The sequence below is a fragment of the Lolium perenne genome, chromosome 7, assembly GCF_019359855.2.
Source record: "Lolium perenne isolate Kyuss_39 chromosome 7, Kyuss_2.0, whole genome shotgun sequence".
Lineage (NCBI taxonomy): Eukaryota > Viridiplantae > Streptophyta > Magnoliopsida > Poales > Poaceae > Lolium > Lolium perenne.
Window position 1 is genome coordinate 85,663,350 of NC_067250.2, and position 72,089 is coordinate 85,735,438.

Below are 72,089 nucleotides of genomic sequence, written 5' to 3' on the forward strand. Positions count from 1 at the left end.
GGTTTCATAGGAGGCGTGGCAGCTTTCTTGCCACCCTTCTTGAATTTTCCCTTAGACTTGCCCGTTTCTTGAAACTGGTGGTCTTGTTGACCATCAACACTTGGTGCTCTTTCTTGATCTCAATCTCAGCAGCTTTTAGCATGCCAAAGAGTTCAGGTAACTCCTTGTTCATGTTCTGCATATTGTAGTTCATCACAAAGTTCTTGTAACTTTGTGGCAGTGATTGAAGGACACGATTAATCCCCAGTCTGTTAGGAATCACTATTCCCAAGTCACTGAGTTTCTTCGCATGCCCGGTCATGGCGAGCATGTGCTCACTAACGGAGCTGCCTTCTTCCATCATACAGCTAAAGAAATGTTTCGATGCTTCATAGCATTCCACGGCCGCATGAGTCTCGAATATAGCTTTCAGCTCATTCATCAACTCATGAGGATCGTGGTGCTCAAAACGTTTTTGAAGATCGGATTCCAGACTGCACGGGATGGCACACTGAACTTGAGAGTACCGAGTTTTCCGAGTCTCGTAAACAGCTTTTACTTCATCGGTTTCAGTTTCTGCAGGAGGGTCACCTAGCGGTGCATCAAGCACATATTGCAGATTTCCGCCAGAGAGGAAGATCCTCACATGACGGAACCAGTCGGTGAAGTTGCTACCGTTGCTCTTAAGTTTTTCTTTCTCTAGGAACTGGTTAAAATTGATTGGGGACGCCATCTCTACAACATATATTTGCAAAAGTTTAGACTAAGTTTATGACAAATTGAGTTCAAATTTTAATTCAACATAATTAAAAATCTAGGTGAACTCCCACTCAAAACAATATCCCTCGCATTGTCTTAGTGATCACACGAACCAAATCCACCGCACCTATGTCCGATCATCACGAGACAAGGTGTGATTTCAATGGCGAACACTCAAAGTGTTCATCATATCAACCATATGATTCATGCTCTACCTTTCGGTATCACGTGTTCCGAGACCATGTCTGTACATGCTAGGCTCGTCAAGGCCACCTTAGTATCTGCATGTGCAAAACTGTCTTGCACCCGTTGTATGCACTTGTTGATTCTATCACACCCGATCATCACGAGATGCTTCGAAACGACAAGTCTTGGCAACGGTGCTACTAAGGATGAATACTTCATTATCTTGAGATTTTAGTGAGGGATCATCTTATAATGCTACCGTCGCGATCTAAGCAAAATAAGATGCATAAAAGGATTAACATCACATGCAGTTCATATGTGATATGATATGGCCCTTTTGTCTTTGCGCCTTTGATCTTCATCTCCAAAGCACGGACATGATTTCCATCATCTTCAGGCATGATCTCCATCATCGTCGGCGTAGCGTCAAGGTCAATGGCGCCGTCTTCATGATTGTCCTCCATGTAGCAACTATTACAACTACTTTGAAATACTACTCAACATGAAATTTAAAGACAACCATAAGGCTCCTGCCGGTTGCCACAATACAATAATGATCATCTCATACATATTCATCATCACATTATGGCCATATCACATCACCAAACCCTGCAAAAACAAGTTAGACGTCTCTAATTTGGTTTGCATATTTTACGTGGTTTAGGGTTTTCGAGAGAGATCTAATCTACCTACGAACATGAACCACAACGTTGATACTAATGTTTTCAATAGAAGAGTAAATTGAATCTTCACTATAGTAGGAGAGACAGACACCCGCAAAGCCTCTTATGCAATACAAGTTGCATGTCAAACGAGGAACAAGTCTCATGAACGCGGTCATGTAAAGTTAGTCCGAGCCGCTTCATCCCACTATGCCACGAAGATGCAAAGTACTCAAACTAAAGATAACAAGAGCATCAACGCCCACAAACCATTGTGTTATACTCGTGCAACAATCTATGCAAAGACACGGCTCTGATACCACTGTAGGATAACGATGCATAGAAAACAAAAAAATTCCTACCGCGAACACGCAATCCAAGCCAAGATGCAATCTAGAAGACGGTAGCAACGAGGGGGTATCGAGTCTCACCCATGAAGAGATTCCAAAGCCTACAAGATGAGGCTCTTGTTGCTGCGGTAGACGTTCACTTGCCGCTTGCAAAAGCGCGTAGAAGATCTTGATCACGATCACTTCCGGCGCCACGAACGGGCAGCACCTCCGTACTCGGTCACACGTTCGGTTGTTGATGAAGACGACGTCCACCTCCCGTTCCAGCGGGCAGAGGAAGTAGTAGCTCCTCTTGAATCCTACAGCACGACGGCGTGGTGTCGGTGGTGGTGGAGAACTCCGGCGAAGCTTCGCTAAAGCTACACGGGAGATATGGAGGAGAGGGGGGCGGCTAGGGTTTGGGAGGGGGTGGCCGGCCACTTCAATGGGGCGGCCAGTTTGTGGTCTTGGGGTGGCCGGCCCCCTCCCTTGGCCCCTCATTATATAGGTGGAACCCCAAGTGTTGGTCTCCAAGTCTTCGAATAAGACCCGAAACCAAAACCTTCCATATGAAAAGGAAACCTACCTAGGGTGGGAATCCCACTTGGGGTGGGATTCCCCCCTTCCATATGGGAGGGTGGCCGGCCCCCTAAGGGGGAGTCCACTTGGGACTCCTCCCCCACTAGGGTTGGCCAGCCATGGAGGTGGAGTCCCACCGGGACTCCACCTTCCTTGGTGGTTTCTTCCGGACTTTTCTAGAACCTTCTAGAACCTTCCATAGAACCTTCCGCATCATTTTAATTCACATAAAATGACATCCTATATATGAATCTTATTCTCCGGACCATTCCGGAACTCCTCGTGATGTCCGGGATCTCATCCGGGACTCCGAACAAATATTCGAACTCCATTCCATATTCAAGTTCTACCATTTCAACATCCAACTTTAAGTGTGTCACCCTACGGTTCGTGAACTATGCGGACATGGTTGAGTACTCACTCCGACCAATAACCAATAGCGGGATCTGGAGATCCATAATGGCTCCCACATATTCAACGATGACTTTAGTGATCGAATGAACCATTCACATACAATACCAATTCCCTTTGTCACGCGATATTTTACTTGTCCGAGGTTTGATCTTCGGTATCACTCTATACCTTGTTCAACCTCGTCTCCTGACAAGTACTCTTTACTCGTACCGTGGTATGTGGTCTCTTATGAACTCATTCATATGCTTGCAAGACATTAGACGCCATTCCACCGAGAGGGCCCAGAGTATATCTATCCGTCATCGGGATGGACAAATCCCACTGTTGATCCATATGCCTCAACTCATACTTTCCGGATACTTAATCCCACCTTTATAACCACCCATTTACGCAGTGGCGTTTGGTGTAATCAAAGTACCTTTCCGGTATAAGTGATTTACATGATCTCATGGTCATAAGGACTAGGTAACTATGTATCGAAAGCTTATAGCAAATAACTTAATGACGAGATCTTATGCTACGCTTAATTGGGTGTGTCCATTACATCATTCATACAATGATATAACCTTGTTATTAATAACATCCAATGTTCATGATTATGAAACTAATCATCCATTAATCAACAAGCTAGTTAAGAGGCATACTAGGGACTTCTTTGTTTGTCTACATATCACACATGTACTAATGTTTCGGTTAATACAATTATAGCATGACATATAAACATTTATCATAAACATAAAGATGTAAATAATAACCACTTTATTATTGCCTCTAGGGCATATCTCCTTCACTGGGGAAGGACCAAGTTCCACCCAAGTGGAGCCATCTACACCACAAGGCCAAGCTTCTTCCGTGGATCTTACAAATGCAAGTCAACCTCTACAACAACCTCAAGTTCAACCTCAACCTCAAGATCAACCTCGATATCTACAACAACAATCAAGTCCAAGTTCACCTCAACAAGCTCAAGGACAACACTCACCGCAAGCTCGTCTACCTCAACACCCAACATCAAGTGACCAAGGTCAAGCTTCAAGTTCTTCTCCGAGTGGTTCGGGGATAATCTTCATGGACAATAATATTCCCAATACCCCCGAGCCATCCGGATCTCATGACAATGATGCCCCTTTCAACGACAATGGAGGTCAAGGCGAGGACCTAAACCGTGATGAAGACCAAGAGGACTTACAAGAACCATCTCCTTTAGCCGACACTCGCCGTGAAGACCCCACTACAAGACACTTGCGTCTCAAGTCTCATTCCTTGCAAAACATCATTGGTGATCTAAAGAGAAATGTTACCACTCGAAGGCAACTTGCAAACTTTTGTGCGCACCACGCCTTTGTCTCTAAGGAGGAACCACTCAAAGTTGATGATGCTCTCAAAGATCCCGATTGGTTGAATGCAATGCAAGAGGAACTCAACAACTTCAAGAGGAATGATGTATGGACTCTCATGAAGTGACCCGATCATTGCCGCAATGTTATCGGCACCAAGTGGATCTTCAAGAACAAGCAAGATGAAAGTGGCACGGTCATCCGCAACAAAGCAAGATTGGTGGCACAAGGCTATTCTCAAGTCGAAGGCGTGGACTTTGGTGAAACCTTTGCACCCGTTGCAAGCCTTGAGTCCATCCGTATCCTTTTGGCCTTTGCCTCACATCATGGCTTTAATCTGCAACAAATGGATGTTAAGAGTGCTTTTCTTAATGGTCCTCTACATGATGAAGTATATGTGAAGCAACCCTCGGGATTCGAGGACCCCCATTTCCCGGACCATGTCTTCAAGCTCAAAAAGGCCCTATATGGTCTCAAACAAGCTCTACCGTTCGATGATAGGTTCGCTTCTTTACCTTTGTGCCTCTCGCCCGGATATAATGTTAAGCGTTGTTATGTGTGCATGGTTTCAAGCAAGTCCGAAGGAAAGCCACCTTGTGGCGGTCAAAAGGATCTTTCGATATTTAGTTGATACCCCACACTTCGGACTATGGTACCCAAGGGACACGGACTTTGCTTTGGTTGGTTTCACCAACTCCGATTGGGCGGGCGACAAGATTGATAGGAAGTCTACCTCCGGAGCATGTCACTTTCTTGGAAGATCGTTGGTGTGTTGGTCCTCGAAGAAGCAAAATTGTGTCTCCGTCTCCACCGCGGAAGCCGAGTATATTGTCGCGGCGAGTAGTTGTGCTCAAATCTTATGGATGAGGCAAACCTTGCGGGATTATGGACTCGAGTATAGCAAGGTGCCTCTTTTGTGTGACAATGAGAGCGCAATCAAGATCGCCTACAATCCGGTTCTTCATGGCAAGACGAAACACATTGAGATACGGAACCACTTCATCCGGGATCACATTGCTCGTGGAGATATTGTACTATCCTATATTGGCACCAAGGAGCAATTGGCGGACATCTTCACGAAGCCCTTGGATGAGAAGCGTTTCATTGAGTTGAGGCATGAGCTAAATATCATTGATCCATCGAACTTTGCTTGACCGTCGTGCGCACATACCACTCCTAACCTTTATATCTAGATGAAAGGCACGCATGGACATAGGGGGAGTGCGGTTTAAATCCATTGAGCTATCACTCCCCCCATAATGCATAAAGAAATCCAAAACATTTGCTATTTGTCAATTAAGTGACTTATGAGCTTCATGTTGAGTTGTAGTCCGTGAGTCCTAGATACATCTACGTGACCTCACAACTACTATACTCTTACACGGTGGCTTCGGCCACCAACACCCCCTCTTTGAGGGTTTTTCGGTTCTTCGTGACCTTGTTTTGTCTTTCTTCTTTGCTTTCTTCTTCTTGTTTTTGAGAACCTCCTTCAAGCTTGTTTTCTCGTGATTTTTGCAAGCTTGGTTGTATGTTCTTTTTCTCCATCCTTCTAGTTTCGTTACCCTCCTTTTTGGTGTTTAGATGCCAAAGGGGGAGAAGTTCCTAGGTGGATGGGGACCTTTGTTGTTTGTAGCCGTTTGGTTCTAGTTGCTTATCTTTTCTTATGGCTACATCAACAACCCTATGGAGGCATCTTATTGTGAGTTTGGGTATTCGCAAGGCTATGGTATGATAACTTCACCCAAATCTCCGTGCATGATCTTTTGTTGCCTCCATATTGTGCATATGCTACTTGAACATGTTGTTTATCTATGTTGCATATGTGCTTGGTTTGTAAAAACTAGGGGGAGTGATGTCTCTAGAACATGTGTATTTGTATTCAAATACATATTCATGATATGCACATGTGTAGGGGGAGCTCCGTCGAGTTTTTGCAAATCTAAAGTATCTCATCATAATATCATATGTTATTATCAACTCTTGTGTTATCATCAAACACCAAAAAGGGGGAGATTGTAAGAGCAAAATTCACACCCCAAGTTTTGTGTGTTTCATGACAACACTTGAGTAATCTCACCGTGTGCCTTGAGTACCATTGTTAGATTTGCAAGAGCACGGTGACCTCGCCGGACGCGTCAAGATCGGAAGACTGAAGCGTAGTTGATAGGTTTTTTGGTTTTGTGTGTGTTTAGGGAGGTGACATGGTTGGAGAGAAAAAGGGAAGAAAACCAGATTTAGCCAGGCCGGTACTACTGGTACCTGTAGCGGTAGTACCGCTACCCCTATAGGTACCGCCCTCGGTACCGCTCTGAGTTTGCGCTGATTTCGTCCCCTAGAACACGTTGCGGTACCCCTGCAGTACCTGGGGCGGTAGTACCGCTCACGAGCGGTAGTACCGCTCACGGTACCGCTTAGGTACCGTAACCGAGTTACGGTCGTACCGCCCTGGTACCGCTCTGGTACCGCTTTGGATCCAGTAAGGTCTGGACCCTATCGCGGTACCTCAAGCGGTACCTCGTGCGGTAGTACCGCTCTGCGTCCTTTGACCAGATCTGGGGTTATTTTGAACTCAGAGCGGTAGTACCGCTTCCCATAAGCGGTAGTACCGCTTAGGCCAAATCTGGACATAACGGTTGGATTTGGAGGAGCCTATTTAAGGGCCCCTTCTTCCCCAACACGATTCTATCTCTTCCCCCTCTCTCTCCTCCATTGTTGCTGAGCTTAATCCTTGGGGATCTCCTTCCCCATCCAACCAAACTTGCCCAAACTTTGAGGATAGGTGGAGGAGACCCCAATCTATAGTTCTACCAAGAGAGATTTCACCAATACTAGCTATTCCTTAGTGGATCTTGGTGGTAGGGTTCCTTTAGTGGATCTTGGAGAAGAGTTCCTTTTGTGGAGCATTGGAAGAGTTCCTTTGGTGGAGCATTGGAGAGTTCCTTTGGTGGAGCATTGGAAGAGTTCCTATGGTGGAGCATTGGAGATGGGTTCCTATGGTGGAGCATTGGAGATGTGCAGCTATGGAGTCTGGCTTGGTGATGTACTAGATCCATAGGGTGTTGGGAGCATCCTTGTGTGTGGAGCTCGCCCCAACCTTGTGAAGGAATCACCGCCTCGACCGGTGCCTTAGTGGAAGAGGAGAGCACCTCCGTGGAGCTCTCTCGAGGAAGAAGGTGAGGCCTTCCTTCGTGGTGTGCCCGTCTAGTCTCTTGTGTGAGACTAGCACCTCCTCAACGCAGACGTACTTCCTGTTGTGGAAGGAACTGCGGGAAACAAACCTCGACTCGCCTCGCGCCCCCCCGGTTGTCTCGCTCCTCACTCTTGTTATCTTGTTGATTCCTTTACTTGTTGCTCTTGTCCGTTGTTCATTGTAGGATCACCCCTATTGCTAAAGTTCTCACCTTTACCTTCCGTTGCATAAAAATTGTAAAAGACTAAAACTTGCCGTAGCGGCATTCACCCCCCCTCTTATTCGCTACGATCCATTCAACTATGCATTACAGACATAATATCTTAAAGCATCTCCAGTCGCGTTCCCCAAAGCGTCCCCCAAACCGTGCCGGATTGAGCGTTTGGGGGATGTGTTTCGTTCGTGCCGCGTTTGGGGGACGTCGCTCCCCAGTCGCGTCCCCCAAACCAAATTTCGCAAATTTTAAACTTAAGCAAGATTCATCCAAACTTGCCATATATTACATAGATTCGAACGAAATTTGACTAAATTTAAACTAAACCTAATCTAGAACCACTTGCGACGGCCGGAGGCGTCGTAGTACTGCTGGAAGTTGTACATGTCGTCGGTGACGACCTCCTGCTTGACGCGCTCGTCGACGGGTTTGTCGACGGGATCGTCCTTCACCAAGCCGCTTGGTCCTGCCTCGCCATCGTCGGATAGGTCCACCAGCGGCTTGCCGGAGTCGCGGATGGACATGGCGATCGCCGCGTCGAGGTCACCCCTCCAGGCGTCCTTGTCATTCATGGACGCCAAGAACGCCGCCCGCAGACCTGGGCAGTCCTCGGGGTCATCGCTGCTGGCGATGAGCCGATGCTGCCGCTCGTACTCCGCCAGCAGCGCCGCCTGCGACGCTTCCTCCGGCTCCTCCTTCACCTCCGGCTTCGGGATGAGGAGGGCGCCGCCGCGCCTCCCTTGCTGCCGCCGGCTGCCGCTGCCGCCACGCCTCGTGTTGACGGGCGTCGCCGGCTCCTCCTTCACCCCCCGTTTGGGGACGGTGTAGGGCGCCGACCGGTAAGACGAGGACGGCGTCGATCGCGCCGGTCCTGACGAAGAAGAGTGCGAGGAGGACGAGTAAGTCGTCCTCCTCGGCTGCCATTGAGGAGATGGCGGCGGTGACGACGGCATCTCCAACCTTGGAGCGCCGTTGCGGATGCCGCGGATGACGTTCTAGAGGGTGCGCCCCGGAACGCCCCAGAACAGGGCGCGGCCGTCCTTGTTCCAGCTATTGGGGCCGCCGACGAGCCCGTTGGTGCTGTGCATCTCGACGTCGTACTTCGCCTTGAAGTACGTCGTCCACTAGGCGTCGTTGTTGTTGGCCGCCCACGTCGGATCCAACCGCTCCTCGGCGGTGAGTTGAGCCCGACGGGTCTTGATGGCGTCCCTCCATTGGTCCGTGCGCGGCTTCGGTGGCGGCGGAACGCCAATGCCGTTCACGGCCATCTTCCAGCCGCCGCTGCTTGGCAGCCGCATGTCCGGCGAGACTGGATACCGGGCGTTGTACAGCGCCCACGCCTCCGCCACGGTGAGGCTGCCGCGGCCGAAGCCGTTCGCCGCGGCCGAAGCCGTTCGCCGCGGAGATCTTGCGGGAGGACGAGCTCAACATTTTTGGAGCGGCGAGGAGAAGATCTGGGAGGGGGGAGGCGGCGGCGACGAGATGGTTTGTGAGCGGTGAGAACTGCAGGGCATATTTAAACAGCGGCGGCAGCGGGTGGTTGCACGCAATAACGCCGGCGGAGACGGCCACGCGGCCATGCACGACGAGACGCGTCCCTGCGTCGCCTGGGAAAATAGGGACGCCATTAACGTCGCTTGACCAAAGGTAGGCGACGGGGTTTTAGCCTTCCAAGCCGCTGACGGGTCGGGCCCGCGTCGGTTCGCCTCGCTTTTCGTTGGGTCCGGCGTGCCTGGTGCGTCCCCTGTGGGACGGGGATGGGCTCGGGGCACCGGACACCGTATCGGGGCGCGCCGAACAAAAATGGGCTTTGGAGGACGCGGCTGGAACGCATTTTTTGTCCAGCGCGCCTCAAATCTCTTTGGGACGCTTTGGGGGACGCGGCTGGAGATGCTCTTATACTATTATCAAATGCATGATACTAGTATATGATAATATGTACTATGGCCAGTCCTAGCCACGAAGGTGTGGTTGGGTGAAACAAAAAGTAGTGGTTTTCTCTTATAAGTGCTCAAAAGTTTTGGTTGCACGTCATTATCTCATTTGTAAACTAAAAATAATAAAGAGTACCTTAGTAGTAATCCACTTTGATCTTTAGGTAGAGGACGCACAATGAACAACGACCAAAATGCACGTTTATAGGTTTAGAACTAACTTGACAAACTGCTATAGATACAGGACATTGAGTGTACTTTACAAAAAAAAAATTATAATCAATCCATATATATTTATATTAACAAATAATATATGATAGATATACATGAGCTTTCTCTAGCTATTATAAAGTAAATTCTAAAAACAAGCAAAATATTAAGGATCTTCAACTTTTTTTCTTCTTGCATGACATAGTCTTGCACTTTTCTGAAAGAAGCCAAACATATATACCAAACTACACCTATAAATAACAATAAAGGTTCTCTCATAATTTTAATTTGAGTCACAATGCCAAAGATATGTGCACATGCCTAGCTATTAAAGTAGTCAATCAACATAGGCAAGAGTATTAGCACATATATGCTAGGGAAAGGCAACCAGAGAGTCTAGTTGTCGTCGCTGGGGAGCAGAGAGTATGAATCACCCTTGTCGATGATGTACCAGCCTCGAAAAATATTGCAAGGACAATCCTCCTCGCAGCCACGAGGAAAGATCAAAAAATGATATGACGAATCAAGATCTAAATGGAGTTCATACCTAATGATATTTAATCTTCCAATACCACCATTGATGTCAGGAAGGAGACCTCGAGGATGAACGAAGGGCGAAAAATCACTTATTGTAGACGATGTCATCTTCATTAACATGGTAATGAGAAAGAAGAGGGTTACAAAAACCCTAACCTAATCCATTAAAAACAATGTTGTTATTAAAAACTCCAGGTTACACACTCCTTGCGACGCCGGCGAGGCTAGTCGGAGGAGGGCGAACTGATCCGTGGAGTGGGCTTGGGTTGGGGATAGGTTTCTTTTAAGGAGCGACGACTGTCTTTAGATGACTATCAATGTATTTTTTCAAAATAGTAACCTTTATTACTCAATGAGTGTAAGTATTTTACTATTACTCTAACAAACCTTTCGAAAGGCCAGTCATATATTCTATAATTTGAAGAAATGACCAGTTTTTATTGAGAAAATAGTAAAAGGCCGAGTAATGGCCGAGCTGGTCCACAGGCCCATAATTCCTAGCTGGTCGAGAGGCCCATAATTCCGAGTCTCGGCTCCATTTATTGCCCTCTGAGGCCCATTACTTTGTAGAATTGAACACCATTAAATCGATCTGAACCATCTAGGCTTACCACACACCTCTCCCTGCACCTCATACGGAGGAGAAGCCGCCGCCCCCACTGAGCACGGCTGCGTCACATGGCTGCGGCACGGCCGGCCTTTACCGGCAACTTGAAGGTGAGTTTCTAAGGTACTTATCCTGTTGATGGTATCCAGATTCCTTAAATCCTCGCGATCGCGATCCTCCTTCTAAAAGTTTCAGAAACCCGTTGCTAAAACCTAATGAAACCATTCTGGACGCGGAGGCTGCGGTACCGCCCACATCACCTGCTGCTTCTACGCGTGTAGATCCTCCCGTCTGGCAGATGGGTAGTCCATGGTGGATTTTTTTGAACACGTCCATGGTTGGTTGATAGATTCAGCTATCTTCACATGAGAGACAAAAAGAAATATCTGGATACTAAGCGATAATTTAAATTGGAATGTTAATGAGCGATGTGGATTGGATAAGTCTACTAGGCATATACTCTGTTGTTGATTAGAACATGTTCAGTATTGTGCCGATGAAATGGTACAAAATTAACTTGTCTGTTATGGTTTTTTTTTTTGAAACGGAGTTATGTTTTTTTCTTTTACCTGTGAGCATCTTTTATGTGAATGAATCACATACCGCTGATTAGGACCAATATGTGGATTATAGAAGAACTGGGACTAACGTGATACTTTCGCAACAGAATTCAGATCTCTTACATTTACACTTTAATTTAAGAGTTGCATACTTTGTGCAGAAAGCACTTGCTGGTTTGAGAAGAATTGATTTAGAGGGCTTGCGATGGCGTGTTTTCGATGCAAAAGGGCAGGTCAGAATTCCTTTGCTGTTTTCAGTTGTGAGGATTTTGTTTGTGTGACATGGTCACACAGTAAGCTACTTTGTCTACATGATAGGTGCTCGGACGTCTGGCATCCCAAATAGCTGTTGTGCTCCAAGGCAAGGACAAGCCCACTTATACACCACATGTGGAAAACGGGGACATGTGCATCGTGCTTAATGCTAAAGATATCAGCGCCACAGGAAGAAAAATGACTGATAAGGTCTACTACTGGCACACAGGGTTAGTGAACTTCAACTAGAATATTATCATACTATATTTTACTTCATGTTACATTAAATTTTCTCTTCTTGCGTGTGTTTTCTTAATAGCTATATCGGACATCTGAAAGAAAGAACGCTCAAGAACCAGATGGAAAAAGATCCAACGGAAGTGATTCGCAAAGCAGTCATGCGCATGCTTCCCCGCAATAGACTGCGCGATGTAAGTGGAACTGTGTATCTCTGTTTCTGTTATCTAGGTGTATACATAAATTCTATTGTGTGTCTTGTTGATGATGTGACGCTATCCTAGTAACTTTACTAGCTGTTGAGTTATTTACATACTCAGTTTCTGCCTAAGTGTTGGCAATGCTGTGCAATATGGAAAACGGCAACGATTGCACATGTTTTCTTCCTTCCTTTTTCAAAATTTTGTTGGGACAACATGTAGCAATTCTGTAACATCTACAAATTTGATCATCCAGGAGAGGGATCGCAAACTGAGGATTTTCTCTGGAACCGAGCATCCATTCCATGATCGCCCGCTTGAACCTTTCGTCATGCCACCACGCAAAGTACGTGAGATGCGTCCACAGGCAAGGCGCGCACTGATAAGAGCCCAGAAGAAGTTAGAGCAGGCAGACAGAGGAGTAGCGAAAGATGAATGTGATGCTAAGCGTGCGAGCGAAAGGCAAGGTCCCGGAGTAGCTACCTCCGAATCTATCTGAAAATCGGCATTGATCGCATGTTGGTGATCTACCTAGCTAGGTACATACGAGTACTGCTGCTATCTCTGAAGGGTAATAAGTCTACTTTTGTTTTTGACGTGTAACTAGATAAGATAAATCGAAGCTCGAGCCAGCAAATGAGCAACTGACTTTGAATTCTAGGCTACATACTTGTGGCATGCAATACAAGCATGTGACTATGTCCCTCATCAGGAATAAAACCTATCCTTTTTCATCAATGAGAAAAATGAAAGAAGTCCTCACGTCCTTAAGTTTGTATTTAGTTTTTGAGAATGGTTTTTGTATTATATGCACTAATTAGGATTTGACAGCCGGTCCACATTGTCTCGTGTGCTGCATTGTAGTGCAGAGTGCTACGATTGACATTTAAAATGACGTTGCGAGGAGCCATCGCCGTCCATTCTAACAGCAGTGTAGTTGCCTGGTGATAGTATTGATGGTAAGGATTAGCGATCTGTTTGTTCTGGTATAATTTTGGCTTTTACGAAAATCAATGGGCGCCCGATTTCCCCGCGATCATCCAAACAATGCTGGCTTTAAGTTTTTTGAGATGAGGATGTACACTGTATGCAACAGGGTTGACAACCTGACATGATTTCACATTGCCCTGCGATGCGAAACTTGCATTCCACGTTGTCTGGCGTGCTGAAGTGTAGACCTCCCACCATGTTATGATTAATATTTAAATGATCCTGCGATATATTCACTCCGTTTCATAATTATTTCTGCGGATTTAGATATATCTGCTCACAAAATATGTCTAAATACTACAAGTTTTACTATGGTTGGAAAATTTAGGAGCCGTCGAACCCACCCAATCCAATGGTTGGAAATTAGGTAGTACTGGAAAGTACTGCAGAGAAAATACCGAAAAGTATCGGAAAGTACTGGAATTTTTTATTTATTTTATTTACTAAATGAGCAGGCATTTAAATTGACCTCAGATGGCCCTACGTGTCAGCGTGGCACTCTTACGCAACCCTCCTCTCCTCATTTCCACTCCCAAAAAAATCCCCTCTCGGTTAAGGTTTCCGGCTGCCGCCGACGAGCGCCGGCGTAGTCAATTCCCTTCGTCCGGTTTGAGCCGGTGTCTTCGCAGCCGCCGGGGCACCCGGCTACCTTTGGCGGCTGCCGTCGGCAGCGCTGTCTCTGCGGGTGGTGAGGTGAAGGAGCAGCGGGTGCGGATGGTGGTGAAGCAGATCCAACGGGAGCTCGACGACATGCTCACCCGCGACCCTGTCATGCAGCGCGCCGTCCTCCCCGAGGACTCCCTCTTCGCCGACCGCTACCTCTCCTCCCTCAGCGCCATCGCCGAGGTGGAGCTCTCCAACAACTTCCAGGTTACCCCCGCTTGCTCGTTTTTCTGCTGCTAGCTAGAATCGATGGATTGCTTGAGCGATGCTGAGTTCCTTGTTTATTTTGGTGCGTGTACGCAACGTGTATGTATCCGTGTTTGGAGACGAGAGAGAGAAGAAGGTCGTCATGGCCGGACTAAGGACAAGAGTCAGACATGCAAGCAGATGAAACTGTGACTCACCCCTGAGATATGGTTCATCAAAGACGAGTCCTTGGAGGGTGGAAGCAGGGTATACTTCAACTACTGTATTTCTTTGTTTATGTCAGACATTGACGGGCGTTACGAGATGGAAGTCTGTTCTTATGTTCCAAAAACAAGCACATTGATGCGTGATGTAGTTTAGGTAACTGACTGTACACACTACTACATGCTCCACTAATATTTCCATCTCTCGATCATTAATTTAGTTTAAAGAGGTTCGTTAAGGATTTAAGTAGTTCGTATCCATTTTAATCATTCGCATACAGTCCTTTATTTGACTGACTACTCAACTGTTCCTTTCAAAATCATATATTTCTCTGATTATCTTCTTTTTATGGTTATGTCTCCGATGTACTTATTATTGAATCTTGATAACCTTGGTTTATGCATCAATTTTGTTCACTCTCAGGTTTGTACACTGAAGTAGTATTCAGATTTCGTCAGAATGTGTTTTACAATGTTGTAGATTTTCCAGATCAATCAATAAAGATAGGAGTATTCATGTTCATAGTCTATTTCAGTTATGTAGTGCCATAGTGACATTAACTTGCAATTATATGTAAATAAAAAAATTGGTGCTACTTCATTGGAATTTTATTGTATTGTCTTTACGTACAACACATATTAACTCTTTAGAAAAATAAAAACATCTTAGACCTGACAGCATTGCCTCCTTCTTTGGAGATAACTTCTTTTCCCTCTCCATGGTTCAATTACATTGGTGAAAGGCAAAGGCTATTTATTTCACAACTTCTAAGCTTAGCTATGTAGTTTCTGTTCCATGTGCACATTATTTATTCTCACCTCCAGCTAGACATGAATGGCTGACTTTTAAAGAAATCATTCAGGTTACCTTGGCGTCAGCAAATATGTTTATTTTTGTAGACTTCTGGCAGGAATCAATCTAAATAGTATATAAGGTTGATGTTCCCAACTGTGCTATTGCTTGGCTAAAGTATTTTTGTTCCTATTTGATTCAATGCAACTAAGTAACTAAGGAGCTAAATGAGAATGTCAGATGCAAGTAAAATACTTAAAATAGCTGAGGATATATCGGAGAACTTGAGAATGTCATATGCATGTACAATGCTTGGAAGAACTCTTGATGCTTCCTGAAAACATATGCTTTGGTTTTCCTCAATCTAAATAGAAGAAAATGTCTGGAAGATTTTTTTGCATAGATATTTGGTTTAACAATGTCATAACACATTGTTTAAAGCAGGTTACAACTGGAGATCATGCTGGTGGAGTTGCAATCTTTATGGAGTTGCACTATCCTAAAATAGTACTGGAAACTTGTAGCCTGGAGTTGCAATTGAAGAGCTTAAAGGGAGAAGGTGGATTTTGCACCACACCACGGTGGCAAGTTGATGACGGGCCACGAGATGGTGCTGGTCCTGGCTCAATGGCGATAGAGGTGGCAAGAGGTGCCTGGCAGGAACACGCCAAGTTGTTTTCTTGTTCATCTGGCAGATCTTGCCTCTGTCTTTCCAAGAGCACTAGTTGAATCTTTCAGAAAAATTGTACTTACCTATTCAGACTGCGTCCAGCGAGCTTGTAGTGATGTGGTTTAATCAATAAAGTGACTGTTCTCTCTAAACAAAAGATCTTGTGTAGGATGTGTCCTTGGTGTGAGTCCCAGGACTCACCTATTTTTGTGTAAAAAGTACTACTCCATATAAACAAAATTTCTTCTGCATAGACTAATGAATAACGGGCTGATATCAGACGAATCTTCGGTTGAACTAACCAGCACAACAGGAGAACAGGACCAATGTATAACAATGTGACATAAATAAACCTAGAGAAAGTTCTCAACAAACAGTAGATATGAAACCCATCCTTCTTCCTTCAGATTAAAGCAGAAGGAGTTATTGCAGGATTACTGAAACAACAAAAATACACATGGGAGAATTAAAGTTTCCTGGGAACATGCTAACAACACAAGCTGACAGTATTACACGCCACCACACAAGGGCTACTATCACAAGAGCAAACGAGCCTGCATTTCCCAACTTCTTTCCCCTTGCAGACGCCTAGATTGCAGGATACACTCCCAAGACACAACAGTAGAACATAACTTCAGCCCTACAGTTCAATAGCCTAGCTTCTCCTCTTGTGCACTATCAACGGTGAGCTGACTCCATAAACAGTGTGACTCCTCATCGGGGATGGTTTCTGTCAAAGCAATTGCTTCTTCCGCCTTTTCAGATCAATCTGCAGTTTACAAGTCCAAAATAAATAGGGATACAAAATTAAATAGTTTACGACAGATGTAAAGAAATTCTGTATTGACCTCAAAGCAAACCCACAAAAGGTAAAAGAGAATATCACATGAAACTGACTCAGACAAGTTTTATAAATGTTTGTAGGTACGTGATGACATATGTGAGTTCCATCAGTTGGTACCTAGCCTCAGTTGGATAGATACTTCTTTGGATGTTTATCATCGTCGTCCATCTGTGTATTACCCCTAATATTTTAAATATTTGTAGGTGCAGTGATGTCCACCGGCTCACAATCTTATCTAAACATACGTCTACAAATTCAGAAGTACTACTATTTGTATTTAATACATTAATATTTCAGATACATAGGTTTGGGTATTCTTACAACATCTTAATGTGATGACACACACTCTCTACTTTATCTGCCTGCTGATTGAGTACACCCCAAATGTAATCTTTTAGCTGATTACCTGAACTTAGTAGTATGGAAGCAGATGAAAAAAAAGCAACATGCATCCTTTGTCTACAGAATTATTCAGCCAAGGCTAAAATGCAAAGAGCTTGAACCCTTTGTCCATACAGACATAATAGGCAAATGTAAGTGCAAATAGGTATTTTCGCACTTTCATGGTTCATTGGTATCTAAAATTTCCATGGATCGATCCTCCTCAACTACTACAGTCAGGAAGCATATGAAAAACAGAAAAAACATGGTCTACCGAATTAATCATACAAGACTAAAAGAAATCTACTTCAGAGTTGATCTGATGTACTTTGAGCTACGAATTCTGTGAATAGGTTGAGCTACTTTAGCTTTCCACTTTTCCCCTAAAATCAAATTCTGCTAAAAAAGGCCACATATGCACAGCAAACCACCCGAAACAGAGGCTGCACTATTACGACATCGGAGAATTGATCGGCTAATTGGGAAATTAGTTCTACCTTAGCTTCCATATTACCTTAGCTCAAATTATGGTACAGAGAAGTCAAACAAATATGCTTCTTAAGATCTTATGAGGATTTATTGTCACATGATGCTCGACCTGGAACTCGCGCTGGACGGCGTAGGTAGGTGTATTGGAAAATGTGGCCCGGCGGCTTCTTCTCGACCAGGAAGGCAGGAACTCGCGCTCGACGGCACGGCGGTTCGGAATGGGAGATCCTGGGTGGTGCCGGTGCAGTGCACGTGGCGAGAGGTGCGAGCGACCACCTGGAGGACGCGGGCGAGCCGGGCGCGGTGCGGAAATGGATGCGGAAGCGGAGAGCTGATTCGGCGGCGCGTCGGCGAGCGGCGGCAACAGCTGATTGCGCTAGGATTCAGGCGCCGGCGGCGTTGCAGGGAGCTGCGACTTTGGCGAGAGATTCTCAGATCGTGGTCACCAATACATCCAAATTATGACAACAATTATGGAATAGAGTTAGTAGTACGTACTCCTGGTAAACTAGCTATCGCCGTCGATTCTGAAAACATTAGTGTCCTGGTGGTGGTGATAATGGCACGGATTAGAGATCTCTTTCGTCTGCTATAATTAATTGGGCGTGCGTGCAGGTTTCCCTGACAGAGTGCCAATCCGAGCTGATTGATCGTACCTTCTCAATATCTTGCTGAATAGCGTGGAGCAGGAGCACCACCTGTCGACGAACTACGGGTAAAGCACTCGGAGCGAGGCTAATCTGCTAGCTGTTGCCGAGCTTCGACTTTGACGTACGAACGTGTTTAAGCTCATTTTGCAAGCTGAGGAGCGAACGCAACCTCGCGAAACCTATTGTTTAGAAAACATGATATCGTATCTTGTTAAAAAAACATGCCGAATCTATTGTTTAAATGACGTATCGAATCTTTTGTTTAAAAAACATATCGAATCGAAACGACTGATCTTACAGCGCTCCATCATAAATAAAATTTATTAAAAGTAAAACGCCACACACGAGGGTGGACACAGATATTTTTTGTATTCTTGAAGCGAAGACTTGACTTTCAAACTACCAGTGCTGTATTTTGCAGCTCATACACGGCAAATGATCGAGGCCTATAGAGTAATCCGTGCCAGCCAAATTAATCGAGGCCTTGGGCGCATGCATCGATCGAGTCGATCGTCGTCTTTGCAGCGCCGCGCGCCCACCAACTGCCCCGCTCCCCGCCGGGTGGCCAGCCATCGTTCGTGGCCACGACCTGTGAGCGACAGCACCGCAGCCATAATGTGTAGTCCACCGAAATGAGTGATGTCACGTTTACTTTCAGTACTGATTTACGGAGGAAAAAATCAATATAGAATTCTGAAAATAAATATGAAGAAAGCAGATATTGTGAAAAATAGATATACAGACTAAAAAAATAACGGCAACATATCTTATGCATCCGGTGTTTTTGTGTATCCATGATGTACCCGTCCCTCCTGAACCCTTAGATGAAAATCGCACGGACCACGTCACAACCATGACTAATTTACAATCAGACGTCCACCTGGACACTTAAGCCAATAAAAATATTTCCATAACTCCCTCATGGCGTTGCATAGAATAGTAGATCGCTGGAGGAAAAGAAGAACTTGGCGCAGGGTTGTGGGCTTGTGGCGGCCGGCGGTTGCCACACAACACATGTCCTCCGGTGGTTGCAGCCAAGAAGCAAAGAACCCTCGGCGACAGGACGAAAGATTGGACCGTATGCACAAAGGCATGTACATTGGTTTAGACAGCTGTAGTACTACTCTATTTATCTGTAGACAATGATATAGTCAGTGTATACAATAATCTATCTGTAAGTTGTCTATTTTTAGCCATAGCTATATATGAGTATAAATTATAGACACCCTCCATACAACAATAAAAATGGTGTCTGCCTACAGACTGTCTGGAACTTTACAGACAATCTCCTTCTCTCTCCTCATTCTCTTTCCTCCACACCACCAAAATCACCTATAACTACCTCTTACAGACAGCTGACTCATCACCATTGTACATGCCCTAAGTACTAGTTTTGATCAGTTGTAGATAACACGTGAGGTTTCATGCATGTTACGGGCCCTTCAGGAGCCATGTTTGTTCGACACCGGCGTTGCGTGGATCGTGTGGTTGTCGTGGTTGCCGATTGTCGTCGGCCGCTGCCGTTATGTGTTCTACGGTTCTCCGGTGGCACCGTCGGCCGCTGTCGTTATGCTGTCTACGGTTTTCCAGCGTCGGCGTCGGTGCCACCTGATGATGCGGTTATGCTGTCTACTGTTCTCCGGCACCGCCGCCTCCGATACAAGCCGTGTTGTGTAGGTGGCCAGCAGCCTCCGCATTTGTGCGATTTGATCGTCGATCAGTGAGCCTGCGTTATCGTGAATTAGCGATCTGGTTGTCACGACCAAGCCCACTACTACACAAGCAACGGCCCAGGAGAAGGCGCAAGACAAGGCCCAGCCCAAGAAGAACGAGACGCGCGCGTGACGGTGTGGACCAGGGAAGAGATCAGGATCTCCCTAGGAAGCAAATCGAACTGATTAGAACTCTGTTCCTCGTGTCGCTCGTGTAATCCCCTCTGGGGAGGAGAAATCCTTGTATCCATGGCGAAATCTGAGAGAAACCCTAGCTAGAACCTTACATCTGGTATCAGAGCCACACATCCACCACCCAAAAAAATTCTTCTGCACGTAATTCCGAAGCAGCGGCGGGGCGGATTCCGATCTGCCTCCCTTGCGACGGTTGATCGGAGAATTGGGAGCCATCCCGGCACCGAAGCGACCTACGGCGGCGGAGAGGAAGATGGCGGAAGGCGTCCTCGCCGCTACGGAGGCCACCAACTCCAAGTTGGATGCGCTCACGGAGCAGCTCGTCGGGCTCGCGTCCTGGACGAAGAACATGGACGCGGCGGTGGCGGATCTCGCTTTGACAACGACAACACTCAAGCTACACGCGGAGGACACCGCCGCACGGCTGAGCCTCATCGAGTCACGACCGTCCCCGACGCCACCAGCAGCGGGCACGACACCGCGACGGCCAGATGGGCACGACATCAACACCACTACACGGGGGAAAATCTTTGAGGTCCAAGGACCTCATCAATTACCCCCGGAAAACGGTATGATCGTCACTCAACCTTATCTGCGAGGGCACGGGGAGGAAGAGTACTATGAGCGACCCACCCACCAATCTCGATTCACACCAAAGATGGATTTCTCCCGGTTCGACGGATCTGATTCGACGATCTGGAAGGATAATTGCGAGATGTACTTCGAGATTTACGACATTTTCTGTGGCTCAAAACCCTCCAATCCAAGCAGTATCTGAAATACTGGGAGGATCTCCACAAAGCAGTCGAATCCTATTGGGGCAAAAACAAGTTCAACTTGTTCATGCGCCAAATCCTTACAATTCGCTAAACAGACACTGTCGAAAAATACACTGAGAAATTCAACCACCTTCGCCACCAAATCCTTATGCATGATCCTAACACAAGTGAGGTTTTCTTTGTCGAGAGATACATAGAAGACTTATCTGACGAGCTTCACTCTGCTGTTTTGCTTCGTATGCGTGAAGACATCGATACTGCAAGTATGCTTGCCCTGTTGCAGGAATCGGAGCAGGAGAACATTCGCCAACAACAATCCTACAAGGCTGCTTCCAAGTACAGCTACAGAGCGCGTGAGAAGGCCAAGTTTCCAACATGGGCAGAGGAGGTGAAAAAGCCTGACAAGCCTCGCTGGGACGACAAACTGGAGGCATTGCAGGCTTACCGCAAGTCCAAGGGAGAGTGCTTCACTTGCGGCGAAAAGTGGAGCCGCACACACAAGTGCCCGGCGCAAGTACCACTGCATGTGCTGGAAGAATTGCTGGAGGTGCTGCCAATGCAAGGGGAGGCGAGTATGGACAGCACGGAGGACATGAGTTCCGACGATGAGCTGATGTGTGTTGATTTGGCAGCAGCTACTGACGCCACTCCCACGCGACGGCGGACAATCCGTTTGCATGGGAAGGTTGGGCAACATGAGGTCCTGATCTTAGTGGATTCCGGAAGCGGGGCGTCTTTTGTGGACGAGGCTTTGGTCAGCAAAATGAAAGCAACTCCTGAACAGTGCGCTCCATCGCAATTTGTGGTAGCAAATGGAGACAATGACCAGCCAACACATGATTCGTCAGTTATCGTGGAGCTGCCAGGGACACACTTTTGAACAAGACATGAAAATTCTACCTCTGAGCTGCTATGATATTATTCTGGGCGGAGACTGGCTGGAGGAGTTCAGCCCCATGTGGGTTCATTGGCATCACAAGCGCATGCGCTTCAAGCACAGAGGCCAGCGGATCACGTTGCTGGGCATTCAGGAGGACAGGCGGGCGGGCAAACCTATCAGTGCTTGTCAACTACAAGGGCTACTCCGCAGAGGTGTCGTGTCCCAATGCATCCATGTTCAACCAGTGCACCAGTCAGCAGATGGCATTCATCGAATTGAGGCAGTGGTGGGTACTGAAAGTCCGACAGAATTGGCGGCTGTTCTACAGGAATTCAAGGACTTGTTCAGTTCACTGGAGACTTTACCACCTCACCGGCAGCAGGATCACAAGATTCCATTGATTCTGGGAGCACAACCAGTGAATGCGCGGCTGTATCGCTACGCGCCGCACCAAAAGATGAGATTGAACGCCAAATTCGCTTGATGCTCCAGCAAGGGATCATCCACCACAGTTCCAGTCCATTTGCTTCGCCGGTGCTGTTGGTGCGCAAAAAGGATGGCACCTGGCGCTTCTGCGTGGACTATCGTCAGCTGAATGCAATCACAGTTAAGCACAAGCACCCAATGCCTGTGGTGGACGAACTACTCGATGAGTTGGCAGGGGCCAAATGGTTCACAATGCTGGATCTCTCGTCTGGTTATCATCAGCTGCATGTTGCCAATGGAGATGAGTACAAGACAACATTTCGTACACATCAGGGTTTGTACGAGTTCATGGTAATGTCGTTCGGCCTCATGAACGTGCCAGCAACTTTCCAAAGTGTGATGAAGTCAATTTTCGAGAAGATGCTTTGCAAAGGTGTTCTTGTCTTCATGGATGATATCTTGATCTATTCTCCGACACTGGACCAACACATACAACAAGTCCGTGACGTCTTCCAGATCCTCCAAGCTCATAAATTACAACTGAAGCCAACCAAATGTACATTTGCCAAGCAGCAACTAGACCATCTCGGCCATGTCATCGGTGCAAATGGGGTGGCTACACATAGCTCCAAGATCGAGGCACTGATGGCCTGGCCTAGACCAACGAACCTCAAGCAATTACGAGGATTTCTTGGTCTCACCGGTTACTATCGCAAGTTCATCTGAAACTATGGCCTTATCAGTCGTCCCTTGACCCAGCTCTTGCGCAAAGGAGTGTTTTTCCAGTGGACCCCAGTCACAGAGAATGCCTTCTCTACTCTGAAGACATCTTTGGTCCAAGCTCCAGTTCTAGCCCTCCCGGATTTCGCACAGCCATTCGTCGTCGAAACAAATGCTTGTCACTATGGCGTGGGTGCAGTTCTTATGCAAAATGGCCATCCTGTTGCCTATCTAAGCAAAGCCCTCAGCCCAAAGAATCAGGCCTTATCCACCTACGAGAAGGAATGTGTTGCAATTCTCATGGCAGTGGAAAAATGGCGGTCTTACTTACAACACCAAGACTTCGTCATCAGAACAGATCAGAAAAGCTTGTTGCACCTCACTGATCAGCGATTGGGCACCGGCATTCAGCACAAAGCGTATGTGAAATTGATGGGCCTGAGGTACACGATTCAATACAAAAAAGGGATCACGAATGCGGCTGCTGATGCATTGTCACGACGCCCTCACGCATCGGAACTCATGGCCATTTCTTCATCAATACCAACCTATATTGACCAGTTGATTGCCGGATACAACGACGATCCAGAAACCAAGCAACCGTGGACATAGCTGAGCGTCAAGAACAACAATGCAGAAGGGTTTACCCTGGATAGAGGCATTATCTGCAAGCATGGCAAGGTATGGTTCGGAGGAAACAGACTCGCACAACAGCACGTCATCACTGCATTGCATGACAGTGGGATTGGAGGCCATTCAAGCACGTTGGCTACCTACCAGCGCATGCACAAGCTATTTGCGTGGCCGTCCTTAAAGCAATCAGTACAAGAGTTTGTGCAACAATGTGATACTTGTCAGCGAGCAAAAGTGGAACATACCAAATTGCCAGGACTACTCCAGCCACTCCCGGTTCCTGCCCACTGGAATACAATCAGCTTGGATTTTGTTGAAGGGCTACCCATATCTAATGGACATGATGTTATCTTAGTAGTCATCGACAAACTCACCAAGTACGCCCATTTCTTACCACTCAAACACCCCTTCACTGCCCTTCAGGTAGCTATGGAGTTCACAGACAACATTTACAAGCTCCATGGTCTGCCTGAATGCATCATTTCAGACCGTGACAAAATATTTACAAGTAAGTTATGGCAAGAAATGTTTCGCTTGACTGATACTCAACTGATGATGAGTTCCTCTTATCACCCGCAAACTGACGGGCAAACGGAACGCCTCAATCAGTGCCTGGAGACCTTCTTGAGGTGCACTGTGCATGCTTGTCCCACCAAATGGTTTCGTTGGTTGCCCCTCGCGGAGTTCTGGTACAATACATCGTTCCACTCAGCTCTGGGTAGGTCCTAGTTTGAGGCGCTGTATGGTCACCCACCACGGCACTTTGGCATTTCAGCGGCAGCAGCTTGCTCAGTCCCAGACCTGGAGTATTGGCTGCAAGAACGGGAAGTGATGACTAGCCTGTTGCGACAACAACTGATTTGCGCACAAGAGCATATGAAGAAGCAAGCAGATAAATGATGACGCGTAAAGCACACGCCCGTTGCGAACCCCAAGAGGAAGGTGTGATGCGTACAGCAATAAGTTTTCCCTCAGTAAGAAACCAAGGTTATCGAACCAGTAGGAGTCAAGGAGCACGTGAAGGTTGTTGGTGACGGAGTGTAGTGCGGCGCAACACCAGGGATTCCGGCGCCAACGTGGAACCTGCACAACACAATCCAAATACTTTGCCCCAACTTAATAGTGAGGTTGTCAATCTCACCGGCTTGCTGTAAACAAAGGATTAAATGTATGGTGTGGAAAATGATGTTTGTATGCGAAGAACAGTAAAGAACAATGTTTGCAGTAGATTGTATTCAGATGTAAAAGAATGGACCGGGATCCACAGTTCACTAGTGGTGTCTCTCCAATAAGAAATAGCATGTTGGGTGAACAAATTACAGTTGGGCAATTGACAAATAAAGAGGGCATAACAATGCACATACATATCATGATGATTAGAGTGAGATTTAATTGGGCATTACGACAAAGTACATAGACCGCTATCCAGCATGCATCTATGCCTAAAAAGTCCACATTCGGGTTAGCATCCGCACCCCTTCAAGTATTAAGTTGCAAACAACAGACAATTGCATTAAGTATGGTGCGTAATGTAATCAACACAAATATCCTTAGACAAAGCATTGATGTTTTATCCCTAGTGGCAACAGCACATCCACAACCTTAGAACTTTCTGTCACTGTCCCAGATTCAATGGAGGCATGATGCGCGTGGTTGACATATTGTCTTTCCGTTCGACACACGTCCGTTGGGAACCCCAAGAGGAAGGTGTGATGCGCACAGCGGCAAGTTTCCCTCAGTAAGAAACCAAGGTTTATCGAACCAATAGGAGTCAAGAAGCACGTGAAGGTTGATGGCGGCGAGATGTAGTGCGGCGCAACACCAGGGATTCCGGCGCCAACGTGGAACCTGCACAACACAAACCAAGTACTTTGCCCCAACGAAACAGCGAGGTTGTCAATCTCACCGGCTTGCTGTAACAAAGGATTAGATGTATAGTGTGGAAGATGATTGTTTGCAGAAAACAGTAGAACAAGTATTGCAGTAGATTGTATTTCAGTATAGAGAATTGGACCGGGGTCCACAGTTCACTAGAGGTGTCTCTCCCATAAGATAAATAGCATGTTGGGTGAACAAATTACAGTTGGGCAATTGACAAATAGAGAGGGCATGACCATGCACATACATATTATGATGAGTATTGTGAGATTTAATTGGGCATTACGACAAAGTACATAGACCGCTATCCAGCATGCATCTATGCCTAAAAAGTCCATCTTCAGGTTATCATCCGAACCCCCTCCAGTATTAAGTTGCTAACAACAGACAATTGCATTAAGTATTGCGCGTAATATAATCAATAACTACATCCTCGGACATAGCATCAATGTTTTATCCCTAGTGGCAACAGCACATCCATAACATTAGAGGTTTCTGTCACTCCCCCAGATTCACGGAGACATGAACCCACTATCGAGCATAAATACCCCCTCTTGGAGTTACTAGCAAAAACTTGGCCAGAGCCTCTACTAATAACGGAGAGCATGCAAGATCATAAACAACACATAGACATAAATTGATAATCAACATAACATAGTATTCTCTATTCATCGTATCCCAACAAACACAACATATAGCATTACAGATAGATGATCTTGATCATGTTCGGCAGCTCACAAGATCCGACAATGAAGCATAATGAGGAGAAGACAACCATCTAGCTACTGCTATGGACCCATAGTCCAGGGGTGAACTACTCACTCATCACTCCGGAGGCGACCATGGCGGCGTAGAGTCCTCCGGGAGATGATTCCCCTCTCCGGCAGGGTGCCGGAGGCGATCTCCTGAATCCCCCGAGATGGGATTGGCGGCGGCGGCGTCTCTGGAAGGTTTTCCATATCGTGGCTCTCGGTACTGGGGGTTTCGCGATGAAGGCTATTTGTAGGCGGAAGGGCAGGTCAAGGGGCGTCACGAGGGGCCCAGGAGACAGGGTGGCGCGGCCAGGGCTTGGGCCGCGCCGCCCTACCTCCTGGCCACCTCGTGGCCCCACTTCGTTGACTCTTCGGTCTTCTGGAAGCTTCGTGTAAAAATAGGCCCCTGGGCGTTGATTTCGTCCAATTCCGAGAATATTTCCTTACTAGGATTTCTGAAACCAAAAACAGCAACTTGACAAGCTGGCTCTTCGGCATCTTGTTAATAGGTTAGTTCCAGAAAATGCATAAATATGATGTAAAGTATGCATAAAACATGTAGATATCATCAATAATGTGGCATGGAACATAAGAAATTATCGATACGTCGGAGACATATCAGCATCCCCAAGCTTAGTTTCTGCTCGTCCCGAGCAGGTAAACGATAACAAAGATAATTTCTGGAGTGACATGCCATCATAACCTTGATCATACTATTGTAAGCATATGTAGTGAATGCAGCGATCAAAACAATGTAAATGACATGAGTAAACAAGTGAATCATATAGCAAAGACTTTTCATGAATAGTACTTCAAGACAAGCATCAATAAGTCTTGCATAAGAGTTAACTCATAAAGCAATAATTCATAGTAGAGGTATTGAAGCAACACAAAGGAAGATGAAGTTTCAGCAGTTGCTTTCAACTTATAACATGTATATCTCATGGATAATGTCAATGTAAAGTAATATAACAAGTGCAATATGCAAGTATGTAGGAATCAATGCACAGTTCACACAAGTGTTTGCTTCTTGAGGTGGAGAGAAATAGGTGAACTGACTCAACATAAAAGTAGAAGAAAGGTCCTTCAAAGAGGAAAGCATCGATTGCTATATTTGTGCTTGAGCTTTGGTTTTGAAAACAAGAAACAATTTTGTCAACGGTAGTAATAAAAGCATATGTGTTATGTAAATTATATCTTACAAGTTGCAAGCCTCATGCATAGTATACTAATAGTGCCCGCACCTTGTCCTAATTAGCTCGGATTACCTGGATTATCATCGCAATGCACATGTTTTAACCAAGTGTCACAAAGGGGTACCTCTATGCCGCCTGTACAAAGGTCTAAGGAGAAAGCTCGCATCGGATTTCTCGCTATTGATTATTCTCAACTTAGACATCCATACCGGGACAACATAGACAACAGATAATGGACTCCTCTTATATGCATAAGCATGTAGCAATAATTAATTTTCTCATATGAGATTGAGGATATTTGTCCAAAACTGAAACTTCCACCATGGATCATGGCTTTAGTAAGCGGCCCAATGTTCTTCTCTAGCATTATGCAATGCTCTAACCATTCTAGCGGTAAATCTCCCTTACTTCAGACAAGATGAACATGCATAGCAACTCACATGATATTCAACAAAGAGTAGTTGATGGCGTCCCCAGGAACATGGTTATCGCACAACAAGCAACTTAATAAGAGATAAAGTGCATAAGTACATATTCAATACCACAATAGTTTTTAGGCTATTTGTCCCATGAGCTATATATTGTAAAGGTAGAGAATGGAAATTTAAAGGTAGCACTCAAGCAATTTACTTTGGAATGGCGGAGAAATACCATGTAGTAGGTAGGTATGGTGGACACAAATGGCATAATGGTTGGCTCAAGGATTTTGGATGCATGAGAAGTATTCCCTCTCGATACAAGGTTTGGGCTAGCAAGGCTATTTGAAACAAACACAAGGATGAACCGGTGCAGCAAAACTCACATAAAAGACATATTGTAAACATTATAAGACTCTACACCGTCTTCCTTGTTGTTCAAACTCAATACTAGAAATTATCTAGACCTTAGAGAGACCAATTAAGCAAACCAAATTTTAGCATGCTCTATGTATTTCTTCATTAATAGGTGCAAAGTATATGATGCAAGAGCTTAAACATGAGCACAACAATTGCCAAGTATCACATTATCCAAGACATTTTAGCAATTACTACATGTATCATTTTCCAATTCTAACCATATAACAATTTAACGAAGAAGAAACTTCGCCATGAATATTATGAGTAAAGCCTAAGGACATATTTGCCCATATGCAACAGCGGAGTATGTCTCTCTCCCACACAATGAATGCTAGGATCCATTTTATTCAAACAAAACAAAAACAAAAACAAACCGACGCTCCAAGCAAAGCACATAAGATGTGATGGAATAAAAATATAGTTTCAGGGGAGGAACCTGATAATGTTGTCGATGAAGAAGGGGATGCCTTGGGCATCCCCAAGCTTAGACGCTTGAGTCTTCTTGATATATGCAGGGGTGAACCACCGGGGCATCCCCAAGCTTAGAGCTTTCACTCTCCTTTATCATGTTGTATCATCTCCCTCTCTTGATCCTTGAAAACTTCCTCCACACCAAACTCAAAACAACTCATTAGAGGGTTAGTGCACAATCAAAATATACATGTTCAGAGGTGACATAATCATTCTTAACACTTCTGGACATTGCACAAAGCTACTGAAAGTCAATGGAATCGAAATATCCATCGAACATATCAAAACAGGCAATGCGAAATAAAAGGCAGAATCTGTTAAAACAGAACAGTTCGTAAAGACGAATTTTATTGAGGCACCAGACTTGCTCAAATGAAAATGCTCAAATTGAATGAAAGTTGCATACATATCTGAGGATCACTCACGTAAATTTGCATAATTTTCTGAGTTACCTACAGAGAATTTTGCCCAGATTCGTGAGAGCAAAGAAATCTGTTTCTGCGCAGTAATCCAAATCTAGTATTAACCTTACTATCAACGACTTTACTTGGCACAACAAAACACAAAACTAAGATAAGGAGAGGTTGCTACAGTAGTAAACAACTTCTAAGACTCAAAATAAAAACAAAGGTACTGTAGTAAAAAAAACATGGGTTGTCTCCCATAAGCTCTTTTCTTTAACGCCTTTCAGCTAGGCGCAGAAAGTGTGCATCAAGTGTTATCAAGAGACGAAGTATCGATACCATAAGCTCCCCCATCTGTAGTGGTACTAAGGGTTTTGTCAATTTTAGGCCTATAATAATATTTTTTTGGTTTAGGCACTTTAGAGATATACATAAATTTTTGCTCCTTACCCACATAAGCTTTTTCCTTATATTTAAGAGAAGAAAAAGTTGAACCCAAGGTTCCCATAGCTTTTTCAAGTTCGCCAATCCTATCGATTTGATTATCATGGACAACACAAGTTCCTAGGACACTGATTCTTTCATCAATTCCTCCTAAGGATTTGTCAAGTTCATCAGTTTTATCAAGTAACATTTCCAATTTAGTTTCAACACTTGGAAAATTTTTCTCTATGGTTTCCAACTTTTTCATGACATCTTCAAGAGAGGTTTCAATTTTAACTTCATTAACAGGTGGTATTCCAAATAGACTCTCAATAATGCAACTAGCTTCTAAAGCAGTAGTACTTAGGAAGTTACCTCCCGCGAGACAATCAAGAACATACCTATTCCAGCTAGAGATGCCAACATAAAAATTCCAAGCATCACTTAAACATTCTCCCCCTTGTTGCTTAAACGAACGAACTTCAACTTCAGGATTACTCATTTTAGCAACAGTAAATAAAGCAAACTAGATAAAGTAAATGCAAATAACTAATTTTTTTGTGTTTTTGATATAGAGTGCAAGACAGTAAATAAAGTAAAACTAGCAACTAATTTTTTTGTATTTTGATTTAATGCAGCAAACAAAGTAGTAAATAAAATAAAGCAAGACAAAAACAAAGTAAAGAGATTACGATGTGGAGACTCCCCTTGCAGCGTGTCTTGATCTCCCCAGCAACGGCGCCAGAAATTTTGCTTGATGCGCGTGGTTGACGTATTGTCTCTCCGTTCGACACGCATCCGTTGGGAACCCCAAGAGGAAGGTGTGATGCGCACAGCGGCAAGTTTCCCTCAGTAAGAAACCAAGGTTTATCGAACCAGTAGGAATCAAGAAGCACGTGAAGGTTGATGGCGGCGAGATGTAGTGCGGCGCAACACCAGGGATTTCGGCGCCAACGTGGAACCTGCACAACACAAACCAAGTACTTTGCCCCAACGAAACAGCGAGGTTGTCAATCTCACCGGCTTGCTGTAACAAAGGATTAGATGTATAGTGTGGAAGATGATTGTTTGCAGAAAACAGTAGAACAAGTATTGCAGTAGATTGTATTTCAGTATAGAGAATTGGACCGGCGTCCACAGTTCACTAGAGGTGTCTCTCCCATAAGATAAATAGCATGTTGGGTGAACAAATTACAGTTGGGCAATTGACAAATAGAGAGGGCATGACCATGCACATACATATTATGATGAGTATTGTGAGATTTAATTGGGCATTACGACAAAGTACATAGACCGCTATCCAGCATGCATCTATGCCTAAAAAGTCCACCTTCAGGTTATCATCCGAACCCCCTCCATTATTAAGTTGCTAACAACAGACAATTGCATTAAGTATTGCGCGTAATGTAATCAATAACTACATCCTCGGACATAGCATCAATGTTTTATCCCTAGTGGCAACAGCACATCCATAACCTTAGAGGTTTCTGTCACTCCCCTAGATTCACGGAGACATGAACCCACTATCGAGCATAAATACCCCCTCTTGGAGTTACTAGCAAAAACTTGGCCAGAGCCTCTACTAATAACGAAGAGCATGCAAGATCATAAACAACACATAGACATAAATTGATAATCAACATAACATAGTATTCTCTATTCATCGGATCCCAACAAACACAACATATAGCATTACAGATAGATGATCTTGATCATGTTCGGCTGCTCACAAGATCCGACAATGAAGCATAATGAGGAGAAGACAACCATCTAGCTACTGCTATGGACCCATAGTCCAGGGGTGAACTACTCACTCATCACTCCGGAGGCGACCATGGCGGCGTAGAGTCCTCCGGGAGATGATTCCCCTCTCCGGCAGGGTGCCGGAGGCGATCTCCTGAATCCCCCGAGATGGGATTGGCGGCGGCGGCGTCTCTGGAAGGTTTTCCGTATAGTGGCTCTCGGTACTGGGGGTTTCGTGACGAAGGCTATTTGTAGGCGGAAGGGCAGGTCAAGGGGCGTCACGAGGGGCCCAGGAGACAGGGTGGCGCGGCCAGGGCTTGGGCCGCGCCGCCCTACCTCCTGGCCACCTCGTGGCCCCACTTCGTTGACTCTTCGGTCTTCTGGAAGCTTCGTGTAAAAATAGACCCTGGGCGTTGATTTCGTCCAATTCCGAGAATATTTCCTTACTAGGATTTCTGAAACCAAAAACAGCAGAAAATAGCAACTGGCTCTTCGACATCTTGTTAATAGGTTAGTTCCAGAAAATGCATAAATATGATGTAAAGTATGCATAAAACATGTAGATATCATCAATAATGTGGCATGGAACATAAGAAATTATCGATACGTCGGAGACGTATCAAGGCATGAACCCACTATCGAGCATAAATACTCCCTCTTGGAGTTACAAGTATCAACTTGGCCAGAGCCTCTACTAGCAACGGAGAGCATGCAAGATCATAACCAACACATATGATAGATTGATAATCAACTTGACATAGTATTCCATATTCATCGGATCCCAACAAACACAACATGTAGCATTACAAATAGATGACCTTGATCATGATAGACAGCTCACAAGATCTAACATGATAGCACAATGAGGAGAAGACAACCATCTAGATACTGCTATGGACCCATAGTCCAGAGGGTGAACTACTCACACATCAATCCGGAGGCGATCATGGCGATGAAGAGTCCTCCGGGAGATGATTCCCCTCTCCGGCAGGGTGCCGGAGGTGATCTCCTGAATCCCCCGAGATGGGATTGGCGGCGGCGTCTCTGGAAGGTTTTCCGTATCGTGGCTCTCGGTACAGGGGTTTTCGCGATGAAGGCTATAAGTAGGCAGAAGGGCAGGGTTGGAGGCGGCGCAGGGGCCCCACACCATAGGCCGGCGCGGGCCCATGCTGGCCGCGCCTCCCTATGGGTACGGACCCTCGTGGCCCCACTTCGTATCCCCTTCGGTCTTCTGGAAGCTTCGTGGAAAAATAAGACCCTGGGCGTTGATTTCGTCCAATTCCGAGAATATTTCCTTTGTAGGATTTCTGAAACCAAAAACAGCAGAAAATAACAACTGGCTCTTCGGAACTCGTCAATAGGTTAGTGCCGGAAAATGCATAATAATGACATAAAGTGTGTATAAAACATGTGAGTATCATCATAAAAGTAGCATGGAACATAAGAAATTATAGATACGTTTGAGACGTATCAAGCATCCCCAAGCTTAGTTCCTACTCGCCCTCGAGTAGGTAAACGATAACAAGGATAATTTCTGAAGTGACATGCTATCATAATCTTGATCAATACTATTGTAAAGCATATGAGATGAATGAAGTGATTCAAAGCAATGGTAAAGACAATGAATAAACAACTGAATCATGTAGCAAAGACTTTTCATGAATAGTACTTTCAAGACAAGCATCAATAAGACTTGCATAGGAGTTAACTCATAAAGCAATAGATTCTTAGTAGAAAGTTTTGAAGCAACACAAAGGAAGATATAAGTTTCAGCAGTTGCTTTCAACTTCAACATGTTTATCTCATGGATAATTGTCAACACAAAGTAATATGATGAATGCAAATAAGCAAGTATGTAGGAATCAATGCACACGGTTGACACAAGTGTTTGCTTCTAAGATAGAAAGAAATAGGTAAACTGACTCAACATAAAGTAAAAGAAAGGCCCTTCGTAGAGGGAAGCATGGATTGCTATATTTGTGCTAGAGCTTTTATTTTGAAAACATAGAAACAATTTTGTCAACGGTAGTAATAATTCATATGTGTTATTGATACGTCTCCAACGTATCTATAATTTCTTATGTTCCATGCTTGTTTTATGACAATACCTACATGTTTTATTCACACTTTATGATGATTTTATGCGTTTTCCGGAACTAACCTATTGACGAGATGCCGAAGTGCCAGTTCCTGTTTTCTGCTGTTTTTGGTTTCAGAAATCCTAGTAAGGAAATATTCTCGGAATTGGACGAAATCAACGCCCAAGATCTTAAAATCCCACGAAGCTTCCAGAACACCCGAGAGCCACCAGAGGAGGGCCCTGTGGGCCCCAGATGATAGGCTGGCGCGGCCAGGGGGTGGGCCGCGCCCCCCTACTGTGTCACCGCCTCGTCGACCTTCCGACTCCACCTCTTCGCCTATATAAAGGTCCCTGACCTAAAACTTCGATACGAAAAAGCCACGGTACGAGAAACCTTCCAGAGCCGCCGCCATCGCGAAGCCAAGATCTGGGGGACAGGAGTCTCTGTTCCGGCACGCCGCCGGGATGGGGAAGTGCCCCCGGAAGGCTTCTCCATCGACACCACCGCCATCTTCATTAACGCTGCTGTCTCCCATGAGGAGGGAGTAGTTCTCTATCGAGGCTAAGGGGCTGTACCGGTAGCTATGTGGTTAATCTCTCTCCCTATGTACTTCAATACAATAATCTCATGAGCTGCCTTACATGATTGAGATTCATATGATGATGCTTGTAATCTAGATGTCATTATGCTATTCAAGTGGATTTTACTTATGTGATCTCCGGAGACTCCTTGTCCCACGTGTGTAAAGGTGACAGTGTGTGCACCGTGTGGGTCTCTTAGGCTATATTTCACAGAATACTTATTCACTGTTATGAATAGCACAGTGAAGTGCTTATTTATATCCCTTTATGATTGCAATGTGCTTTGTATCACTATTAATCTATGTGCTACTCTAGTGATGTTATTAAAGTACTATATTCCTCCTGCACGGTGTAATGGTGACAGTGTGTGCATCGTGTAGTACTTGGTGTAGGTTATGATTGTAATCTCTTGTAGATTATGAAGTTAATTATTGCTATGATAGTATTGATGTGATCTATGCCTCCTTCATAGTGTGATGGTGACAGTGTGCATGCTATGTTAGTACTTGGTGTAGTTGTGTTGATCTGTCATGCACTCTAAGGTTATTTAAATATGAATATCGAATATTGTGGAGCTTGTTAACTCCGGCATTGAGGGTTCGTGTAATCCTACACAATTAGTGGTGTTCATCATCCAACAAGAGAGTGTAGAGTATAGCATTTATCTATTCTGTTATGTGATCAATGTTGAGAGTGTCCACTAGTGAAAGTATTATCCCTAGGCCTTGTTTCCAAATACTGCTATCGCTGCTTGTTTATTGTTCTACTGCATCTGTACTTCCTGCAATATTACCACTATCAACCACACGTCAGTTGTAGCATCAAGCTATTTTCTGGTGCCGTTACTACTGCTCATATACATTCTTACCACCTGTATTTCACTATCTCTTCGCCGAACTAGTGCACCTATACATCTGACAAGTGTATTAGGTGTGTTGGGGACACAAGAGACTTCTTGCTTTGTGGTTGCAGGGTTGCATGAGAGGGATATCTTTGACCTCTTCCTCCCTGAGTTCGATAAACCTTGGGTGATCCACTTAAGGGAAACTTGCTGCTGTTCTACAAACTTCTGCTCTTGGAGGCCCAACACTATCTACAGGAAAAGAAACGTGAGTAGACATCAATCACTTTTTCTGGCGCCGTTGCCGGGGAGGAAAGGTAAAAGGTACTCACACTCCGGATCTCGGCTACTAAGCTATTTTCTGGTTGAGTGCTCGAAGCTATTTCCTTTAGATCCTGCAATTGCATCTTTTTGTTTCTTGTTATTCACTAGTTAGGCATAATGGAAAGCAACAGTGAGCTTTTAAAATTATTTCCTGAGTTAAGACATGGATGGTTTGATGCGAAAATTAAAAAACCCATGGAACATATTAGTATGAACTCTTTGAACACCATTGTTGCTAATGATATGGAAAATTCTAAGCTTGGGGAAGCTGGTTTTGATGAGCATGATATTTTTAGTCCCCCAAGCATTGAGGAGAAAATTTTCTTTGATGATACTTTGCCTCCTATTTATGATGATTATAATGATAGTAATCTTTTGGTGCCGCCTGTTATGGAGGATAAATTTGATTATGATTACAATATGCCTCCTATATTTGATGATGAGAATAATAATGATAGCTACTTTGTTGAATTTGCTCCCACTACAATTAATAAGAATGACTATGCTTATGTTGGGAGTAGTAATAATTTTATGCATGAGACTCATGATAAGAATGTTTTATGTGATAGTTATATTGTTGAGTTTGCTCATGACGCTACTGAAAGTTATTATGAGAGAGGAAAATATGGTTGTAGAAATTTTCATGTTACTAAAACACCTCTCTATATGCTGAAATTTTTGAAGCTACACTTGTTCTATCTTCCTATGATTGTTACTTTGCTCTTCATGAACTTGTTTATTTACAAGATTCCTTTTCATAGGAAGCACGTTAGACTTAAATGTGTTTTGAATTTGCTTCTTGATGCTCTATTTTGCTTCAATTATTATTTCTTGCGAGTGCATCATTTAAACTGCTGAGCCCATCTTAATGGCTATAAAAAAAGAACTTCTTGGGAGATAACCCATGTGTTTATTTTGCTACAGTAATTTTGTTTTATATTTGTGTCTTGGAAGTTGTTACTACTGTAGCAACCTCTCATTATCTTATTTTATTGCATTGTTGTGCCAAGTAAAGTCTTTGATAGTAAGGTTCATACTAGATTTGGATTACTGCGCAGAAACAGATTTCTTGCTGTCACGAATCTGGGCCTAATTCACTGTAGGTAACTCAGAAAATTATGCCAATTTACGTGAGTGATCCTCAGATATGTACGCAATTTTCTTTCAATTTGAGAATTTTTATTTGAGCAAGTATGGTGCACCTATAAAATTCGTCTTTACGGACTGTTCTGTTTTGACAGATTCTGCCTTTTATTTCGCATTGCCTGTTTTGCTATGCTTGATGGATTTTTCTATTCCATTAACTTTCAGTAGCTTTGTGCAATGTCCATAAGTGTTAAGAATGATTATGTCACCTCTTAACATGTGAATTTTGATTGTGCACTAACCCTCTAATGAGTTTGCTTTGAGTTTGGTGTGGAGGAAGTTTTCAAGGGTCAAGAGAGGAGGATGATATACTATGATCAAGAAGAGTGAAGAGTATAAGCTTGGGGATGCCCCGGTGGTTCACCCCTTCATATTTAAAGAATACTCAAGCGTCTAAGCTTGGGGATGCCCAAGGCATCCCCTTCTTCATCGACAACATTATCAGGTTCCTCTAGTGAAACTATATTTTTATTCCATCACATTTTATGTACTTTACTTGGAGCGTCTGTATGTTTTTGTTTTTGTTTTTGTTTGAATAAATGCTTGTGTGGGAGAGAGACACGCTCCGCTGGTTCATATGAACACATGTGTTCTTAGCTTTTAATGTTCATGGCAAAGGTTGAAACTGCTTCGTTAATTGTTATATGGTTGGAAACGGGAAATGCTACATGTAGTAATTGGTATGATGTCTTGAATAACTTGATACTTGGCAATTGTTGTGCTCATGATTAAGCTCTTGCATCATATACTTTGCACCAATTAGTGAAGAACTGCATAGAGCTGGTTAAAATTTGGTTTGCATGATTGGTCTCTCTAAGGTCTAAATATTTTCTAGTAAGGGTTTGGACAACAAGGAAGACGGTGTAAAGTCTTATAATGCTTGCAATATGTTTTTATGTGAGTTTTGCTATACCGGTTCATGCTTGTGTTTGTTTCAAACAACTTTGCTAGCCTAAACCTTGTATTGAGAGGGAATACTTCTCGTGCATCCAAATCCTTGAGCCAAAAACTATGCCATTTGTGTCCACCATACCTACCTACTACATGGTATTTCTCCGCCATTCCAAAGTAAATTGCTTGAGTGCTACCTTTAAATTTCTATTCTTCATCTTTGCAATATATAGCTCATGGGACAAATAGCCTTAAAACTATTGTGGTATTGAATATGTACTTATGCATTTTATCTCTTATTAAGTTGCTTGTTGTGCGATAACCATGTTCCTGGGGACGCCATCAACTACCCTTTGTTGAATATCATGTGAGTTGCTATGCATGTTCGTCTTGTCTGAAGTAAGGGCGATTTACAATGAGTTGAATGGTTTGAGCATGCATATTGTTAGAGAAGAACATTGGGCCGCTAACTAAAGCCATGATCCATGGTGGAAGTTTCAGTTTTGGATAACAATCCTCAATCTCTTATGAGAATATTATTTGTTGTTGAATGCTTATGCATTAAAGAGGAGTCCATTATCTGTTGTCTATGTTGTCCCGGTATGGATGTCTAACTTGAGAATAATCAAAAGCAAGAAATCGAGTGCGAGCTTTCTCCTTAGACCTTTGTACAGGCGGCATAGAGGTACCCCTTTGTGATACTTGGTTAAAACATATGTATTGCGATGATAATCCAGGTAATCCGAGCTAATTAGGACAAGGTGCGGGCACTATTGGTATACTATGCATGAGGCTTGCAACTTGTAGGATATAATTTACATAACACATATGCTTTATTACTACCGTTGACAAAATTGTTTCTTGTTTTCAAAATAAAAGCTCTAGCACAAACATAGCAATCAATGCTTCCCTCGTCGAAGGGCCTTTCTTCTACTTCTATGTTGAGTCAGTTTACCCATTTCTCTCTATCTTAGAAGCAAACGCTTGTGTTAACTGTGCATTGATTCTTACATGCTTTCTTATTGCACTTGTTATATTGCTTTGCATTGACAATTATCCATGAGATATACATGTTACAAGTTGAAAGCAACCGCTGAAACTTAATCTTCCTTTGTGTTGCTTCAATGCCTTTACTTTGAATTTATTGCTTTATGAGTTAACTCTTATGCAAGACTTATTGATGCTTGTCTTGAAAGTACTATTCATGAAAAGTCTTTGCTATATGATTCAGTTGTTTAATCATTATCTTTACCATTGTCTTGAATCGCTGCATTCATCTCATATGCTTTACAATAGTATGATTAAGATCATGTTGGTAGCATGTCACTTCAGAAATTATCTTTGTTATCGTTTACCTACTCGAGGACGAGTAGGAACTAAGCTTGGGGATGCTGATACGTCTCCAACGTATCTATAATTTCTTATGTTCCATGCTTGTTTTATGACAATACCTACATGTTTTGTTCACACTTTATGATGATTTTATGCGTTTTCCGGAACTAACCTATTGACGAGATGCCGAAGTGCCAGTTCCTGTTTTCTGTTGTTTTTGGTTTCAGAAATCCTAGTAAGGAAATATTCTCGGAATTGGACGAAATCAACGCCCAAGATCTTAAAATCCCACGAAGCTTCCAGAACACCCGAGAGCCACCAAAGGAGGGCCCTGTGGGCCCCAGATGATAGGCTGGCGCGGCCAGGGGGTGGGCCGCGCCCCCCTACTGTGTCACCGCCTCGTCGACCTTCCGACTCCGCCTCTTCGCCTATATAAAGGTCCCTGACCTAAAACTTCGATACGAAAAAGCCACGGTACGAGAAACCTTCCAGAGCCGCCGCCATCGCGAAGCCAAGATCTGGGGGACAGGAGTCTCTGTTCCGGCACGCCGCCGGGACGGGGAAGTGCCCCCGGAAGGCTTCTCCATCGACACCACCGCCATCTTCATCAACGCTGCTGTCTCCCATGAGGAGGGAGTAGTTCTCCATCAAGGCTAAGGAGCTGTACCGGTAGCTATGTGGTTAATCTCTCTCCCTATGTACTTCAATACAATAATCTCATGAGCTGCCTTACATGATTGAGATTCATATGATGATGCTTGTAATCTAGATGCCATTATGCTATTCAAGTGGATTTTACTTATGTGATCTCCGGAGACTCCTTGTCCCACGTGTGTAAAGGTGACAGTGTGTGCACCGTGTGGGTCTCTTAGGCTATATTTCACAGAATACTTATTCACTGTTATGAATAGCATAGTGAAGTGCTTATTTATATCCCTTTATGATTGCAATGTGCTTTGTATCACTATTAATCTATGTGCTACTCTAGTGATGTTATTAAAGTACTCTATTCCTCCTGCACGGTGTAATGGTGACAGTGTGTGCATCGTGTAGTACTTGGTGTAGGTTATGATTGTAATCTCTTGTAGATTATGAAGTTAATTATTGCTATGATAGTATTGATGTGATCTATGCCTCCTTCATAGTGTGATGGTGACAGTGTGCATGCTATGTTAGTACTTGGTGTAGTTGTGTTGATCTATCATGCACTCTAAGGTTATTTAAATATGAATATCGAATATTGTGGAGCTTGTTAACTCCGGCATTGAGGGTTCGTGTAATCCTACACAATTAGTGGTGTTCATCATCCAACAAGAGAGTGTAGAGTATAGAATTTATCTATTCTGTTATGTGATCAATGTTGAGAGTGTCCACTAGTGAAAGTATTATCCATAGGCCTTGTTTCCAAATACTGCTATCGCTGCTTGTTTACTGTTCTACTGCATCTGTACTTCCTACAATATTACCACTATCAACCACACGCCAGTTGTAGCATCAAGCTATTTTCTGGTGCCGTTACTACTGCTCATATACATCTGACAAGTGTATTAGGTGTGCTGGGGACACAAGAGACTTCTTGCTTTGTGGTTGCAGGGTTGCATGAGAGGGATATCTTTGACCTCTTCCTCCCTGAGTTTGATAAACCTTGGGTGATCCACTTAAGGGAAACTTGTTGTTGTTCTACAAACCTCTGATCTTGGAGGCCCAACACTGTCTACAGGAAAAGAAGCGTGAGTAGACATCAGTTATGCATAAGATATCTTATAAGTTGCAAGCCTCATGCATAGTATACCAATAGTGCCCGCACCTTGTCCTAATTAGCTTGGATTTACATGGATTATCATTGCATAGCATATGTTTCAACCAAGTGTCACAAAGGGGTACCTCTATGCCGCCTGTACAAAGGTCTAAGGAGAAAATTCGCATTGGATTTCTCGCTTTTGATTATTCTCAACTTAGACATCCATACCGGGACAACATAGACAACAGATAATGGACTCCTCTTTAATGCATAAGCATTCAACAACAAATAATATTATCATAAGACATTGAGGATTAATGTCCAAACTGAAACTTCCACCATGGATCATGGCTTTAGTTAGCGGCCCAATGTTCTTCTCTAACAATATGCATACTCAAACCATTTGATCATGATAAATCACCCTTACTTCAGACAAGACGAACATGCATAGCAACTCACACGATATTCAACAAAGGTGAAATAGTTGATGGCGCCCCCAGGAACATGGTTATCGCTCAACAAGCAACTTATAAGAAATAAGATACATAAGCGACATATTCTTCATCACAATAGTTTTTAAGCTATTTTTTCCATGAGCTATATATTGCAAAGACAAAGGAATGAAATTTTAAAGGTAGCACTCAAGCAATTTACTTTGGAATGGCAGAGAAATACCATGTAGTAGGTAGGTATGGTGGACACAAATGGTATAGTTTTTGGCTCAAGGATTTTGGATGCACGAGAAGTAATCCCTCTTAATACAAGGATTAGGCTAGCAAGGTTGTTTGAAGCAAATACAAGTATGAACCGGTACATCAAAACTTACATAAGAACATATTGCAAGCATTATAGGACTCTACACTGTCTTCCTTGTTGTTCAAACCCTCACCAGAAAATATCTAGACTTTAGAGAGACCAATCATGCAAACCAAATTTCAATAAGCTCTATGGTAGTTCTTCATTAATAGGTGCAAAGTACATGATGCAAGAGCTTAAACATGATCTATTTGAGCACAACAATTACCAAGTATCAAATTATTCAAGACATTATACCAATTACCACATGTAGCATTTTCTGTTTCCAACCATATAACAATGAACGAAGCAGTTTCAACCTTCGCCATGAACATTAAGAGTAAAGATAAGAACACATGTGTTCATATGAAACAGCGGAGCATGTCTCTCTCCCACACAAGGAATGCTAGGATCCAATCTTATTCAAACACAAACAAAAATAAAAACATTCAGACGCTCCAAGTAAAGCACATAAGATGTGACGGAATAAAAATATAGTTTCACTAGAGGTGACCTGATAAGTTGTCGATGGAGAAGGGGATGCCTTGGGCATCCCCAAGCTTAGATGCTTGAGTCTTCTTGAAATATGCAGGGATGAACCACGGGGGCATCCCCAAGCTTAGAGTTTTCACTCTCCTTGATCATATTGTATCATCCTCCTCTCTTGATCCTTGAAAACTTCCTCCACACCAAACTCAAAACAAACTCATTAGAGGGTTAGTGCATAATCAAAAATTCGCATATTCAGAGGTGACATAATCATTCTTAACACTTCTGGACATTGTACAAAGCTACTGAAAGTTAATGGAACAAAGAAATCCATCAAACATAGCAAAAAAGGCAATGCGAAATAAAAGGCAGAATCTGTTAAAACAGAACAGTCCGTAAAGACGAATTTTTCTGAGGCACTTAACTTGCTCAGATGAAAATGCTAAAATTGAATGAAAGTTGCGTACATATCTGAGGATCACGCACGTAAATTGGCAGATTTTTATGAGTTACCTACAGATGGGGCGGCTCAATTTCGTGACAGTAAGAATTCTATTTCTGCGCAGTAATCCAAATCTAGTATCATCTTTACTATCAAAGACTTTATTTGGAACAACAATGCAATAAAATAAAGATAAGGAGAGGTTTCTACAGTAGTAACAACTTCCAAGACTCAAATATAAAACAAAAGTGCAGAAGTAAAATAATGGGTTGTCTCCCATAAGCGCTTTTCTTTAACGCCTTTCAGCTAGGCGCAGAAAGTGTGAATAAAGTAACATCAAGAGATGAAGCATCAATATCATAATTTGTTCTAATGATAGAATCAAAAGGTAACTTCATTCTCTTTCTAGGGAAGTGTTCCATACCTTTCTTGAGAGGAAATTGAAATTTAATATTACCTTCCTTCATATCAATAATAGCACCAACAGTTCAAAGAAAAGGTCTTCCCAAAATAATGGGACAAGATGCATTGCATTCAATGTCCAAGACAACAAAATCAACGGGGACAAGGTTATTGTTAATCGTAATGCGAACATTATCAATCCTCCCCAAAGGTTTCTTTATAGAATTATCAGCAAGATTAACATCCAAATAACAATTTTTCAATGGTGGCAAGTCAAGCATATTATAGATTTTCTTAGGCATAACAGAAATACTTGCACCAAGATCACATAAAGTATTACAATCAAAATCATTGACCTTCATCTTAATGATGGGATCCCAACCATCTTCCAACTTCCTAGGAATAGAAGTTTCAAGTTTCAATTTATCTTCTCTAGCTTTAATGAGAGCATTTGTAATATGTTTTGTAAAGGCCAAATTTATAGCACTAGCATTAGGACTTCTAGCAAGTTTTTGTAAGAACTTTATAACTTCAGAGATGTGGCAATCATCAAAATCTAAACCATTATGATCTAAAGCAATGGGATCATTGTCCCCAATATTTTGAAAAATTTCAGCAGTTTTATCACAAGTAGTTTCAGCGGTTTTAGCAGTTTCAGGCAGTTTTGCACGCTTTGCATTAGGAGTAGAAACATTGCCAACACCAATTATTTTACCATTGATAGTAGGAGGTGTAGCAACATGTGAAGCATTAGCATTACTAGTGGTGGTAATAGTCCAAACTTTAGCTACATTATTCTCTTTAGCATTTTCTTCTCTTTCCCACCTAGCATGCAATTCAGCCATCAATCTAATATTCTCATTAATTCGAACTTGGATGGCGTTTGCTGTAGCAAATGACTTAATATCTTTAGTTTCATTAGGCATAGCTTTCAGTTTCAAAAGATCAACATCAGCAGCAAGACTATCAACTTTAGAAGCAAGAATATCAATTTTACCAAGCTTTTCTTCAACAGATTTGTTAAAAGCAGTTTGTGTACTAATAAATTCTTTAAGCATGGCTTCAAGACCAGGGGGTACACTCCTATTATTTTTGTAAGAATTACCATAACCATTACTATTATGAGAAGGATATGGCCTATAGTTGTTTCCAGAATTATTCCTATAAGCATTGTTGTTGAAATTGTTATTTTTAATGAAGTTCAAATCAACATGCTCTTCTTGAGAAACCAATGAAGCTAGAGGAACATTATTAGGATCAACATTAGATCTACCATTCACAAGCATAGACATAATAGCATCAATCTTATCACTCAAGGAGGAGGTTTCTTCAACAGAATTTACCTTCTTACCTTGTGGAGCTCTTTCAGTGTGCCATTCAGAGTAGTTGATCATCATATCATCAAGAAGCTTTGTTGCGGCGCCTAAGGTGATGGACATAAAAGTACCTCCAGCAGCTGAATCCAATAGGTTCCGCGAAGAAAAATTCAGTCCTGCATAAAAGGTTTGGATGATCATCCAAGTAGTCAGTCCATGGGTAGGGCAATTTTTGACCAAAGATTTCATTCTTTCCCATGCTTGAGCAACATGCTCATTATCCAATTGCTTAAAATTCATTATGCTACTTCTCAAAGATATAATTTTAGCAGGAGGATAATATCTACCAATGAAAGCATCCTTACATATAGTCCATGAATCAATACTATTCTTAGGCAAAGATAGCAACCAATCTTTAGCTCTTCCTCTTAAGGAGAAAGGAAACAATTTCAATTTTATAATGTCACCATCTACATCCTTATACTTTTGCATTTCACAAAGTTCAACAAAATTATTAAGATGGGCAGCAGCATCATCAGAACTAACACCAGAAAATTGCTCTCTCATAACAAGATTTAGTAAAGCAGGTTTAATTTCAAAAAATTCTGCTGTAGTAGCAGGTGGAGCAATAGGTGTGCATAAGAAATCATTATTATTTGTGCTTGTGAAGTCACACAACTTAATATTTTCAGGAGTACCCATTTTAGCAGTAGTAAATAAAGCAAACTAAATAAAGTAAATGCAAGTAACTAATTTTTTTGTGTTTTTAATATAGAGAACGCAAACAAGACAGTAAATAAAGCAAATAACTAATTTTTTTGTATTTTGATATAAGGAAGCAAACAAAGCAGTAAATAAAATAAAGTAAAGCAAGACAAAAACAAAGTAAAGAGATTGAAAGTGAGAGACTCCCCTTGCAGCGTGTCTTGATCTCCCCGGCAACGGCGCCAGAAAAAGAGCTTGATGACGCGTAAAGCACACGCCCGTTGGGAACCCCAAGAGGAAGGTGTGATGCGTACAACAACAAGTTTTCCCCCAGTAAGAAACCAAGGTTATCGAACCAGTAGGAGTCAAGTAGCACGTGAAGGTTGTTGGTGATGGAGTGTAGTGCAGCGCAACACCAGGGATTCCGGCGCCAACGTGGAACCTGCACAACACAATCCAAATACTTTGCCCCAACTTAACAGTGAGGTTGTCAATCTCACCGGCTTGCTGTAAACAAAGGATTAAATGTATGGTGTGGAAAATGATGTTTGTATGCGAAGAACAGTAAAGAACAATGTTTGCAGTAGATTGTATTCAGATGTAAAAGAATGGACCGGGGTCAACTGTTCACTAGTGGTGTCTCTCCAATAAGAAATAGCATGTTGGGTGAACAAATTACAGTTGGGCAATTGACAAATAAAGAGGGCATAACAATGCACATACATATCATGATGAGTAGAGTGAGATTTAATTGGGCATTACGACAAAGTACATAGACCGCTATCCAGCATGCATCTATGCCTAAAAAGTCCACCCTCGGGTTAGCATCCGCACCCCTTCCAGTATTAAGTTGCAAACAACAGACAATTGCATTAAGTATGGTGCGTAATGTAATCAACACAAATATCCTTAGACAAAGCATTGATGTTTTATCCCTAGTGGCAACAGCACATCCACAACCTTAGAACTTTCTGTCACTGTCCCAGATTCAATGGAGGCATGAACCCACTATCGAGCATAAATACTCCCTCTTGGAGTTACAAGTATCAACTTGGCCAGAGCCTCTACTAGCAACGGAGAGCATGCAAGATCATAAACAACACATATGATAGATTGACAATCAACTTGACATAGTATTCCATATTCATCGGATCCCAACAAACACAACATGTAGCATTACAAATAGATGATCTTGATCATGATAGGCAGCTCACAAGATCTAACATGATAGCACAATGAGGAGAAGACAACCATCTAGCTACTGCTATGGACCCATAGTCCAGGGGTGAACTACTCACACATCAATCCGGAGGCGATCATGGCGATGAAGAGTCCTCCGGGAGATGATTCCCCTCTCCGGCAGGGTGCCGGAGGTGATCTCCTGAATCCCCCGAGATGGGATTGGTGGCGGCGGCGTCTCTGGAAGGTTTTCCGTATCGTGGCTCTCGGTACAGGGGTTTTCGCGACGGAGGCTATAAGTAGGCGGAAGGGCAGGGTTGGAGGCGGCGCAGGGGCCCCACACCATAGGCCGGCGCGGGCCCCATGCTGGCCGCGACGCCCTATGGGTACGGGCCCTCGTGGCCCCACTTCGTGTCCCCTTCGGTCTTCTGGAAGCTTCGTGGAAAAATAAGACCCTGGGCGTTGATTTCGTCCAATTCCGAGAATATTTCCTTTGTAGGATTTCTGAAACCAAAAACAGCATAAAACAGCAACTGGCTCTTCGGCATCTCATCAATAGGTTAGTGCCGGAAAATGCATAATAATGACATAAAGTGTGTATAAAACATGTGAGTATCATCATAAAAGTAGCATGGAACATAAGAAATTATAGATACGTTTGAGACGTATCAATAAACATCGCTCGGAACGATCCTTCGCGGTGGGCGATATGGTGTTCCTCAAACTACAACCTTATGTGCAAACATCCCTAGCACCTCGCAGCAGTCAGAAATTGGCGTTCATGTTCTTCGGACCATACCTTGTCCTGGCTCGGGTCGGAGCAGTCGCTTACAAGCTTGATCTTCCAGCTTCCAGCAAGATTCACAACGTGGTGCATGTGTCCCAGCTGAAACGCCACTTGCCAGCTACCCAACCAGTAAGTGATGATCTTGCACTGCTTTGCCTTGATGATTTTGCTTTGCTCCAACCACAGGAGGTGCTCGCTCGTCGGCTCATTCAGCGAGGCAGCGCGGTGGTGCCTCGCGTGCTGGTGCGCTGGTTGGGCTTGCCTAACTCGCAGTCACCTGGGAAGATGAAGACACTCTCCGTCGTCACTTCCCTGCAACTCCGTATTGGGGTCAAGCCAGCACTCAAGAGGGGGAGAATGTAATGACTAAGCCCACTGATACGCGTACAGCAGGAAGGTGTGATGCGTACAGCAGTAAGTTTCCCTCAGTAAGAAATCAAGGTTATCGAACCAGTAGGAGTCAAGAAGCACGTGAAGGTTGTTGGTGACGGAGTGTAGTGCGGCGCAACACCAGGGATTCCGGCGCCAACGTGGAACCTGCACAACACAATCAAAGTACTTTGCCCCAACGTAACAGTGAGGTTGTCAATCTCACTGGCTTGCTGTAACAAAGGATTAAATGTATAGTGTGGAAGATGATGTTTGCGAAGAACAGTAAGAACAAGTATTGTAGTAGATTGTATTCGATGTAAAAGAATGGACCGGGGTCCACAGTTCACTAGTGGTGTCTCTCCAATAAGATATAACATGTTGGGTGAACAAATTATAGTTGGGCAATTGACAAATAAAGAGAGCATGACAATGCACATACATATCATGATGAGTAGTGTGAAATTCAATTGGGCATTACGACAAAGTACATAGACCGCTATCCAGCTTGCATCTATGCCTAAAAAGTCCACCTTCAGGTTAGCATCCGCACCCCTTCCAGTATTAAGTTGCAAACAACAGACAATTGCATTGAGTATGGTGCGTAATATAATCAACACAAATATCCTTAGACAAAGCATTGATGTTTTATCCCTAGTGGCAACAGCACATCCACAACCTTAGAACTTTCTCGTCCACCTGTCCCGCATTAAATGGAGGCATGAACCCACTATCGAGCATAAATACTCCCTCTTGGTGTTACAAGTATCAACTTGGCCAGAGCCTCTATTAGCAACGGAGAGCATGCAAGATCTTAAACAACACATATATGATAGATTGATAATCAACATAACATAGTATTCCATATTCATCGGATCCCAACAAACACAACATGTAGCATTACAAATAGATGATCTTGATCATGTTAGGCAGCTCACAAGATCCAACAATGATAGCACAATGAGGAGAAGATGACCATCTAGCTACTGCTATGGACCCATAGTCCAGGGATGAACTACTCACACATCACTCCGGAGGCGATCATGGCGATGAAGAGTCCTCCAAGAGATGATTCCCCTCTCCGGCAGGGTGCCGGAGGCGATCTCCTGAATCCCCCGAGATGGGATTGGCGGCAGCGGCGTCTCTGAAAGGTTTTCCGTATCGTGGCTCTCGGTACTGGGGTATTCGCGACGAAGACTTTTTATAGGCAAAAGGGCAGAGTCGGAGGGCTGACGGGGGCCCCACACGCTAGGGCGGCGCGGGCCCCCCTAGGCCGCGCGGCCCTAGTGTGGCGGTGCCTCGTCGCCCCACTTCGTGATCCTTTCGGTCTTCTGGAAGCTTCGTGGAAAAATAAGACCCTGGGCGTTGATTTCGCCCAATTCCGAGAATATTTCCTTTGTAGGATTTCTGAAACCAAAAACAGCAGAAAAACAAGAATCGGCTCTTCGGCATCTTGTCAATAGGTTAGTGCCGGAAAATGCATAAATATGACATAAAGTGTGTATAAAACATGTGAGTATCATCATAAAAGTAGCATGGAACATAAGAAATTATAGATACGTTTGAGACGTATCAAGCATCCCCAAGCTTAGTTCCTACTCGTCCTGGAGTAGGTAAACGATAACAAAGATAATTTCTGAAGTGACATGCTATCATAATCTTGATCAATACTATTGTAAGCATATGTAATGAATGAAGTGATTTGAAGCAATGGTAAAGACAATGATTAAACAACTGAATCATATAGCAAAGACTTTTCATGAATAGTACTTTCAAGACAAGCATCAATAAGACTTGCATAAGAATTAACTCATAAAGCAATAGATTCTTAGTAGAAAGTTTTGAAGCAACACAAAGGAAGATATAAGTTTCAGCAGTTGCTTTCAACTTCAACATGTTTATCTCATGGATAATTGTCAACACAAAGTAATATGATGAATGCAAATAAGTAAGTATGTAAGAATCAATGCACAGTTAACACAAGTGTTTGCTTCTAAGATGGAAGGAAATGGGTAAACTGACTCAACATAAAAGTAAAAGAATGGCCCTTCGCAGAGGGAAGCAGGGATAAATCATATAGAGAGCATAAAAGTAAAATTTTGAGAGGTGTTTGTTGTTGTCAACGAATGGTAGTGGGCACTCTAACCCCCTTGCCAGACAGACTTTTAAAGAGCGGCTCCCATGATTATTTTTATTTTTGGGTGACACTCCTTCCAACCTTTGCTTTCACAAACCATGGCTAACCGAATCCTCGGGTGCCTTCCAACAATCACATACCATGAAGGAGTGTCTATTTATTTTAGTTTTATTTAGATGACACTCCTCCCCACCTTTGCTTTCTCAAGCCATGGCTAACCGAATCCTCGGGTGCCTTCCATCAATCACATACCATGGAGGAGTGTCTATTAAGGTTAATTAATTTGGGGCTGGGAACCCCATTGCCAGCTCTTCTTGCAAAATTATTGGATAAGCGGATGAAGCCACTAGTCCATTGGTGAAAGTTGCCCAACAAGATTGAAAGATAAAACATCACATACTTCCTCATGAGCAATAAAACATTGACACAAATAAGAGATAATAACTTTTGAATTGTTTAAAGGTAGCACACGAAGTATTTACTTGGAATGGCAGAAAATACCATGTAGTAGGTAGGTATGGTGGACACAAATGGCATAGGTTTTGGCTCAAGGATTTTGGATGCACGAGAAGTATTCCCTCTCAATACAAGGCTTAGGATAGCAAGGTTATTTGAAGCAAACACAAGTATGAACCGGTATAGCAAAACTTACATAAGAACATAATGCAAGCATTATAAGACTCTACACTGTCTTCCTTGTTGTTCAAACCCTTACCAGAAAATATCTAGACTTTAGAGAGACCAATCATGCAAACCAAATGTCAACAAGCTCTATAGTATTTCTTCATTAATAGGTGTAAGGTATATAATGCAAGAGCTTAAACATGAGCACAACAATTGCCAAGTATCAAATTATTCAAGACATTATACCAATTACCACATGTAGCATTTTCTGTTTCCAACCATATAACAATTAACGAAGCAGTTTCAACCTTTGCCATGAACATTAAGAATAAAGCTAAGAACATATGTGTTCATATGCAACAGCGGAGCGTGTCTCTCTCCCACATAAAGAATGATAGGATCCAATTTTATTCAAACAAAACAAAAACAAGAACATAAAGACGCTCCAATTAAAGCACATAAGATGTGATGGAATAAAAATATAGTTTCACTAGAGGTGACCTGATAATTTGTCGATGAAGAAGGGGATGCCTTGGGCATCCCCAAGCTTAGATGCTTGAGTCTTCTTGAAATATGCAGGGATGAACCACGGGGGCTTCCCCAATCTTAGAGCTTTCACTCTCCTTGATCATATTGTATCATCCTCCTCTCTTGATCCTTGAAAACTTCCTCCACACCAAACTCAAAACAAACTCATTAGAGGGTTAGTGCATAATAAAAAATTCACATGTTCAGAGGTGACATAATCATTCTTAACACTTCTGGACATTTCACAAAGCTACTGAAAGTTAATGGAACAAAGAAATCCATCAAACATAGCAAAACAGGCAATGCGAAATAAAAGGCAGAATCTGTCAAAACAGAACAGTCTGTAAAGACGAATTTTTCTGGGGCACTAAACTTGCTCAGAAGAAAATGCTAAAATTGAATGAAAGTTGCGTACATATCTGAGGATCACTCACGTAAATTGGCAGATTTTTCTGAGTTACCTACAGAGAATAATACTCAAATTCGTGACAGCAAGAAATCTGTTTCTGCGCAGTAATCCAAATCTAGTATCAACCTTACTATCAAAGACTTTACTTGGCTCAATGATACGCGTACAGCACGCGTCCGTTGGGAACCCCAAGAGGAAGGTGTGATGCGTACAGCGGCAAGTTTTCCCTCAGTAAGAAACCAAGGTTTATCGAACCAGTAGGAGCCAAGAAGCACGTTGAAGGTTGATGGCAGCGGAGTGTAGTGCGGCGCAACACCAGGGATTCCGGCGCCAACGTGGAACCTGCACAACACAACCAAATTACTTTGCCCCAACGTGACAGTGAGGTTGTCAATCTCACCGGCTTGTTGTAACAAAGGATTAGATGTATAGTGTGGATGATGATTGTTTGCAGAAAACAGTAGAACAAGTATTGCAGTAGATTGTATTCGATTAAAAGAATGGACCGGGGTCCACAGTTCACTAGTGGTGTCTCTCCCATAAGAATAAGCATGTTGGGTGAACAAATTACAGTTGGACAATTGACAAATAAAGAGGGCATGACCATGCACATACATGTTATGATGAATATTGTGAGATTTAATTGGGCATTACGACAAAGTACATGGACCGCTATCCAGCATGCATCTATGCCTAAAAAGTCCACCTTCAGGTTATCATCCGAACCCCTTCCAGTATTAAGTTGCAAACAACAGACAATTGCATTAAGTATGGTGCGTAATGTAATCAACAACTACATCCTTAGACATAGCATCGATGTTTTATCCCTAGTGGCAACAGCACATCCACAACCTTAGAACTTTCTGTCACTGTCCCAGATTTAATGGAGGCATGAACACACTATCGAGCATAAATACTCCCTCTTGGAGTTACAAGCAAAAACTTGGCCAGAGCCTCTACTAGTAACGGAGAGCATGCAAGATCATAAACAACACATAGGTAATAGATTGATAATCAACATAGCATAGTATTCTCTATTCATCGGATCCCAACAAACACAACATATAGCATTACAGATAGATGATCTTGATCATGTTAGGCAGCTCACAAGATCCAACAATGAAGCACAATTAGGAGAAGATGACCATCTAGCTACTGCTATGGACCCATATTCCAGGGGTGAACTACTCACTCATCACTCCGGAGGCGACCATGGCGGTGAAGAGTCCTCCGGGAGATGATTCCCCTCTCCGGCAGGGTGCCAGAGGCGATCTCCTGAATCCCCCGAGATGGGATTGGCGGCGGCGGCGTCTCTGGAAGGTTTTCCGTATCGTGGCTCTCGGTATTGGGGTTTTCGCGACAAAGGATTTAAGTAGGCGGAAGGGCAGGTCAAGAGGCGTCACAGGGGCCTCACATAGCAGGGCCACGCGGGCCCCCTGTAGGTCGCGCCGCCCTACTGTGGCGGCGCCCCGTGGCCCCACTTCGTGACTCCTTCGGTCTTCTGGAAGCTTCGTGTGAAAATAGGCCCCTGGGCGTTGATTTCGTCCAATTCCGAGAATATTTCCTTACTAGGATTTCTGAAACCAAAAATAGCAGAAAACAGCAACTGGCTCTTCGGCATCTTGTTAATAGGTTAGTGCCGGAAAATGCATAAATATGACATAAAGTATGCATAAAACATGTAGGTATCAACAATAAAGTGGCATGGAACATAAGAAATTATCGATACATTGGAGACGTATCAGCATCCCCAAGCTTAGTTCCTGCTCGTCCTGAGTAGGTAAACGATAACAAAGATAATTTCTGGAGTGACATGCCATCATAATCTTGATCATACTATTTGTAAGCACATGTAATGAATGCAGCGATCAAAGCAATGTAAATGACATGAGTAAACAAATGAATCATATAGCAAAGAATTTTCATGAATAGTACTTTCAAGACAAGCATCAATAAGTCTTGCATAAGAGTTAACTCATAAAGCAATAATTTCAAAGTAAAGGTATTGAAGCAACACAAAGGAAGATTAAGTTTCAGCGGTTGCTTTCAACTTGTAACATGTATATCTCATGGATATTGTCAACATAAAGTAATATAATAAGTGCAATATGCAAGTATGTAGGAATCAATGCACAGTTCACACAAGTGTTTGCTTCTTGAGATGGAGAGAAATAGGTGAACTTACTCAACATAAAAGTAGAAGAAAGGCCCTTCGCAGAGGGAAGCATTGATTGCTATATTTGTGCTAGAGCTTTGGTTTTGAAAACAAGAAACAATTTTGTCAACGGTAGTAATAAAGCATATGCATCATGTAAATTATATCCTACAAGTTGCAAGCCTCATGCATAGTGTACTAATAGTGCCCGCACCTTGTCCTAATTAGCTCGGATTACCTGGATTATCACCGCAATACATATGTTTTAACCAAGTGTCACAAAGGGGTACCTCTATGCCGCCTGTACAAAGGTCTAAGGAGAAAGCTCGCATTGGATTTCTCGCTTTTGATTATTCTCAACTTAGACATCCATACCGGGACAACATAGACAACAAATAATGGACTCCTCTTTAATGCTTAAGCATTCAACAACAGTTAATTTTCTCATATGAGATTGAGGATATTTTTCCAAAACTAAAACTTCCACCATGGATCATGGCTTTAGTTAGCGGCCCAATGTTCTTCTCTAACAATATGCATGCTCAAATCATTCAACTCATGGTAAATCGCCCTTACTTCAGACAAGACAGACATGCATAGCAACTCACATGATATTCAACAAAGAGTAGTTGATGGCGTCCCCAGGAACATGGTTATCGCACAACAAGCAACTTATAAGAAATAAAATGCATAAGTACATATTCAATACCACAATAGTTTTTAGGCTATTTGTCCCATGAGCTATATATTGCAAAGATAGAGGATAGAAATTTAAAGGTAGCACTCAAGCAATTTACTTTGGAATGGTGGAGAAATACCATGTAGTAGGTAGGTATGGTGGACACAAGTGGCATAGTGTTTGGCTCACGGATTTTGGATGCATGAGAAGTATTCCCTCTCGATACAAGGCTTAGGCTAGCAAGGCTATTTGAAACAAACACAAGTATGAAGCGGTACAGCAAAACTCACATAAAAGACATATTGTAAGCATTATACGACTCTACACCGTTTTCCTTGTTGTTCGACCCTTATTAGAAAATATCTAGACTCTAGAGAGACCAATCATGCAAGCCAAATTTTAGCAAGCTCTATGTATTTCTTCAATAATAGGTGCAAAGTATATGATGAAAGAGCTTAAACATGAGCACAACAATTGCCAAGTATCAAATTATTCAAGACATTCTACCAATTACTACATGTAGCATTTTCCGTTTCCAACCATATAACAATTTAACGAAGCAGTTTCAGCCTTCGCCATGAACACTATGAGTAAAGCCTAAGGACATATTTGTCCATATGCAACAGCGGAGCGTGTCTCTCTCCCACACAATGAATGCTAGGATCCATTTTATTCAAACAAAAACAAAAACAAACCGACGCTCCAAGCAAAGTACATAAGATGTGATGGAATAAAAATATAGTTTCACTAGAGGAACCTGATAATGTTGTCGATGAAGAAGGGGATGCCTTGGGCATCCCCAAGCTTAGACGCTTGAGTCTTCTTGAAATATGCAGGGGTGAACCACTGGGGCATCCCCAAGCTTAGAGCTTTCAATCTCCTTGATCATATTGTATCATCTCCCTCTCTTGATCCTTGAAAACTTCCTCCACACCAAACTCAAAACAACTCATTAGAGGGTTAGTGCATAATCAAAATTCACATGTTCAGAGGTGACATAATCATTCTTAACACTTCTGGACATTGCACAAAGCTACTGAAAGTTAATGGAACAAAGAAATCCATCAAGCATAGCAAAACAGGCAATGTGAAATAAAAGGCAGAATCTGTCAAAACAGAACAGTCCTTAAAGACGAATTTCTAAGAGGCACCAGAATGCTCAAATAAAAATCCTCAAATCGAATGAAAGTTGCGTACATATCTGAGGATCACTCATGTAAATTGGCATAATTTTCTGAGTTACCTACAGAGAATTAGGCCCAGATTCGTGACAGCAAGAAATCTGTTTCTGCGCAGTAATCCAAATCTAGTATGAACCTTACTATCAAAGACTTTACTTGGCACAACAATGCAACAAAACTAAGATAAGGAGAGGTTGCTACAGTAGTAACAACTTCCAAGACTCAAATATAAAATAAAAGTGCAGTAGTAAAATCATGGGTTGTCTCCCATAAGCGCTTTTCTTTAACGCCTTTCAGCTAGGCGCTGAAAGTGTGAATCAAGTATTATCAAGAGACGAAGCATCAACATCATAATTTGTTCTAATGATAGAATCAAAAGGTAACTTCATTCCCTTTCTAGGGAAGTGTTCCATACCTTTCTTGAGAGGAAATTGATATTTAATATTACCTTCCTTCATATCAATGATAGCACCAACAGTTCGAAGAAAAGGTCTTCCCAATATAATGGGACAAGATGCATTGCATTCAATATCCAAGACAACAAAATCAACGGGGACAAGGTAATTGTTAACTGTAATGCGAACATTATCAACTCTCCCCAAAGGTTTCTTTGTAGAATTATCAGCAAGATTAACATCCAAATAACAATTTTGCAAAGGTGGCAAGTCAAGCATATTATAGATCTTTCTAGGCATAATGGAAATACTTGCACCAAGATCACATAAAACATTACAATCAAAGTCATTGACCTTCATCTTAATGATGGGCTCCCAACCATCCTCTAACTTCCTAGGAATAGAAGTTTCGCGATTTAATTTCTCTTCTCTAGCTTTTATGAGAGCATTTGTAATATGTTTTGTGAAAGCCAAATTTATAGCACTAGCATTAGGACTCTTAGCAAGTTTTTGTAAGAACTTTATAACTTCAGAGATGTGGCAATCATCAAAGTCCAAACCATTATAATCTAAAGCAATGGGATCATTGTCCCCAATATTGGAAAAAAAATTAGCAGTTTTATCACAGGCAGTTTAATGAGTTTTAGCGATTTGAGCAGTTTTTCACGCTTTGCATTAGAAGTGGAAACATTGCCAACACCAATTATTTTACCATTAATAGTAGGAGGTGCAGCAAAATGTGGAGCATTAGCATTACTAGTGGTGGTAATAGTCCAAACTTTAGGTACATTATCTTCTTTAGCATTTTCTTCTTTTTCCCACCTAGCACGCAATTCGGCCATCAATCTTATATTCTCATTAATTCTAACTTGGATGGCGTTTGCTGTAGTAACAATCTTATTATTATTATTTTCATTAGGCATAACTTTCGATTTCAAAAGATCAACATCAGCAGCAAGACTATCGACTTTAGAAGCAAGTATATCAATTTTCCCAAGCTTTTCTTCAACAGATTTGTTAAAAGCAGTTTGTGTACTAATAAATTCTTTAAGAATGGCTTCAAGTCCAGGGGGTGTATTCCTATTATTGTTGTAAGAATTCCCATAAGAATTACCATAACCATTGCCATTATTATAAGGATATGGCCTATAGTTGTTACTAGAATTGTTCCGGTAAGCATTGTTGTTGAAATTATTATTTTTAATGAAGTTTACATCAACATGTTCTTCTTGGGCAACCAATGAAGCTATCGGAACAATATTAGGATCAACATTTGTCCTACCATTCACAAGCATAGACATAATAGCATCAATCTTATCACTCAAGGAAGAGGTTTCTTCGACAGAATTTACCTTCTTACCTTGTGGAGCTCTTTCCGTGTGCCATTCAGAGTAATTAATCATCATATTATCAAGAAGCTTTGTTGCGTCGCCTACAGTGATGGACATAAAGGTACCTCCAGCAGCTGAATCCAATAGGTTCCGTGAAGAAAAATTCAGTCCTGCTTAAAAGGTTTGGATGATCATCCAAGTAGTCAGTCCATGGGTTGGGCAGTTTTTAACCAAAGATTTCATTCTTTCCCATGCTTGTGCAACATGCTCATTATCCAATTGTTTAAAATTCATTATGCTACTTCTCAGAGATATAATTTTAGCAGGAGGATAATATCTACCAATAAAAGCATCCTTGCATTTAGTCCATGAATCAATACTATTCTTAGGCAGAGATAGCAACCAATCTTTAGCTCTTCCCCTTAATGAGAAAGGAAACAATTTTAATTTTATAATGTCACCATCTACATCCTTATACTTTTGCATTTCACATAGTTCAACAAAATTATTAAGATGAGCAGCAGCATCATCAGAACTAACACCAGAAAATTGCTCTCTCATAACAAGATTCAGTAAAGCAGGTTTAATTTCAAAGAATTCTGCTGTAGTAGCAGGTGGAGCAATAGGTGTGCATAAGAAATCATTATTATTTGTGGTTGTGAAGTCACACAACTTAGTATTTTCAGGAGTGCCCATTTTAGCAACAGTAAATAAAGCAAACTAGATAAAGTAAATGCAACTAACTAATTTTTTTGTGTTTTTAATATAGAGAATGCAAACAAGATAGTAAATAAAGTAAAGCTAGCAACTAGTTTTTTTGTGTTTTGTTTTAGTGCAGCAAACAAAGTAGTAAATAAAGTAAAGCAAGACAAAAAACAAAATAAAGAGATTGGAAGTGGAGACTCCCCTTGCAGCGTGTCTTGATCTCCCCGGCAACGGCGCCAGAAAAAGAGCTTGATACGCGTACAGCACGCGTCCGTTGGGAACCTCAAGAGGAAGGTGTGATGCGTACAACGGCAAGTTTTCCCTCAGTAAGAAACCGAGGTTTATCGAACCAGTAGGAGCCAAGAAGCACGTTGAAGGTTGATGGCGGCGGAGTGTAGTGCGGCGCAATACCAGGGATTCCGGCGCCAACGTGGAACCTGCACGACACAACCAAATTACTTTGCCCCAACGTGACAGTGAGGTTGTCAATCTCACCGGCTTGCTGTAACAAAGGATTAGATGTATAGTGTGGATGATGATTGTTTGCAGAAAACAGTAGAACAAGTATTGCAGTAGATTGTATTCGATTAAAAGAATGGACCGGGGTCCACAGTTCACTAGTGGTGTCTCTCCCATAAGAATAAGCATGTTGGGTGAACAAATTACAGTTGGGCAATTGAAAAATAAAGAGGGCATGACCATGCACATACATGTTATGATGAATATTCTGAGATTTAATTGGGCATTATGACAAAGTACATAGACCGCTATCCAGCATGCATCTATGCCTAAAAAGTCCACCTTCAGGTTATCATCCGAACCCCTTCCAGTATTAAGTTGCAAACAACAGACAATTGCATTAAGTATGGTGCGTAATGTAATCAACAACTACATCCTTATACATAGCATCGATGTTTTATCCCTAGTGGCAACAGCACATCCACAACCTTAGAACTTTCTGTCACTGTCCCAGATTTAATGGAGGCATGAACCCACTATCGAGCATAAATACTCCCTCTTGGAGTTACAAGCAAAAACTTGGCCAGAGCCTCTACTAGTAACGGAGAGCATGCAAGATCATAAACAACACATAGGTAATAGATTGATAATCAACATAGCATAGTATTCTCTGTTCATCGGATCCCAACAAACACAACATATAGCATTACAGATAGATGATCTTGATCATGTTAGGCAGCTCACAAGATCCAACAATGAAGCACAATTAGGAGAAGACGACCATCTAGCTACTGCTATGGACCCATAGTCCAGGGGTGAACTACTCACTCATCACTCCGGAGGCGACCATGGCGGTGAAGAGTCCTCCGGGAGATGATTCCCCTCTCCGGCAGGGTGCCGGAGGCGATCTCCTGAATCTCCCGAGATGGGATTGGCGGCGGTGGCGTCTCTGGAAGGTTTTCCGTATCGTGGCTCTCGGTACTGGGGGTTTCGCGACGAAGGCTTTAAGTAGGCGGAAGGGCAGGTCAAGAGGCGTCACGGGGGCCCCACACAGCAGGGCCACGCGGGCCCCCTGTAGGCCGCGCTGCCCTAATGTGGCGGCGCCCCGTGGCCCCACTTCGTGACTCCTTCGGTCTTCTGGAAGCTTCGTGTGAAAATAGGCCCCTGGGCGTTGATTTCGTCCAATTCCGAGAATATTTCCTTACTAGGATTTCTGAAACCAAAAACAGCAGAAAACAGCAACTGGCTCTTCGGCATCTTGTTAATAGGTTAGTGCCGGAAAATGCATAAATATGACATAAAGTATGCATAAAACATGTTGGTATCATCAATAAAGTGGCATGGAACATAAGAAATTATCGATACGTTGGAGACGTATCACACAACCATGCAATAAAATAAAGATAAGGAGAGGTTGCTACAGTAGTAACAACTTCCAAGACTCAAACATAAAACAAAAGTGCAGAAGTAAAATCATGGGTTGTCTCCCATAAGCGATTTTCTTTAACGCCTTTCAGCTAGGCGCAGAAAGTGTGAATCAAGTATTATCAAGAGATGAAGCATCAACATCATAATTTGTTCTAATAATAGAATCAAAATGTAACTTCATTCTCTTTCCAGGGAAGTGTTCCATACCTTTCTTGAGAGGAAATTGATATTTAATATTGCCTTCCTTCATATCAATAATAGCACCAGCAGTTCGAAGAAAAGGTCTTCCCAAAATAATGGGACAAGATGCATTGCATTCAATATCCAAGACAACAAAATCAACGGGGACAAGGTTATTGTTAACCGTAATGCGAACATTATCAATCCTCCCCAAAGGTTTCTTTGTAGAATTATCAGCAAGATTAACATCCAAATAACAATTTTTCAATGGTGGCAAGTCAAGCATATTATAGATTTTCTTAGGCATAACGGAAATACTTGCACCAAGATCACATAAAGCATTACAATCAAAATCATTGACCTTCATCTTAATGATGGGCTCCCAACCATCTTCTTACTTCCTAGGAATAGAAGTCTCAAGTTTTAGTTTCTCTTCTCTAGCTTTTATGAGAGCATTTGTAATATGTTTTGTAAAGGCCAAATTTATAGCACTAGCATTGGGACTTCTAGCAAGTTTTTGCAAGAAATTTAGAACTTCAGAGTTGTGACAATCACCAAAATCTAAACCATTATGATCTAAAGCAATGGGATCATTGTCCCCAATATTTTGAAAAATTTCAGCAGTTTTATCACAAGCAGTTTCAGCAGTTTTAGCAGTTTCAGGCAGTTTTGCACACTTTGCATTAGGAGTAGAAACATTGCCAACACCAATTATTTTACCATTGATAGTAGGAGGTGTAGCAACATGTGAAGCATTAGCATTACTAGTGGTGGTAATAGTCCAAACTTTAGCTACATTATTCTCTTTAGCATTTTCTTCTCTTTCCCACCTAGCATGTAATTCAGCCATCAATCTAATATTCTCATTAATTCGAACTTGGATGGTGTTTGCTGTAGCAAATGACTTAATATCTTTATTTTCATTAGGCATAACTTTCAATTTTAAAAGATCAACATCAGCAACAAGACTATCAACTTTAGAAGCAAGAATATCAATTTTACCAAACTTTTCTTCAACAGATTTGTTAAAAGCAGTTTGTGTACTGATAAATTCTTTAAGCATGGCTTCAAGACCAGAGGGTACATTCCTACTATTGTTGTAAGAATTCCCATAAGAATTACCATAACCATTACCATTATTAGAAGGATATGGCCTATAGTTGTTACCAGAATTATTCCTATAAGCATTGTTGTTGAAATTATTATTTTTAATGAAGTTCACATCAACATGTTCTTCTTGGGCAACCAATGAAGAGATCAACATTAGATCTACCATTCACAAGCATAGACATAATAGCATCAATCTTATCACTCAAGGAGGAGGTTTCTTCAACAGAATTTACCTTCTTACCTTGTGGAGCTCTTTCCGTGTGCCATTCAGAGTAGTTGGTCATCATATTATCCAGAAGCTTTGTTGTGGCGCCTAGAGTGATGGACATAAAAGTACCTCCAGCAGCTGAATCCAATAAGTTCCGCGAAGAAAAATTCAATCATTCATAAAAGGTTTGGATGATCATCCAAGTAGTCAGTCCATGGGTAGGGCAATTTTTAACCAAAGATTTCATTCTTTCCCATGCTTGGGCAACATGCTCATTATCCAATTGCTTAAAATTTATTATGCTACTTCTCAAAGATATAATTTTAGCAGGAGGATAATATCTACCAATGAAAGCATCCTTACATATAGTCCATGAATCAATACTATTCTTAGGCAAAGATAGCAACCAATCTTTAGCTCTTCCTCTTAAGGAGAAAGGAAACAATTTTAATTTTATAATGTCACCATCTACATCCTTATACTTTTGCATTTCACAAAGTTCAACAAAATTATTAAGATGGGCAGCAGCATCATCAGAACTAACACCAGAAAATTTCTCTCTCATAACAAGATTCAGTAAAGCAGGTTTAATTTCAAAAAATTCTGCTGTAGTAGCAGGTGGAGCAATAGGTGTGCATAAGAAATCATTATTATTTGTGCTTGTGAAGTCACACAACTTAGTATTTTCAGGAGTACCCATTTTAGCAATAGTAAATAAAGCAAACTAGAGAAAGTAAATGCAAGTAACTAATTTTTTTTGTGTTTTTAATATAGAGAACGCAAACAGATAGTAAATAAAGTAAAGCAAGTAACTAAATTTTTTGTACTTTGATATAATGAGCAAACAAAGCAGTAAATAAAATAAAGTAAAGCAAGACAAAAACAAAGTAAAGAGATTGGAAGTGAGAGACTCCCCTTGCAGCGTGTCTTGATCTCCCCGGCAACAGCGCCAGAAAATGTGGTTGATACGCGTACAGCACGCGTCCGTTGGGAACCCCAAGAGGAAGGTGTGATGCGTACAGCAGCAAGTTTCCCTCAGTAAGAAACCAAGGTTATCGAACCAGTAGGAGTCAAGAAGCACGTGAAGGTTGTTAGTGACGGAGTGTAGTGCGGCGCAACACCAGAGATTCCGGCGCCAACGTGGAACCTGCACAACGCAATCAAAGTACTTTGCCCCAACGTAACAGTGAGGTTGTCAATCTCACCGGCTTGCTGTAACAAAGGATTAAATGCATAGTGTGGAAGATGATGTTTGCGAAGAACAGTAAGAACAACTATTGCAGTAGATTGTATTCGATGTAAAAGAATGGACCGGGGTCCACAGTTCACTAGTGGTGTCTCTCCAATAAGATATAACATGTTGGGTGAACAAATTACAGTTGGGCAATTGACAAATAAAGAGAGCATGACAATGCACATACATATCATGATGAGTAGTGTGAAATTCAATTGGGCATTACGACAGAGTACATAGACCGCTATCCAGCATGCATCTATGCCTAAAAAGTCCACCTTCGGGTTAGCATCTGCACCCCTTCCAGTATTAAGTTGCAAACAACAGACAATTGCATTAAGTATGGTGCGTAATGTAATCAACACAAATATCCTTAGACAAAGCATTGATGTTTTATCCCTAGTGGCAACAGCACATCCACAACCTTAGAACTTTTTGTCACTGTCCCAGATTAAATGGAGGCATGAACCCACTATCGAGCATAAATACTCCCTCCTGGAGTTACAAGTATCAATTTGGCCAGAGCCTCTACTAGAAACAGAGAGCATGCAAGATCTTAAACAACACATATATGATAGATTGATAATCAACATAACATAGTATTCCATATTCATCGGATCCCAACAAACACAACATGTAGCATTACAAATAGATGATCTTGATCATGTTAGGCAGCTCATAAGATCCAACAATGATAGCACAATGAGGAGAAGACGACCATCTAGCTACTGCTATGGACCCATAGTCCAGGGATGAACTACTCACACATCACTCCGGAGGCGATCATGGCGATGAAGAGTCCTCCGGGAGATGATTCCCCTCTCCGGCAGGGTGCCGGAGGCGATCTCCTGAATCCCCCGAGATGGGATTGGCGGCGGCATCTCTGTAAGGTTTTCCGTATCGTGGCTCTTGGTACTGGGGTATTCGCGACGAAGACTTTTTATAGGCGGAAGGGCAGAGTCAGAGGGCTGACGGGCCCCCACACGCTAGGGCGGCGCGCCCCCCCTAGGCCGCGCGGCCCTAGTGTGGCGGCGCCTCGTCGCCCCACTTCGTGATCCTTTCGGTCTTATGGAAGCTTCGTGGAAAAATAAGACCCTGGGCGTTGATTTCGTCCAATTCCGAGAATATTTCCTTTGTAGGATTTCTGAAACCAAAAATTGCAGAAAACAGCAACTGGCTCTTTGGCATCTTGTCAATAGGTTAGTGCCGGAAAATGCATAAATATGACATAAAGTGTGTATAAAACATGTGAGTATCATCATAAAAGTAGCATGAAACATAAGAAATTATAGATACGTTTGAGACGTATCACCCACTACTACACAAGCAACGGCCCAGGAGAAGGCGCAAGACAAGGCCCATCCCAAGAAGAACGAGACGTGCGCGTGACAGCGTGGACCAGGGAAGATAAGATCGGGATCTCCCTAGGAAGCAAATCGAACTGATTAGAACTCTGTTCCTCGTGTCGCTCGTGTAATCCCCTCCGGGGAGGAGAAATCCTTGTATCCATGGCAAAATCTAAGAGAAACCCTAGCTAGAACCTTACACTAGTATTGGGTATGGAATCGATCTGTTCCATCTAGTAGTAGGAACGGTAGCAAGGCGGCTTTCACAAGATCTTTTGACTTTGGGTGTTAAGGCGGGCGTCTAATTGTAAATTTGTCTCAGTTTTGATTTGGTGCGTGCGATTTCAATCAAAGGGCTGACAACGAGCGGATGCATAGGATACACCAAGCCACCAGATGCACAGGATGTGTTGCCAAAAATTACACATAAGAATGTAGATGTTCGCCGGAACCAAAAGTTCGAGGGAACCATGTGAAAGATCTCAAGTATTCAAGGAAACCAATAAATTTGGACAAAATCCAATGGCTAGGATGCAAGTGGTCATGCTACATGTTGCTTCTTAGTGATGCTACTGCTTGTCCATTTGATGGATTACCTTGTATTCATAAATTGATGGATTATTTATAGATGAACTGCTTATGCAGTGTTGATTATATGCATTCATTTGTATGAGATGATATCTCCATGATCAATTGGGAGATAAATGAAGTTTGAATCCATTTTTGGATAGTGATGACTCATAAATTGGGTTTATTGGATGGATTGTGGTTGATGTGACCACAGTAGCCTTGCTACTGCTTGGGTTGCTCTCACTGTTGGCTTAATTCTTGTTGGCTACTTATCTTTGCTTGCACAGTAGGGAATCATAATTAATATGAATGCCACTGTGTTTGCCTGTGAAGAAATAAAATGGATAATCTGATGGTTTCTTGGCTAGGACTTGCTAGGTGGTCTTTGTAGCTTCTAGTACCTATCTATCACTCTACTGGTTGCTATTTGTGTATCTATGCTTGTTTGTTTGCACAATAATAGTATTTAGATGATACTTGGATCTAGCTGCTCTATTTCTGCCAGTAATCCTTGGTCAACACCAAGTGATGCTAACCCCCATGAGCACCTGCTCATGCTTATGCCTTGTGTCATGCTATGATATGGATTGGATCCATTGGATCCACTCCAGGTATCAGTTATACCTTGTTCCAGCTCCTAGATGGCTATGCTTAGTTGTTGTTGAGCTTCTGCTTGATGGTTTTGGTCACTTGCCCTGCTCCTCCTGGCTCCTGGATGATCTGGCTTAAGTTCCCATGTTTCCGGCTGTTTTGATTGGTTGGTTTGGATCGATGGATGGTTTCTGTGGTTGATCTTGGTGTTCTTGAGCAAGAACATGGATGAACTAGTTATTGTTCATTGCTATTTGTTGGTGGATGCTTATCTGGTCGACTTGGTGAATTATTTTTGCTGGTTCTACCCTTTTATACTATCTGGTAGTTCTCTCTGGCTGTGACACACAACCTGTGCCCTTTTGGTGACTATGCAATGGTTGGCTTGCTATTGAGCATGCACATCAACTCGTCAACTGTGTGTGTGCTTGTTGTGGAACTTGAGCTCATGATTGCTCAAATTCCTGGTCTGCTGATGTCTATCTTGCTTCTGGCAAGGATTTTGGACAATGACAACTGTCATTGACACTTGTATTACATGGCATGCTGCTGACTTGGGAGGCTAGGATAGGTCAAATATGCTTGGTGAGGTGGATAGTTTGCATGTAGAGAGAAATCCTTTAGTGGAGGTCTCCTATTTAGAGATCAAATATTTCCTCTTGCATAAACATGTTGATCATCAATTGAATAGGACATCAGTTTATTGTCGACTCTTGTTATCTCTTGATTACTTTCAACACATTTTATATGCAGTTTTACGCGGGCGAGCAGCTGGCTGTGGATAGTAGAGAAATCGTAGAGAAAAAAGTCGTACACGTGGAGCGTTTCCAAGGATTGTGTACACGTCAGATAGACAGCGGACGAGAGAGGAAGGCCACACGGCCCACGTCGGGCGATCCATGGAGCGGGCCCAGGCACAACGTCAGTGGGGGTAAGCACACCAGACGTGTGGGCTGCTAGTGCCTCTGGCTTTTTAAAAGGCCCGAACCGGCTGTGCATCTCCTCCAGGCCCTCGAAACACCCGCTCCTTCTCGTGGCCGAGCCATGCCCACATCCTGCAAGTTTGACTCGGGCGCGCGCGCGCGCGTGCAGTTAGGCATGGACGTACGGCGGAGGATGGCGCCGCCACCGGCCGTGGGCGTGTCCCACCGCAAGGGAGCAGGCGCGCCGAGGGCGCTGCAGGCCGGCGACGTGCTGCCGCTGCCAATCCGGCACACGAAAACCTCATATTCTCGGTGCTCTTCGCGGTGTCGTTGGCCTACCTGATGCGGCGGTGGCGCGCCAAGATCCGCTCCTTCATCCCGTTCCACGTCGTGAGACTCACCGAGATCCTCGCCACATTTGTCCTCGTCGCCTCGCTCATCTACCTCCTCAGCTTCTTCGGCATCGCCTTCGTCCAGTCCAACGTCTCCTCCACCGACGAAGATGAGGACTTCCTCGTCGCCTCCTCCTCCACCACCAAGGCCCAGGCCCAGGCCCCGGCACCGCCCACCCAGTGCGGCCTCCTCGGGAGCGCCGACACGGTGTCTGAGAAAATGCTGGAGGAGGACGAGAAAATGCTGACAACACACAACAATTGTTGTTATACACACATCATTTGTTGTTATAGACAACACACATCATTTGTTATTATACACACATCATTTGTTGTTACACACACATCATTTGCTGTTAGAAAACAACACATATCACTTACACACTCACATATATTCAACAGACATCACTTAGCATCACATAGCAACACCAACTGGTTCAACAACAGAATATTCAACAACATTAACTGGTTCAACAATATTAACTGGTTCACCTACACATAGACATAGACAGATCAAATATAAACTGGTCCAACATAGACATAGACTGATCCAACAGTTCAACAGGATAGACCAAACTACTTAATTATTATAAGGCCAACATTCATTCAGCACACATGTCAGCTATTTTCTTCATCTTTTCCTTGTGAACATGGTGGGCCTTGAGAAGATCTGCCACATAGTACTCCAGATGTCTCTTTTCTTCCTTTAAAGTGACAACTCTTCTCTCTGCCTCTACCCTCTTTGCCACCTCAACCTCCACCTTCTTCTTCTCTTCCATCAAAGTGGCAACATCTTCTTCTGCCTTCAGCCTCCTTGCCATCTCAAACTCCAGCTTCTTCTTTTCTTCCTTCAAACTAGCAACCTGTAGTTTTGCCTCCTGCCTCTTTGCAACCTCTAGCTCATGGCTGGTTGCCTCTGCAACATACTCCAGAGTGTCACCTAACTGCTTATGTAGCTCCAAGTTCTTCTTCTCTAAATCCCTTTTCTGTAGGACTAGCTGGTAATTCTTAGTAGCATACTCCACATTCCCATGGATTCTTGAGTCCCTCTCCTCCTCATACATAGTCCAAATTTTCACCAGAGATTTCTTCAGTGTACATGGCCACTCCTGATCAACCCAGTAAACTATATCACACATAACCTCCTCCTAGATAACACAACACATGAATATTAATGCAATGCACTTTCTCAATTGAATTACATATAAAGTATCAGAAAAAGGATGAATTCTACTAGGCAGTACACAAATTATATATGCACTACACAAATTAAACAACTAAGCTTTCTAGGCAGGGATATTAATGCAATGCACTTGGTTAAATATTAATGCAATGCACTAGGCAGTACACAAATAATATATGCAGTAAACAAATTATACAATAAAGCTTTCTAGGCGAGATGAATTGTAATTGCACTAGGGATATTTAAATATATCACAAGCTTTCTAGGCAGAGATGAATTGTAATTGCACTAGGGCTATAAATTCTTTACGCAGGGGTTACTTATATATGAATGCTCTATACCTAAATTGATTTATATATAGACAGACATTATTTATATATGCAGTAGGAACATATTATATCACAAGCAATGTCAACCTAAATTGCTAGTTCTCAAAATACAATAAACTGCTAAATAACCTACCTTACATCCACATCCAAGGATTCTCCTCCCAGTGTTTGCCCCTTCAAAGCAAACATACCTATATATAGGCATGTCATGCTTGCATCTCAAATCAGAATCCTTATACCCAGTGAACTCATGGAATAAAATGCTCTCTGGCATCTAAAACATGGCACACCAAGCAAAAATTAATCCTCCAGAGAGACGAATCGGAGCTACAATCCAAAAAAATCCCAAATCGATGCAAATCCTAACCCTAACCATACACATACTGGTGGACGGGGGCTAATGTCGTGCCCGTGGTCGAACTCCGAGAGGAGGCTGTCGTCGGTGCTTTCTCCGTCGCTCCACGAAGGCATTGCCACGGCAGGGACACGGTGGCGCTGCGCCGCGGCGGCGGAGGAGAGAGGCACAGAGGAGGAAGATGGTGGCTTGACGGTGCGACTGGTGCGGTCCGACCCGACCCAGCCATCTTAACCAGCTCTGTTCCACCAACTAACGAGAAGAAACGTCTGTTGGTCCTGACAGTGGGCCCAAATGGCTTAAACTGCTCTCACCCGACTGTTTGCGTGATCTGTTACGTATTACCCCAGAAGTTATAGTTTTTAGCAAAAAAATCCAGGAATGGTACTGACGCGTTACCACTGCCGCAATTGTGGTAGATTTATGTAATTCACTCCACTTTCACGTGTTCATAAAGTATAAAACTACAATTATAGCAACGCATTTCACGGATACCTCGTTGTCCAAATCATGTAATCCAAGGTGGGCTACGAATAGGAACTTTTTTAGATAAAAGGCATCGATCTGCCCGACTTTAAATTAATAAAGCCATCAGGTTCGGAACACAAAGACAGTTATTACATGCTGCGGCATACAGCTTAGCCGAAGAATCGAGCATAAAAGAAGCAAGACAAAGATGGTATGACTGGGGATCCCATGGGTGGCCTGGACGCGCGTGAGTACGTTTTAGCCGACTTATCAGCTCCAGGCTGCTTGCCTTGTCTTGGGGTTTTGCCGATGGAGACCACAGCTGCAAGAAGATGATAGTTTTGAAAATAATGTCAGTTGGTTGGTAGATTAACTTAGACTCAATGGTAAGTTTATTGCGAATATGCCAAAGCGCCCAGCTTTGAGCCATAAACAACATCCAAAGTTAGCGTCGGGGTCTCCCAGCAAAACTCGAAAGGATCGAGAAGAAGTGAGCAAAGGAGGTTGGAGACCAGCTGCACCCTAGCAGCTGTCTAACCACACTCCACATAAAGCGAGCCGGCGAGCAGGCAAAGAATATGTGGTTGACGTTTTCCGTCCGGTTACACAAGGCACAACGCCCAGAGGCCGTACCATGGCGTGAGGCGATGAGCTCGCTCGACGGGAGCCTGCCAAGGGCAAGTTGCCAAGAGAAGATCTTGATTTTGACGGGCAATCTGGCGGCCCAAAGGTCCTTGAAGTGGAAAATCGAGGCACCTTGAGAAAGTTTGTTGTACATGGAGTTCACCGTGTAAACTCCAGATGGGTCAAGTCCCCAGACAATTTTATCATGCCCCTGACCAAGGTTACTGTTATCAATAATCGTTTGCAGCAGTCTCCATTCTTCCGAGGCAGGCTGGCTGAAGGTTCTGCGGAAACGGATACCCAACTCTGCGTTGCAAGCCAACGCCACCGAAATGATGAGGTTGTCAGAAATACTAAACAGGTTCGGGAAGCAATCTCTGAGGGGTCTAGGGCCAGCCCAAACGTCAAACCAGAATTGTATACGCGCCCCGTCGCCAATCTGGTGTTTGGCCCCTAACTTAAAAAAATGCTTGATTTTGTGCAAGGATTTCCAGAATGGCGAACCCCCCTGGCTCATGCCTAAAAAAATTTCTCTTGCTTCGGCATATTTAGCAGAGATAACTTGGGCCCAAATCGAGTTGTCTCCTTGGAACAGCTTCCAGATCCACTTCAGCGTGAGGGCAGTGTTCATCTTCTTGGAGTTAATAATGCATAGGCCTCCACATTCCTTTGGTCTGCACACATCCGGCCAGTTGACCAATTGATACTTGCGCTTCGTCCCGGCTCCTTCCCAAAAGAACCGGGCACGGTGGGAGTCAAATTTCGCGTGCACCCCGTCCTGGAGAAGGAACAACCCCATTGCAAACATTGGCAGGCTGGCTAAGCAAGAGTTAGAGAGGATCAGCCTACCCCCTGAGGACAAAAACCTTCCTAACCAAGATTCAATTCTGATACCTAGCTTCTGCACAAGGAACATCCATTGATCCATGGTGAGCTTTCGATCGGCAATAGGCAAGCCGAGGTAGACGAAAGGGAACTCACCCAATTTGCAATTCAGCATATTAGCAACCCTTTGCATGATTTCCGGGGTTTGTCCCATGACCATCACCTCGCTTTTATGGTAGTTAATCTTAAGGCCTGAAACCTCCTCAAAGCAAATCAGCAGAAATTTCAAGTTGCTGATCTGTTGCTCGTTGTTTTGGACTAAAATCAGGGTGTCGTCAGCATACTGTAAATGTGAAATCCCCCCTGGGATCAAGTGGGGAACCACACCCGCAATGTGTCCGGCTTCACACGCCTTGGTTAGCATCACCGAGATAGCTTCTGCCATGAAATTGAAGAGCAGCGGGGAGAGAGGGTCTCCTTGTCACAAACCCCTCTTGTTGCGAAAGGAGGGGCCCACTTCCCCGTTGATGGAGATTGCAGTATGGCCCCCCGTGACCAGCTGCATGATCCGGTGGACAGCCCCAGCATCAAAACCTTTGGCGTGGAGGACCTCAACCAAGAACTCCCAGTTAACCCTATTGTAAGCTTTCTCGAAGTCGATTTTTAGCAAGATCCCCCCAAGCTTCTTGCGCTTGAGCTCGTGAATGAACTCTTGAAGAGCCAGGGCTCCGTCAAGGATGAATCTACCCTTGATGAAGGCAGTTTGGTTTGGGCTAATGATCCGGTGGGCGATCGGGTCCAATTTAAGAGCAAAAGCCTTGGAGACAATCTTGAAGATGACGTTGATGAGTGCTATGGGTCTATATTGCGAAATTTTGTCTGCCCCGGGTATCTTAGGGATGAGAGAGAGAGCACTCCATAATTAAGCCGGGAGATATCAATCCTCCCTAGGATGAAATCATTCAGAATGTGTAAAACCCCATGCTTTACAAGCTGCCAGCACTTCTGGAAGAAAGCAACCGGAAAACCATCCGGTCCCGGCGCCGTGTCCGTTTTCATCCCCTTGACGATCTCGAAGAGCTCAGTATCCGAATAAGTCAGGGCAAGGTTGAGGTTCTCCGCTTGGCTCACCCTAGCCAAACCCTCCCAAGTGTCCGGGGCTAACCCACAGAGCCGTGGCGAAACAGATCCTAGCAGATCTTTGTAGAAAGCGTAAACGTGTTGTTGGATCAGGAGCTTGTCAGAGATTGGTCCGTGATCTGTAACCAAGCTGGTGATAAGGTATTTCCGCCGCCTGCCATTCGCCACCGCATGGAAGTAAGCCGTGTTCGCGTCCCCTTGAAGCGACCACCGGACGCGTCCCCTCTGACGCCAAAACTCTTCCTCGATCCGGTAAATATTCAGGAGCTGGTCTTCAAGATAATATCGGAAGGCCCAGCTGTCCTCCTCAAGGCCGGGCACGTCTGCCTCGGAGTCCAACTGTTTGATTTGTTCTAACAGGTGGAGTTTTTGCAATCTTTGTTCTTTACCCAGGTTTTTGCTCCAACATCTCAAGTATTGTCTTAGGCCCCCAGACATGTAATGCCACCAGTCTGTAACATCTCTTCCTCCCACCGAACTAGCCAACCTATCCCAGGTGGAGGTGAGAACATGAGGGAACCCCTCCACCTCAAACCAACCAGTTTCAAAGAAGAACATGTTGCTTCTGATCGGGTTATCCTCTCCTGTGTCCAGGATTAGAGGGGTGTGATCCGATCATAGACTGGTTTCTGCACAGACCGAGCACAGAGGGAACCGAGGTTCTAGAGCCGAAGAGATGAACACTCTATCAAGCACACTGCGAACCGGGTTAAGCTGCTTATTAGTCCAGGTGAATCGCGCCCCAGTGCGAGGGATTTCCCTGACTCCCCATTCCCCAATAGCCTCGTTGAACATGTTAATCCTAGCCCAGTTCACCCGATCATTGCTTTTGTCCGCTTGGCTGCGGATTAGGTTGAAGTCACCTCCCATGATGATGGGAAGCTCAGAGCTTGCAATCTTATTGGAGATCTCCTCCAGGAATTCTCTGGAGAAGGAATGATCAGCCGGACCGTAGACCCCTACGATTTCAAGCTTTATGTTCAAGGATCTGTAAATGGCCGTCATACTAAGGAAGTATTGACCCCTGTCAATAGCTCCAACATCGAAACGGCTCTCCCGTAGGCCAATAAGCATGCCACCTGATCTCCCATTCGCAGGGAGCCAACACCAAATGAACTTTTCCCCTATCTCTAAGCTCCTTAGCTCCTGGTCAGTAAAGTCTTGTTTCACCGTTTCTTGTGGGCAAACCACATCGATGTGGTGGGTACGGAGGTAGTCTTTGAGGAGAGTACGACGCCCCCGTCGGCCGAACCCCCTGATATTCCAGAAAAGGCACCGCATTAGGAACCCATCCCATTAGCCCGTGCTTGGCGGGTTAGCGGCCTCTTTCTCTGTGGCAGCGCCACCTTAACACCTCGTCGTCGTTTGGCCGCAGGCGCAGGGTCGACTCCCTCTGTGCCAGACCCTTCTGTTATCACCAGAATTTGACCGGATCAGAGGTGGGCCGTGATTAAGATGGGCTTGAAGAATATGCACGGAAGATATACATGAATCAGCCTTGTACACGAAGTTTGGGCTAGTTTGCCCGTGTATCTGTAAATATAGTAGGATACGTGTCGGTTAGGTAGAATTTGGCTCGTACACGGTTGGGATTATTCCCACGTTAGAAAGTCTACGGACTATAAATATTTAGCTAGGGTTATTGAGAAAGACAACAATCACGTTCACAACAAACCAATCTAGGCGCATCGCCAACCCCTTGTTTCGAGGGTTTCTTCCGGGTAAGCATCATGCTGCCTAGATCGCATCTTGCGATCTAGGCAGTATACGTTTATTCGTTGTTCATGCGTTGCTTGTGCTGAAGCCTTGTTGATGGCGAGCAACGTAGTTATCGTAGATGTGTTAGGGTTAGCATTGTTTTACCATGATATATGCTTTGATCCATGCTATCCCTAGACATCTAGCCACCCTTGTACCGATCTGAGGTGCAAGGGTGGCACCCTGCTTAGTCATTGTTTAGTAGATCCGATCCGTTATGATTGCTCCTTGTTCTTCAAGGATTAGTTTAATATCTGCATAGTTAGGCCTTGCA

General features: G+C 43.3%; 2 protein-coding genes and 1 long non-coding RNA gene across 5 annotated transcripts; 2 read left to right on the forward strand and 1 right to left on the reverse strand.

The window, feature by feature from the left end:
• The first annotated feature begins 10,948 nt into the window (after positions 1–10,948).
• On the forward strand, positions 10,949–12,930 carry LOC127312875 (uncharacterized). Its single transcript, XM_051343426.2, has 5 exons — positions 10,949–11,047; positions 11,659–11,730; positions 11,816–11,982; positions 12,072–12,183; positions 12,446–12,930. The coding sequence occupies exons 1-5, from the start codon at positions 11,009–11,011 to the stop codon at positions 12,686–12,688; spliced, it is 633 nt and encodes a 210-aa protein (XP_051199386.1). The 5' UTR covers positions 10,949–11,008; the 3' UTR covers positions 12,689–12,930.
• A 728-nt stretch (positions 12,931–13,658) lies between these two features.
• On the forward strand, positions 13,659–15,872 carry LOC127316791 (uncharacterized). Its single transcript, XM_051347257.2, has 2 exons — positions 13,659–14,049; positions 15,490–15,872. Exons 1-2 carry the CDS (start codon positions 13,894–13,896, stop codon positions 15,772–15,774), a joined length of 441 nt encoding a protein of 146 aa, XP_051203217.1. The 5' UTR covers positions 13,659–13,893; the 3' UTR covers positions 15,775–15,872.
• A 175-nt stretch (positions 15,873–16,047) lies between these two features.
• LOC127316793 (uncharacterized) lies at positions 16,048–18,273 on the reverse strand. Of its 3 annotated transcripts, none has more exons than XR_007860651.2 (4): positions 18,086–18,273; positions 17,928–17,973; positions 17,539–17,838; positions 16,048–16,484 (listed from the first exon to the last, which is right to left on the reverse strand). It is a non-coding gene; the product is annotated as an uncharacterized lncRNA (long non-coding RNA). The 3 variants fall into 3 exon arrangements; XR_007860650.2 differs by having other exon boundaries at positions 17,539–17,844; XR_007860648.2 differs by lacking the exon at positions 18,086–18,273 and having other exon boundaries at positions 16,049–16,484; positions 17,539–17,844; positions 17,928–18,077.
• Between the last annotated feature and the right edge of the window lie 53,816 nt (positions 18,274–72,089).

Excerpts from the sequence above, each read along its gene's own strand:
- LOC127312875 (XM_051343426.2), top strand. The coding sequence starts at position 11,009 with ATGGCTGCGGCACGGCCGGCCTTTACCGGCAACTTGAAG. Across the intron at positions 11,048-11,658 it reads CCTTTACCGGCAACTTGAAG|AAAGCACTTGCTGGTTTGAG; the intron begins GTGAGTTTCTAA and ends TACTTTGTGCAG. Across the intron at positions 11,731-11,815 it reads TTTTCGATGCAAAAGGGCAG|GTGCTCGGACGTCTGGCATC; the intron begins GTCAGAATTCCT and ends TCTACATGATAG.
- LOC127316791 (XM_051347257.2), top strand. The coding sequence starts at position 13,894 with ATGGTGGTGAAGCAGATCCAACGGGAGCTCGACGACATGCTCACCCGC. Across the intron at positions 14,050-15,489 it reads AGCTCTCCAACAACTTCCAG|GTTACAACTGGAGATCATGC; the intron begins GTTACCCCCGCT and ends TGTTTAAAGCAG.